The sequence below is a fragment of the Lampetra fluviatilis genome, chromosome 16 (genome assembly GCF_964198595.1).
Source record: "Lampetra fluviatilis chromosome 16, kcLamFluv1.1, whole genome shotgun sequence".
NCBI lineage: Eukaryota > Metazoa > Chordata > Hyperoartia > Petromyzontiformes > Petromyzontidae > Lampetra > Lampetra fluviatilis.
The window spans coordinates 13,004,776-13,076,864 of NC_136290.1; the positions used below are offsets into that span (position 1 = coordinate 13,004,776).

At 51.1% G+C, this 72,089-nt stretch overlaps 1 protein-coding gene across 1 annotated transcript; it reads left to right on the forward strand.

Moving 5' to 3' along the window:
- Positions 1–2,814: 2,814 nt before the first annotated feature.
- LOC144936571 (plakophilin-1-like) lies at positions 2,815–44,826 on the forward strand. The gene is made up of 14 exons (XM_078863779.1): positions 2,815–3,030; positions 5,012–5,227; positions 10,842–11,011; positions 14,792–15,681; positions 20,507–20,639; positions 21,103–21,313; positions 21,607–21,775; positions 22,926–23,043; positions 23,471–23,677; positions 27,966–28,142; positions 28,673–28,829; positions 29,618–29,810; positions 32,238–32,322; positions 40,965–44,826. Coding segments are annotated over exons 1-14 (2,841 nt in total). The 5' UTR covers positions 2,815–3,029; the 3' UTR covers positions 41,079–44,826.
- Positions 44,827–72,089: the final 27,263 nt, after the last annotated feature.

Here is a 72,089-nt window from a genome sequence, read left to right on the forward strand (position 1 = left end):
TGCCTCCGCTAGTGACTGGTGGCCGTTGACGGGGAAAGCGAATGGAAAGGTCAACAAACTGCTGGATGAGAGCCCTCCCCCACCCGCACCATGCGGGTGGGGGGGTCGTTTGACCATACTTCACCACGATAGTGTGGGTTAGAGGCAGCAGGATAAAGCGCAATACTGTACAGCACCACTTGTCCATTCCAAAGTGTGACGCGACTTTACGTTCGTTCAGTGCTTTCATCACTAATACAGGTAGGAACATCAGGTTCCACACTGCCCACCAGGGATTATTTGTCTGTCTGTCTGTCGTGCATATCCGGAATTCCGCCCACCCATGCCCCTCCCCACCGAACACCGAGCTACGCCGCGATTGGTTGACGATGTCGGGGAGGGTGGGGGAGAAGGGTCAACATGCCCACTCATCCAACTGCCCCCCCCCCCCCACCTGAACGCCGCGCTGTCCAACCAAGTTCCTACCTGCTCACTCCGAAGGAACGTGTTATAATGAGCCGAGAATGTCTGTGTGTAACGCTCCTGACGTCACTCCACGTCGACCAGCCCCCCTCATGAATAATCATGAGCGGGTGACGTCACTCCGCAAGAAGAAGGTGGAGCGGAAACGAAAGCTAGCTTTCATTTTGACCTTTCTTTATGGAAAGTAAAGCTAATAAAGACATAATTAGTCTATAAAAGCCAGAGCTTTGATGTCTCGCTCACTCCGTGACGCTGTCATTAATTATCACGAGCGGTTGACGTCACTCCACATTGGGAGGGGGGTGGGGGCGCCTCCTCACCGAGAACTTAAGCCTCATTAAAAAGCCAGAAAGAACCTCATGCCACGCGAAGCCTGTAACCCTATTGAGACGTAGAAGGAAACAGGGCGTCGTGATGAACATGGGATATAACCGTGAAATAAAACAGAGTCTGTGTTACCGGCCTTACAAATGGCACACCAATGGATGCACTGAATATGATTTGACTGTGTGCTTTTCACTTGAATATGTCAGATTTAATCTTGATTTGAAGCTTTTGTGACTGCAGGAATCCATACTCTCTCTGGTTCTTTCTGTAAAGTCACGTAGGTAGAAAACATAATAGAAGCAATAATAGAAGAAAACACGACGTCGTGTGAAAAAATAATAGAACACAACACGACGTCGTGTTTTCGTCTATGAATTTTTTCTATCAACGTGACTTTACCGAAAGAACCAGCGAGTATGTCAGATTTACTGCAATACACCCGTCCTTGGACGGGCTATAGGCGAGTAAAATAAGATTAAGAGAAAAAAAAATACACAACCAAGCCGGCATGCCAGTCTGTTAAGAGAGCCTCGCTTGTGGCGGAGGTTTTGGCCTAACGGGGGGTGGATTCGTGCACGCGAGGCACCGCGTTCTAACACCAACGCGGCGCTAGCGCACTTACGCGTGGCGCGATGCACCACCGCACGATAACGTTGCGTTTATTTATATTAAACTTAGTTATTTTTTTGGTATACGCTGACTGTACAACTGGCGATACAATTCCTTAACCCCTTCGCAACATCTCTGCATTCCACGGGCGCTTTAAGTTGTGTGTGTGTATCGTCTGCAACTGCGGCCTCGGCTGATGCTAATCTCCCTCCAGACAAATTCCCCGGCGGCTGCCCTCGTCTCGCTGCGCCACGCATGGCTTCGTGAGCCTTGCCCCGAGCTCAATTTCATTTATTAGGTATAGCCCTGTGAGCCATTCGGCTCTTGAATCGGGTGCAACCGCAACAAACAAAAAAACTAAAACATGAACAAGAAAACATCTCAAAGTGACTATGTGCAAACAGAAAATCCAAGAAAAGACAGCAAAAATATTGCAGAAAAAGCACCGTACACCAACACTGTGTGCAAAAATCCCAGTGGGGTTGCAAGTCAAACAACAACAACCACAAGACAACTTATATCAAGGCCATCAGTCTAACTCTGTTCCAGCCACTCCGGCTGTCGGGAGCGTTCCGGGGCTGAGCTACGGAAACACGTTTCACGAGGTATAATAGGCCGTGCGGCTGCGCCTATGACCTTGTCAGATCTCAACAGGTTAAAGGAAGAGTTTAAGAACGAATTCAGGCGACGTGCTAGGAAGTGGGTGACCACCGACGGCAAAGAGACACGCTTCGTAGCACGGATTGTGGCCACGAGAGGGCGGTGTGGTAAAATCCATTGTTCTCAGATGCGTTTTTCGAGTTGAACCCGCGTGCTGTTAGGCAGGATGTCCGACTTTGCGCTCCACGTTCAGTTTCCAAAAAGAGTCGAAGGGCGACACAGCACAATTTCGGAAACCGAGGTCGTAAGATCTCTTGTTCTGCATTCCTCCCCTCGCCCCGTTCTCCTTCGCCAACCACGACGCACCGAAGCTGCGGGAGGTCAGGTCATCCACCCCCACGGCAACCCGCAAACCATGGGGAGGCCCTCGTGTAGCAGTGGATTGACAAATATGGGCTACGCGCGTACACTCTCTGCTGCAGGCACAAGAGCGCGGCTTGGGACCAAAAAAAACCACAGCCGGAATTACTCATAAAGTGTCCGAACATACCATATCGATTGCAAGTCGAGGGTATTTAAGAACAAAATTATCTCGCCCATCGATGCGTCAGAGTTTGCGGAGAGCGAGGCGTGGACTCGAACCTGCACTCATTCACTCTCAGCTCACCCACGTCCCAGGACATAGTATCCTACCTTCACCACCACCACCATCATCATCATCCGCACACGGGGCGTGCCCACACCACACCTGAGGCACTGTGCAGCAGCGTTCCCACCTACAGCCGAACCCACCCCACCCTGACCCTATAAGCTGCCTCGGATTCCTGACCCCCTCCCCGCACCCTCCACAACCGCTGCCACCCACGCGCAACACCACCACACGGCCGCCACTCCCAGTCGCGCTCTTCCCCCGTCTCCCCAGCGAGTCGCTAAGTCGTCTCTGCTCCAAGGCGACTCCTTCCAGCGTCGTCGTCGTCACTCCGAGCGGCAGCAGCGGCGCACACGGCGCGGACGGGAGCGACTGCGGCAAAAGTAATAATGATGATGAGACTAGTATCGTGTAAATATTGTTCTACGTGTCGTTGGTCATCACGTCTATCAGTGTTGTGGTCACCATCTTCATCGATGCCGTAGTCATCATCTCTATCAGTGTCGTGGTTACCATCTTCATCGATGTCGTGGTTATCATCTCTATCAATGACGTGGTCACCATCTTCATCGATGCCGTAGTCATCATCTCTCAGTGTCGTGGTTACCATCTCATCTTTGTCGTTGGTCATCATCTCTATCAATGTCGTGGTTACCATCTTCATCAATGTCGTAGTCATCATCTCCATCAATGTCATCGTCAATGGTTCTCTCGATAATCCCATCGCTATCATCATCGTCTACAGTATACTTTTATTAGTGACACCACCAATGCAATCATATATCAATAACACTATCACTATCTGCATCACCACCACCATTATCAGCGTCGTACTTTATCTATATCACGGATATCATCGTTTTAAAGCTTTCGTGACTGCAGGGATTCATCTTCTTGGTTCTTTCGGTAAAGTCACGTAGAAGGGAAGTAATAGTACAATAATAAAAATAAAACAATTTATTAAGGATATCATCGTCTTTACTTGTTCATCAGTGACAACACCGATGCAACTCAAGTTTCGTACGCTAATTTACGAGACTTTAAAACGATCCCTCCCTCCACTCAAGCGACAAGTAATTCGTGTACTGGTCACGCACACAAGCCGCTTCGCGTGGTGCGGCGGTTGCTCGGTTGTTCTATTTGTCCTTGATGGTGATGTAGTCGTGGTGGTGGTGTCGGATTTCGCAGTCGGTTTGTTTTGTTTACCATCTCCTGTTGATGGCGATGGTGGCGATGTTGGTGTGTCGGTGTCGTGTTTCACCGTTGGACTTTTGTACGCATGCTGAATGTATCTCGCACCGTACCTCGCCAGCCGTGCTAATCGGAGGTTCGGATGTGGTGGCGGCGGCGGTGATAATGGTGATGCCCGTGGTTGGTTTCTAAGTCGACATTTTTCTCCATTTGATTGACGGCCGTGTCTCACAATTGGATGGTTGTTTGGTTGGCTACGTACGGTACGAAAGAAGTTCAACATGCATACATGGTGATGATAGCCATTGATGTTGCGATCATGGTTGGTGATTACGATGATAATGATTGTGGTTCAACGTTGGTCGATTCCATCTTTCTATTCTTGACTAGCTTCTTTGCCCGTCCTAGGACGGAAGCTGTAATATTTACGAAACAATTGTGCAGCGTATAGTTGTATCTCGTGTAAATTTAATGGCAGTGAGTCTTGCACAAAAGCATGTCATCAAACACTTCACTGCATTTCACTGTAGCACTGTATATAAACTGACCTTTAATTTGTTCAAATTCACTGCTCTGATACTTTATTCTCTTCTGCTTTCGGTCGCTGGGGTTGAAATAAATTGGAATTCGATACAATATCTGGAACATCACCGCGAAATGTCTATTTTACTATAATGTAGAAGCATACATTAGACTTGCCTTTTGTCTCAAGGGCTGAAGAAATACATAAAGACACCAAATCCGCTTTGTTGCAGCGTATAATTATTAGATTCACTTTCAATAAAGAAACGTCAAACTTAAAGCGAATTTGCGAGAAAAAATTTCGCTCGACCTTCTGCGTGAGTGTAAAAATCCACCCGCTTATGAATATTAATGCGGAGGGGTGCGGCATGTGGAGTGACGTCACGCGCGTTACACACAAACAGACATTCTTGGCTCATTATAGTAGTAATGCGGTGATGCTGATGATGATGCTGCGGCGATGATGGTGTTGGTCTCGGAGTTTGTGGCTCCGTTGCTTACTCCCTCTCTCGGTCATAACGACGAGGGTGGTGACGTGAACTTCTTTCGCACCGTACGTAGCCAAATCAGATGATCACGTCGATGATGATAATGTTGATGACGATGTTGACGATGACGGTGATGCCCTCCCTCCCTCCCTATCCGTGCCAGTGATGCTCAGCACTAGCAGCATGTCGGAGGGCTACCTGCGCACGGTGACGCCCTCCATGGGAGAGCTGCACACCAGCACGCTGGCGCTGCCGCCCGAGCGGGAGCTGGAGCGCAGCATGGGGGGCTCGCGGGGCCAGAGCGACCGCGTGCACCAGCAGGTGTCCATGATGATGGAGAGGAGCCGGGGCTACAACACCGTGGCGAGCCTCAAGAACAGTGCGTATGCCCCTCTATTTCTCTTTTTAGTTTTACATGCCGGCAACGAGAGATCGGTCGGGGGTGGTAAAGAGGTTCGAACCGTTCGGCGTGTCTCTCCTCTTGACGTCAGGGTTGGGGCCATTCGAGCGCAGACTCGCAGAGCCCCACGGACTCGTCTGGAGATTCCGTACGGAGACTCGCGCGGGTCTCAAATGTGCACTTGCGCGGAAATGCCATGGACGCACAACAGAGATGCAGTTTCAGTTCAGATATTCGGTTTCAGTTCGGATATTTGCATACACATTCGAAGAGACCCATCGACTCGTGTAGATATCTCTAGGCTTACACAGACTCCAGTACTCAAGTAGAAACCCATAGACTTCCGCAGAGAACCTTAGACTTACACAGAGACCCATTGACTTACACCGATAGTCATAGACTGGCAGAAACCCAAATGACTCAGATAACCCTTGGCTTACATAGATACCCAATGACTCACAGAGACTCAATGAAATTACACAGAGACCCATGCACTTACAGTATTTGGAGATCCACAGACTTACAGTGCGTTCTAACGCACATACTCACTTGTCACGCTGCTAACAACAGCAAGTTCAAAGTTCACATTAATAAAACTCGCTATTTAAAGTAGGGCGTCGTCACACCTGCCCACAAAGCCTGTCGTTGTTGTAGATGAACTGTATGCAGCTGAGCTGAGTTTATCACTGGTGCTAGTGAGTTGTGTGGCGAGTTTATCACTGGTGTAGTGAGTTGTGTGGCGAGTTTGTCACTGGTGTAGTGAGTTGTGTAGCGAGTTTATCACTCGTGTAGTGAGTTGTGTAGCGAGTTTATCACTGGTGTTAGTGAGTTGTATGGCGAGTTTAGTATTGGCGTGAGCTGAGTGGCAAGTTTAGCTTTGGTGTTGGTGAGCTGTGCGGTGAGTCTCGTGGCTTTTGGCTTGGGAGTTTTGTGGCTTTCGTGGGCACTCGACGAACGGACGTGGAAGCACAGACGGACAGACATTTCCCGACCAAAGCAAAAGACAGCAGGCTTCAAGAACAATGCTCAAGTGTTGACAAAGTGATATCAAAGTAGATTACATGCAGGCTTAGCCACAGTGATCTAGGTATAAAACGCGACTCAACACACGCGGCCGATCAGTCCCTCGACTCGGTCCTCCCCTCGCCTCATTGCACACGTTCTATAGAACGCAATGTGTGTTCACAGATGAATACAGAACAGCAGTTTACATGGGTACAGGTGGCGTGCGGTGGGATAAAGTGGGGGTACTTTCACCTCTAATACGCCTGGCCAGCGTGGACGCGGTAGGCGCGTGATGTTCAAGTTCAAGTTCATTTATTAAGTATAGCCCTGTGAGCCATTCGGCTCTTAAATCGGGTGCAACTGCAACAAACAAAAAACAAAAACATGAACAAAAAAACATCTTAAAGTGAATATGTGACTGAGATGTGAGCAGGTTTGCGGCTGCAACCTTACCCGTCATGGCATGAAGGGTTTTCGTATTATATGCGCATCCTGCTGCGGTGTGGCCAGGAGATGATGGCAGTACAGCAATGGATTCCTGCATCCCATCCGTGTGGAGCGCCGTTTATCCGACGGATCATCGCTTCGTGCGCTCCAGTTCCCTCCCGCACGAAACCAAACACATCGTTCATGGAATGGAATTGGCCGAACACCCCAATGCAGGACCCTCATAACAAGACAAATGAAAAAGAGTCTTGGGATTTTAGTGAGGCTGTCCTGGATCGAGGAGTAGCTCTGTTGTGGTCTCATAAAGCAGCACAACCGTGTCCCTGCAATGTGCACTAAAATAAGCTTGGTCGCCCCGCACATAAATTCCACATGGGCATGTTCACGCACCTAAACTCACCTGTGTGTCATAACATTACCTTAACGTGCAGCCTTCGATCAATTCACGTACTGATGAAGGTTTCTCTAAGTCATGTCGGCAAATGGAGGCTTTTTGACTCGCAGCTAATGATTGATATTATTTAACAGAAATAAAGATCAGTAATTTACAGCTCTTTGTCCATCCACTGCCAGACGATGGGCTCCTCCACGCTGTGTCAGTTGTAGGGGTTGTTTGACCATACTTCGCCACGCTGGTCATTGGGGGTTGGTGAAGTGGTGGGGCCCAGGACAGTTCAGATATCACTCGCCACTGATGTCAGCCATCTTAGGTCGTTGGACTCAGTCTATGTATGTTGAACTTCTTTCGCACTGTACGTAGCCGACCGTGCTCTTCAGAGGTGTAGAGGGGGGTCATAACTTGTGCACTCTGGACTCTATATCAGCGCAGCTAAGATGTTCGGTGTAACTGACAAATATCGCTCGGAAGCGGTAGTCCTCACGTGGCCATGGGTAGTACGCAATGAAGCAGACTTGGCACTCGGCATAGAAGCTAACGAAGCAACGCTTAGAGCCCCAAGTGACTCATGAAATGCATCTGGGTGAACCAAACATCAGCTGTAATTCGAATCTTACTAAACCTAAACAAGACTAGCCTTTTGCCCGTCCAATGACCGGTGAATTGCAGTAAATCTGAAACTTGCAAACGAAAAGCAGACCGCGACGTGATGTCCATTGCATCCATTCGTGTGCAATTTGTAAGGCCGCGGTGACACAGACTTGATTCATTTAAAGGTTATAATCCCTTGTTCATCATGACGTCCTTTTTACTTCTATGTCTCAACAGCGTTATGGAGATCACGTGACGTGAGGGTTCTGCTTTTGTAGTAGTGAGGGTTGTAAGATGACGCTGAGGAGGGGAGAGGAGGCGCCTCGCCCCCCCCATGTGGAGTGACATCACCTGCTAATTATTATGAATGGGGGGGGGTGTCCATTTGGAGGATGTCACCTCTTCATTATTATTAATCAGAGGGGCTGTTCGATGTGGAGTGATGTCACCTGCTCATGATTATTAATGAGGGTGGGGGGTCCATATGGAGGACGTCACCTGTTCATGATAATTAATAAGGGGGGCTGGTCGACGCGGAGTGACGTCACGCGCGGGACACAGCCATTCTTGGCTCATTATCGTAGTAAATGGGCAACACTGAATAAAAAACAATGCCTGCCATCACCGTCTTGCTTGATGACTAGGTGATTTACAGATGGTGCATCGGCCATTCATCTCAGTCAATCAACCCATGACACCTGGGTCTGTCCCGTGACCTCCTGCCGGCGGGCGTTCGACACTTCACGTGGCCTTAAAGTGCACATTGCCTGGCACATGTGCCGTGTTGACGTCACCGCCACTGTTCCATCATCCTTCCCACGTCCCTTAGGTCCCGTCTCCGTATCTTATCTTTACGCTCGAAGTTTAAAAGATGTAAAATGAGGTGACTCAAAAAAAAAAAGTCTCTTCCTATCATCCATGAGCACAGACCAGAGCTGCCTCGTGTGTCGGTACCGCCTGCAATGTTTTTATGCTGTCAACAACAAAGAAGTATGTGGGTATCCATTTGCAGTAGGTTGGGTCGTACTCAGATTGTAAATGTCGTGGCTTGGCTCTCCAACACACCGGTTAGTGCTGTCCTAGTGACGAATTGGCCACGTTCTGTTTACGTGACAACCCTTACTAGTTGGCTGTGTCGGGTGGTGACGGTTTTAACGACACATTTATATATTTACGCGATCTAACCCAAAAAAAAACCTCTATTATGAGTGAGTGGAGTTCTTGAACAATTCAATCCGATTAGCCATGCAAATGACTTGGTACTACTACTACTTGTGCTGGAGGTGGTCACAAAGTCTGTTCTGGCCCATGGGCCAACAACACTAGACACAAAGTGACACTTTGTGACACTTTGTGTCAAGTGGTTGTGTCCTTCCCCCGCACCAGCGAGGGGCGCGGTTGGCTGCGTATGGTGCGAAAGAAGTTCAACGTGTAAGCAAACATACAGATGGGCCAGCAGTCTCGGTGAAATGAAGTCGCGGAACGGATTAAAAGCCCGCGGGGTGCCCGGAGGTTTTATCATCATTATTACTATTATTACCCACCCGTGCTGCGGCGGTGGGGGTCTCTGTGGGCGCGGCGAGGAGGAGGCGAGCAGCCATCCGTGCGGTGTTCGGTCGTTGTTGTCTCGGCGCTTGGGCATCGTCTGGACGTGTCGGCTGGGGACAAGCCGATGCGACCTTTTGTCGCGCGCCTCGACACTTCGTAGTGTCGACGGTGGGCCGGTGGCTCGAACAAATGGAAGCGTCGTTTCAACTTTAACAACAACAAAACATTTTTTGATGATTATGCTAAAGAGCCATCGATGAGTCGATGGGGTCATTAAAAGCAGACGCGCGCGTGAGACTTTAGCGCGTGCGTATACACGCACGCGCTCACACACAAAGACAAAGATCCCCCCCCCAGACAGTGGTAGGAGACTGTTGGGCCAAGGTGCTGTAAGCGAGCGGCACCCTGTGCAGGCCACGGCGACGTGGGTGGCCAGAACCACTACCCACGCCAACGACGTTATAGAGAATGTATCATTTCACATCGATTTGTCTTTGTGCTACATTTTCCATTTTTCACGTTGTTTTTGCGCAGACTTCTATCAGCTTCATGGGTGAACGTTATTTAATTTGTTTTCATTTTCTCATGTTGGTGACCCGAATCACTCTTGCAGATGAGACTTATCCTCTGTCTCTGAGCCCTATCCTCTGTCTCTGAGCCCTTACCCGGTTAAACAAAATACATTTACCAACAGCCTGTACGCCGAGTCGATATTAACCTGTGCACGTGTGCATCGCACAAGTCGTATTCCCCTCCGATGGAGTGGGTGCTCAACCGGCCACTTTGGCTTCATGCACAAGGGCTAATTATCATCAAGCTTCGGGAGTGATTATAAAAAAATTCTCAAAGCAGTACCCTCCTGTAAAATGAGTCTTGTGACTCTGCAAACGTTTCCTATAACCATACCGAACATCCACATTCACTGTTATTAGTATTACTACTACACTAGGATCCTTGCAGAGTGGTGGTTTTCGCAATGTGCTATGAACCCTGATAACCGAGGTCGATTTCCGGCCACGGCTAACGTGGTGAAGTATGGCCGAACAGGGAGGCCACAGGGCATGTGGGAAATCGCTCTGGCTCAACTGCGTGGACAAGAAGTCTCTTGAAGGGATCTCGTAAATAGTTCCGTGACATCTCCTTCTGCGGGACCATTCTCTAACATTCGTGGTGATGCACTGCCCCTGTGGCAGTTTAGAGTGGACACTCTGTCTCTCGATGCGACACTGATCAAATATTTTGAATTTATTTGTGGGGAAAGTTACAGAAGTTCTGGCCTCAAATATCACCGTGCCATCGCTATGCATAGCAACAAAAATAAACGTCAAGGTTAGGGATAGGGCTATGGATTGATGGCAGCAGCACTGTCTCTCACGGAATACTTTCTGGGCCACTGGTAGACTGGAGCAGGTGGCATGTGACTAGTAGCCTAAGCCATGGTGAGAGCTATACTCGATGTGGTGTGCTGGGCGCAGATTCCTCTGTCTGGGCCGCCAACCCCGAACAGACCTGGCTAAAACTAAGCCCCGTCTGTGAGTGCCAAGTTCCAAAAGGTGCCATCGTGAACGTTCGATCGAGCAAACCCCACGCGCGTGTGTTCCGCAGAGTCGAGGGCGCAACGGCTCCAGCGAACCGCCAGCCAGCCCGAGAAATTCTTCGCTCAGACGATGAACGGAGGGGGGACTCTGTCGCAGGCGAGCGGATCCATGTCCTTCGCGCAGACCCCGACACGGAACTACTCGTCCAGGTCCCAGGGATACATCTTCGACACCAAGGTGAGCAAGGATGTGGCCAGGTCACGTTGCTTTTGGGTCTACAGGCAACTTTCTTACCGAGCGATCCTGTTGTTAAAACGGTGCAAGCAGAGGCCATTGCTCGCACTCTCACGCCACTGCGGGCGGAAGGGTCTCCGCTTGGCTTACTCTTCCATGCTGGCCAGATGCCTTAGAAGAGGTGGGACTTACCCACACTCTACCCCACCCCAAGCGACCTGCCGATCGCATAACGGCGTTGCACTCTTTCATAACGGTGATTCGCAGAGGTAAAGGGATTTAAGAACTGAGAAAACCGCCCAACTGCCACACCAAGAGACGATACCAAGGCAGCATCCCAATTATCTCGTTATCTCAAATAACCACTTTATTATTATCTCAGATAACCACTTTGTTCCGAGGCCTCGAGATGGATTGCATAGGAGGCGGCGCTATAAATAATAAATTATGATGACGCCAACCGTGGAGGTGGGGGAAGCGTTGGAGTGTGGATGTTGAGCTTATTAAACAGTCGATGTTGTGCCATCATCATTATCACCGAAGAGGTAGTTGTGTTTACAGCCGATTTGTCGGTCCCCCGCTGAATGAAGTCCTCCTCGTGACGCGTCGTTTGTGGAGGTTGTTTGGTTATACTTCACCATGCAGGTCGGCGCAGGCTGGTAAAGGAGGCAGCCCGAAACCGGGTCATAGGTCACTCGCCACCAGTGTTAGCCGTAGCCGGCAAATCAAATTCTGTTTGGTCGGTTCATTACCAGCCGTGCCGTCACACAATAAATCGACTGTCACGCCGCTGTATACATCGGCTTTGTCTCCGTCTGTTCCAAGGAGCGATGCAGCTGCAACAGTTTCCCATGCCACAGGCCACCTCAGGCCACCTCAGGCCAAATTTAATTCGGTAATCGCAGAAAAAGGTTGCACATAAAAAAAAGACTTGATGATACAGGCAGTAATGAGAAGGGAACTGGCACTGAGAAGTTCAACTTACGCACATGCAAAGCGGTACTCCCCGTTATGGAAATGTAAACATGTTTTAACTTGTATTCAAATGTTTAAGTGTAGACTTAAGTTGTCAGAAAATAGCGCCACAGCAAATAACCTTTGTTGTTCATAATAGAGGTTTTTTGGGTTAGATCGCATAAATATAAATGTATTGTTAAACCCGCCACCACCCGCCACAGCCAATTAGTAAGGTTTGTCACGTAAACAGAACATGCTAATTCGTTACGAGTACAGCACATCGGTGTGTTGGAGAGCAAATCCATAACATTTACAATCTGAGTACGACGTTTCACCAGTAATTACAACCGGCATCATCAGGCGGCAGCCAGATTGTAATTACTGGTTGGTTGATCACAGCATGACTGACAGTTCATCCAGCAGCACTTCTGCATCAACTGTAGAGGAGTGCACAAGCAATTGAAGGGTGTGGCCGGGGTCGTGTTTGTAGTACATTTGTACCCAAAGGGCGATTGGAAATCTGCGGAAGTTTTGACTTTATATCCAGAGCAACTTCGCTCGGTTTTGGAGTGTGTGTGCAGCTCTGTGCGCTGTGTTGCGATTACAATTTGGCGCCCTCGCGGCTCTCTGTCCTCGTCTACATCAATTAACGCTTTCATAGGAGCGGAAGAAGAACTGTAGTTGGCACTTCCGTGCATTTCTAGACGAGCTGTAACTTAAGATGAATAGGTGGGGGAGGGGAGGGTTAGAGGGAGGGGGCCACGTGTTCCGCCTTATGCTGCTCGAGGTTGGGAGCAGAGCCAACACCTGGGCAGGGCGGGAGGTGGGAGGTTCAGAGAGAGAGACAAGCCCGACTGCTGCCTAACGAGCGTATCGTAGAGGTGGTGTTTGTACCACTACCACCACCGCCAGTGTTTTAAACAAACGAGACTGCCTCGGTTATCGCATCAACCGGGACATGTGGTGAGCACTGGAAGCAACGCCCCTCTCTGTTGGCACCGCCCACTTTTACATTGCCACGCCCACTGCACCACTAGCCTCCTGATCAGGGTGAGTGGCCCTACTGGTAGTCTCTAGTGGTTCCCCCCACCACTCCAACTGCAGTTCTACTTATGTAGAAGGCCCACCCTTTGCCCGTATTGTGAGTCAAGGAACGAGGCGAGAATATATTAAACCGAGGAGAACATCCAGATTTTCGCAAATGCTTTGGCGGACACACTGGGACAGTTTCTGAGACCGCCAGGGACTGTGCCGGCGGTGACGTGGCCGAGCGGCGGCGTGATTTTACCGCTTATTTTGTTTGCGGAGACTTGCAGTTGTAGCCCCAGCGGCTGCTGCCCTGTTTAATACTGTGGGGTGTATGAACCACAGCTGCGTGTGCCCCGTCGTCTGCTTCACGTTGGACGCTGGGAGATCCCACGACGTTATTTGAAAACGAGCAGGGCCGCGTGTTGTTTCGGCACCACGATCACATTTTTTTTGGCCATCAATCGCAAATTACTTCATTTGGGTCAAAGCACACAGCTACACCTCCCTGCTGGAAGAGACTACACTTAGATACACATCGCTACACCCCCCCCCCCCCCTGGAAGAGACTACACTTGGATACACATATCTATACCCCCCCCCTGGAAGAGACTACTCTTAGATACACATATCTATACCCCCCCTGGAAGAGACTACACTGAGACACACATATCTTTACTCCCCCCCCCCCCCCCGGAAGAGACTACACTTGGATACACATATCTATACCCCCCCCCTGGAAGAGACTACACTGAGACACACATATCTATACCCCCCCCCCTGGAAGAGACTACTCTTAGACACACATATCTATACCCCCCCCTGGAAGAGCCTACTCTTACATACACATATCTATACCCCCCGCTGGAAGAGACTTACACTCGCCTGCGAAACGTAGCGCCTTCACGATAGCCGAGCACCACGACAGTGGCGCAAATTCCAAATGTAATCACTTATTAATAAAGCAGGATGTTTGGCGGTTTCAGCGCTACTGTTCCGATGAGTCCCGTGTTCTCGTCACTAACATGCCACTGTGCAGGGGCGGGGGTGGGGAGTTTTACAAAGCCTTGAGAATCGCTTTAGGCTGGTCAGCGGCAGATGGAGACGGCAAGCCAGCACATGCGCCGCCGCGCATGCGTGTTGTTGTTCCAATGTTCATGTGCCGAGTGTGTGTTGCGATGTGTCATGTGCCGAGTGGTGTCGTGATGTATCGGCTACAGCGAGAACACTGCTACTGTGACCCTGGCCCACCTTAGGTTCAATCCCTGGCCATGGTAATTACCAATGGATTATTATATTTGGAGCTGACTTCCACCTTCCCCATCACGGTCAATTCGGTGCAAGATGAGTCCTACTTGGTGTGGTGTGGTCACACTATTATTAAAAGGTAAATTGTGAAGTTGCAATCCCAGCGATCGTTTACTCGTACCGCTGCTGTCGGAAGAGCCTCCACTAAGGGGAGCTCTAGACAGCCCCTCGAGAGGTCATTTGGCCTACTCTTCCACGTTGGCCAGACATCTTAGAAGAGATCCCACACTTGATCTTGCCATGCTCAACGTGCCCATTGACTAACTGTGGTGCAGGTGGGCAGAGGCAGAAGGATTTAAAAAAGTTGCCTCGTCGTTCCATTCGTCGCTCCGGGAGATTCAAACTGGGCGACCTCGGCATTTTAAGTTCAACGGCTAAACCACAGCGGTCGCTTACAAACGCGAGCCACCCCAATCGCCCTCAACCAATCTTTCCCGCCGTAGGACCTAACCCACCACCGCTCGCATTCCCCTCTGTCTCCGCCCACCCCAGATCTCCCGTCCTCGCACGGCGGGCGCAGGCGACGGCATGCGGCGGGCGGAGAATGGTGGCGACACTTACCGGCGGCCCGGCACCGCTTCGTCGGCCGTGGACGGCTACTCGAGCTACGGGCGGCGCACGCTGTCGGTGGCGCGCCCGCTAGTGTACGAGGACGTCCGGCTGCCCGGCCCGCCGTCCCTGCGCCTCGACGTGAGCCCCGGCGAGCAGCCGCTGCCAGCTCCCAGGGTGGTCCTCGAGCGGCAAAGCGTGTACGGGTCGCAGAGCGCCAGCGGGCTCCAGTCGATGAACCGTCGGCAGGCGACCATGTCGCGGGTGGTAACGCCCACGCCGGCGCCGCCTGCAAACGGCATCACGACGCTCGGCCACTACTCGATGGCCGGCGGTGGCGGCGGCGGTTACTACGAGGAGTATGTGGTGCCCCAGCAACCGCAACCGCAGTATTTCAAGACCATGCCCAACATGGGTCAACAGCAGCAGCACCACCACCACCACCATCATCAGCAAAGCAGCACCATGTCAAGGAGCTACCAACAGCAGCAGCAGCAGCAACAGCAGCAGCCGCAGCTGCCGCCTCCGCAGCTGGTGCAGGTGCAGCAGGCGATGCCTCTGAGACGCCCGACCACCGCGCCGAGCTACGACCAGTTGGATTACGCCGGAGCCGATCAGGCGGCCGAAGAGAGCCGCAGCGGATTCGGATCGAGCGCCACCGCAAGCACAACGACGCGCACCACGCAGGTGCGGCAGGTGCAGCAGCAGCAGCAGCAGCAGGAGCAGGTCCGGCCGCCGAGCCCGGCGCAGAGCACCGCGTCGCAGTTCTCCACCATGCAGCACACGTCGAGCGGCGCCGAGTGGGGCCGCACGGCGCAGGCGTCCTTCAACACGTACGTCCCGGCAGCGTTGGGCGAGTGGTGGGCGAGCGGTGGGCGAGCGGTGGGGCGTTGTGGTGGCAGGGATGGTACAGGCAATGTTATGTTTCTGTAGCCAGGAAAGCCTCGTAGATTCTCATGACTTTATAACGTTGCTGTCACGTTTTGGCAGTGGCGGGGGGGGGTGACGATTGCCCTGATGTGCAATCCCAATTCAGTGATTTGCAGGTAATTTTTAAATTTGGACCTTGATGCTGCCAAGTACAATGGCCTACTCTTTGGAATGACGTCACGGAAATCTTTTAACGGTCTAACTTGTTCATCAGACGACGCGTGTATTCTTTTTGTTTACGATTCGTACACCTGCAGTGGTAATCAGGGCGGCCGCTGGGTTAAAACTGTGAACACCTCTGCAGCAAGCAGATGAAACGCGCTACGGCGAGGCCCACGTCACCGCCACGGAATGTGGTGGCGTACCATATGATCCGCTGAGCCGGCATCATCGAGATCCTGGTTTTCAATTCGGGTTTTAAGATGCCCCTGATTCTCAAGTGTTGTGAGTTGATGGTCTCAGTCCGGTCAACCATGGACTGCAAAAAATAAAATTCCAAATTTGGATTTGTATTTCCTAATTAAATTTTTTTAAAATTCCAAGCTCTGAGATTTTAAATATTAAATTTGTTTTGTTCTGCAATAATTATCTGTAAAGTAGGGTGTGTGAGAAAGTGAAGCAGCACCCGGTAGTGTGACTAAGAAATCGCTTGAAGGAGCTCTATGATATCTTCTTCCACGGGCCGTTCTCTGCTCTGTCAGAGTTCCGAGTGGATACTTTGGCTCATGACAAGCAGAGTAAAATTGGGAAACAAAAAGCCATTAAAAAAAAATATGTCATCCTCATACATGTTAAGGAAATTCTCACTGCGTCTCCAGACTCTCTTTCAGGAGGGCTCTGGATTGAGATGTTTTACCCGTTCGTCTATGTTTTACTGCATGTGACTCTAAGTCGGAATACCCAGATCAGATTAACACGCAGGCAACCTGTTTGCCGTACTACCATACGTTGGCTCTGTAAGTTGGAAGATATTATCACTTGCACAACACTGTGGGAAGTAAATAACAGGCAAGGCTTTTTATGAATGACCCATAAAAAAACTAACATCGGACTAATATTGTTTCGGAGGAGCTGTGGTGCAATGGTTAGCGCACTGTGCTACAAACCGACGATCTGAGTTCGATTCCGAGCCGTGACTATCAGCAGTATCTGAGCAGGCCTTGCCTGAATTGGAGTGAATTCGCATAACCTAAGAACACAGATTATTGATGCCATTAAGCCAAGTGTAAAAATGCCCGATTGTTTTTTTAAAGCATGGGCATTATAGAGTCATTACTAACCGCCCGAACTCAGTTTCGCCAGAACGTTATAGAAGTTTGGCTTAATCACGAATTCATCCAAACTGTGGCTGACTGGGGCGACGTGGAGGCAAAGACGTGGGCACAGTAGACGAGGGCAAAGAGTAAAATAATGAATAAAAACACGCCCTGTCCTGTTGGCAACTCTCAAGGTAAACAGGAGCTGTAAGCCACCTTGAGCCGCGAATCTGGAGCGTACCAAGACATGCGGTGGTAGTAGGGGTTGGGAGGTGGTAGAGTTACACACGGAGGTCTGGAATGTACCACAGCTTTGCGGTTTTGGGAGCAGGGGGTGGGAGAGAAGTTGGAATTCAACATCTCTGATGCGTTCTTGGGGTTATGTCACGCGCCGTTCGGCATGGTGTCCGACGTTTCACTCCGCGTGCAAGAACTGATGTGAATTCAATTGGTTATGACGCGAAAGAAAACGCGGTGCAAGACTGAAAACACGGCGGAGAGCTGTACCCCATGCACATCCGCGACAAACCTGCGCGATGGTGATTTGGTGGTGGCTGGGGCTTTAAGATTTGTGCCGTTGCGGGTGCAATCACCCTCGCAACTGACGTTGATGCGGGGATCTCCACTGGCGCGTCCGCAAATAACTCCGTTAAAATCTCGACGACCGAACCGAAACTGCGTTCCTCCAACAAGACTTGAGCCGACCTCAATATCAAACCACCGTGTTCGTCATTTAAGCGTTCTACTTTCGGCGAATTTGGTGGAGGTTGTTTGTTTTTTTATAACAACATTTTTTTGTAGATTGACTGCATACCAGTCAACCCCATGCCCTTATACATTTAAACGTTAATCTTACTCACTCTGCTATACAATACACTACTATACACGACACTACACACGATACTACTATGCACTACACTATACACGACTATACATTACACTATACCCTACACTATACACTACTATACACATACCTGTCAACCCCTTATCAGTGCCCTACCTCATTACAGACCAATTCAGACCTTATTGGTCACCGGTTGCCCTCATAAATCTCAATGTTCGTCCTACAAAGTCCTATCAGAAGGGAGAAACACAAACAAAGACATTTATTTGGCCCGTATTGAAACGGCTGTATGCCGTATGGATCTGAAAACTAAATTTCTCTGTGCAAGAATACGGATAAACCGTATGGGTTGACAGCGATGACGTTGAATCGGCCCATCCATGATCCCTTTGGGGGTGACTAAAATGGATGCCGCATTGTGGCAGTCAACTTGAGTTGCCCTATGCAGAGACTCGTGTAGTTCTGTCGTAATTATTTACGACGAGGTGATGGGATGTTGAGAATACGGGGATATTTTTACGGGAGACCTGCGTCCAGGATGACCTGTTCCATAGGAACATGGAATTTCCGCCACTGGCTCAAAGATGAGGAAATAACTGACATTGAACAGAGAGACACTTTGACGTGACTTACACTTAAAAAAGACAAGGAAGACATAATCATGCACGTGCAAGGAGTAAGCATTAGCTACAGGTACGCGCTAGACCTCAAACTTATTTGATTAGCAGTTACGTAAGCTGATGGGTAGCTGTCAGAGCAAAATGCCTTTGCATATTTGCTGACAGTTCTACAGTATTTTACTCGAGGTTGTCTCTCCAGGTGTTGGACACCGCTTCAATACATTTTGCCAGGTTTTCTATAGGTTAAATCCCTGGTAAGCGACACAACTTTTATACTGAACTTTTGTTGTTTTAATAGGATCACCTTTATGAGAGTTGGAGCTCTCTTCCTTTGCCTGACAGACAACGAGGGACAGACAGATGACAGAGCTGATGCATTGACAGTTTCAACCTTCGTTCGAAAGCACTATGAAGAAATAATATTATTCCAAGTGAATGGCCACGAAGATTGTTTGGGCAATATACGCGTGAGGCTGTCTGCAGGCACAGTCAGAGACAGGGTACACGGGCTAAGTTTCCCCATCTATGTTAAGAATTTTTCCCCAAGTCTCTTATTTACCCAGGAAGCCTCGCCGAGTCTCGAGATTCTTGTCGGTACGTGCCTTCTTTCGGCGCGATGGGCCGATCCCTTTTATGAAATATTTTCACACGTGGCATGAAACTGCAGCGTCCACAGTAAATCCACTCGCCCAGGGAAGAATGGGTCAGATAGGTCACAAACATGCTGGCTCTACTGTCCTCACCATAAAACCACTGAACCAGTGCTCTTAACCCCACCATTCGCGCCTATATTATTACTAATATAATTTACACAAACACAATTATACAATAATGATGATGATAGGAGTGGAGCGGCGGTGAAGCGGTTTGCACAATGTTCTGTGACTCCGGTGACCTGAGGTCAATTCCCGGCCGTGGCTAACACGAGTGGAACGCGATGTCCGCACCATTCTTGGGCCCTCCCTCTTTACCTGCCCAGACCGACCAGTATGCTCACATGGTGTTGGGAGCCCTTCATCTAGCAGTGGATTGACAAAGGGCTGCTACATTGTTGTAGACGATGTTACATTTAAGCTACTGGAGAAGAGAAAACTGTACGCATGAGATAAAGAAAACAAAACGTGAGAAACGATACAAATGAGGGAATAAGAGTGAGACTGCAAAAGAATAAACGTTGCATTTTAATTTGTGACAGTTCATCGGACGAGTGGGAGATTAATTAATAATTACCACGTCATGACAAACCACACAACGTTTAACATGCGCATCGTTCAGAGGTTTCACCGAACTTTCCAAAGAGCTATGCTGATGCCCCAACTGGTAGTGGGAATGTGGTGGGGGAGGGGGGGGGGGCATTGTGGCAGGCGAGGTCAGGAGGTCGCTGATTGCAGCGGTTAAAGGTGGGGAGGGGGGGCGCGCATACCGGGTAAGAAAAAAGCCGACGGGATGACGTACTGGGAAATTGAGGCGTAACATCGGGATGTGTACTGTGTTTCATATACAGCTTAAATCCAGAAAAATACCGTTGTGTAGTGTATGACGTATATTAAATATACAATGATGTGTTACGTAGTGTAGAATGCATATTACATGCACGAGAATAGATAACGTAGCAGATCATTGTGACATTGGGTTACCCTGGAAAACCTCTGTGAGTCTTCTTCTGTACGGAGGAGGGTCCCACGTCCCGCTAAGTGGGACGTCAACAGTGACGTGTACCCCACAGCAAGAGAGGACTCGCGTGACAGTGTGCACGACTGAACCTTTTTTCGCACCGCTTTATATGACGCACGTATGTACGTCGAACTCCTTTCGCACCGAACGTAGCCAACCGTGCTCGTCGGAGGTGCGATGTCGACGAGACACGAGTGGAGCTCAGGAAAAGTCTCGAGCTCAGAATTATAAAAAAAAATTCCCCCCAATAAGCGCAACACCCACGGTCTCGCTCGTGCCACAGCGACGACGGCGGCGGGGGCTAACGCACCGCTTTCCCCCCCCCGCCACGCAGGATGCTGTCGCAGGGCATGACGCTGGAGAAGGCGGTGGAGATGCTGCGCAGCAAGCGGGACCCGCAGGACCTCGCCTACGCCTCGGCCTTCATCCAGAGCGCCTGCTACCGCAACCAGGCCAACAAGGACAAGGCACGCCGGCGTGCACGAACACACACCCGGGCGTGTTCACCTCACAAGCGCGCGCGTGTTCCATTTTGCGCGCGCGCGGTCTTCGCAGGCGCACGCGACACGGCGCGCTCTCGCGTGCGTGCTGTGCGCGGCTGTCGGTCATCTCGGCCGCTTAACCCACGACACCTGGCTCTGTCCCGTGACCTCCTGTGACTTCCTATCAGCGAGCCTCCCACGCTGGACGTGGCCTCCGAGAGCAGCCCGGCCCAGAACGAGCGACGTCACCGTCGCTTATCCGCGAATGGCGGCCGTTACCATCATATATTTACGCAATCTAACCTAAAAAACCTCCGATGGATGATATTGATCGCGAAAGCCAGCTACGTGTGAAAACTCTTACCGTTATCGTTTGCCGTCGTTGGCTGTTGTTTGTTGCCGTTGCGAGTGCGGTGCCGGAAGTGACGTCGCTGCTCGTGTCGCGCAGGTCTACACGCTGATGGGCATCCGGGAGCTGGTGGAGCTGCTGCAGGAGAACCGGAGCGCGGAGGTGCAGAGCGCGGCGTGCGGAGCACTGCGCAACGTGATCTTCGAGGACAAGCGCAACAAGCTGGAGCTGCGCAACGTGCAAGGCATCCCGGCGCTCGCCGGCATGCTGGGCGCCAGCAAGGACAAGGAGGTGCTGCGGCAGGCCACCGGTGAGTAATCGTCCAGCAGTGGACTGATCACGATGTTGACGACGACGACCGAGTGTTCACTTGAGAAACGCCGACACAATTCTTTGGGCACGTCTGGAACACATCGGGATATACTATCGCGTGATACATACCTCACACGGCCGGCACGCGGCTTACTACAACACGTGTAGCACGAACTTTGTTCCGCCACCTGCAAAGAGCCTCGACAAAAAACTGCCGCCCACCCCTGATCCTTCACGCCCGGGACCGCCCTGACCTCCCCGACCTCCCGACCCCCTGGCGCGTGACCACAGGCGCCCTGTGGAACCTGTCGTCGTGCGAGGAGCTGAAGCAGCAGCTGCTGCACGAGGTGCTGGATCCGCTGGTGGAGCGAGGGGTGGTGCCGCACTCGGGCGTCGGCAACGTGGCCAACACGCTCAACAGTGACCCCGAGATTTTCTACAACGCCACGGGGTGCCTGAGGTGCGTGACGCACAGTGCAGCGGCGTTAAAGCGGGGCCGTTGCGGTGACCTCTGCACCACCACATGTCCATCTGGCACCGCACCCAAGGTCACGCTCCTTCGCGGTGAATCGCCATTTATCCTGCCACCCCTCGCCTTCCGAAAGCAGCTGGAGATGGGCCTGGCGGGACGTACATCCTTGTCCCTGTCGTTGTGTGGATTTTTCTCTGGGTCCCGTGGTTTTTTTCTCCACATTTAGAATAAACGCGCGTTTAAAGTATTTGGCTGCTATCAATTTGCACGCGATAATCCACTTCGTTGAGCTATCATTTGTGGCCAGGTCGCTTCTGAAAAAGAGCTACAGAGCTCAGTGGGCCTTACCTGGTAAAATAATTTATTTTAGTTTAGTCTGTTTACTTACGAGTAAAATACTGTAATTGTCCTATATCTATTTTTTCGTTTCTATAACACCAACACAGGGTGCATCGTTAAATGCATACTGCCAAACATAACGTTCTCATAATTGTTATTTGCCTATTTTGTTTCATCACATGCTAAACAAGAGCATATAATACTGCTTTATATTCTGTTGGTTATTTGCTCGCCAACAACCTTCATGCTATCAGTCATAAGCCAACCAAGAGCAATAAGTGTATAATTTTTAGCATATATAGCATCAATACATGCTAACCGTCACAGCCAGATTAGCAGCTAATCTGGCTTTGACGGTCCCACCTGATGACGGAGACTTGTGTTGCCTCCGAAACGTCGTGATTTTTATTTTATTTTTATTAATTTTGATGTTTTACCTACGTGACTTTACCGAAAAAACCTAAGAATATGAATCCTTGCAGTCACGAAAGCTTCAAATCTAGCTCTATATGCTATTGGTTATAAGCGAACTAATAACATATAACCAATTGAACGTATAGCATCATAAGATGCTATTAGTTAGCTATCGGTGGGCACACGACGAAGCTGCATAAGCTATTGCTCTATTACAACTTTGATTCGAAAGATCTGGCACTTGAAGCTTGAAGCACCCTGCCGTGGATGACTCAAGACCCGCCATGCTGCCAAGCCAGGGGCACAGGAGGGCTTGTGTGAGCGTGGCTCGCGATGCGCGCTGCCCGTGAAACACACACGTTGTGTGCCATCGTCGTTGCCGCAGGAACCTGAGCTCGGCGGGCGTGGAGGCACGCAAGCAGATGCGCGAGTGCGAGGGGCTGGTCGAGTCGCTGGCGCTCTTCACCGATAATGCCGTCACGTCCGGCAAGCTCGAGGAGCGGGTCAGTTGCCTCTTCTTTCTGCGTCTTCTTCTTCATCGATCAGAAATCGAGATACAAAACCCGCAAGCCAGGGCGTCCCCGGATACGACATTTGCGTCAGCTGTGAAAGCTTTTGTTGTCCTTCCCCCGCACCTCCGATTAGCACGGCTGGCTACGTACGGTGCAAGAGAACTTCAACGTACGCTCAAACAAGTTTGTTAAATCTCCACCTCCCCCCTCCCGCCCCTGTCCCCCCAAGCAGGTTAAATGGGTGCACCACAGTTAGTCAGTCGGTAGCGTAGTGACAAAGTGTACCTGTAAATGCTTTCTCAACTAACCCGTGGTCTTTTTGTCTCCGCCCGTCCCGCCTCACGCCCTCCGCCCTCTCTCCCGCCGCTGTTCCCGTTCCGCCTGGTGGCGCCTCCGTCCGTCCGTCCGGGTGGAGCAGCAGGCTCGCGTGGGCCGCACCCTGGGCACGGTGGAGAACTGCGTCTGCACCCTGCGCAACCTCTCCTACCAGCTGGGCGAGGAGGCCCCGCACCGCTACGCCGACGTCCTGCAGGAGCCGCCCTCGTACCCCACCCGCAGCATGGCCGGGCCCGACGGTGACACCACGGGCTGCTTCAGCGGCAAGAGCCGCCGCGTCCCGGGCCCGGTGAGACTCGCGGCCCGGGGAGGGGGGTCGTGGGTTCGATCCCCGACCCCCGACGTCGCCTGCTGTATATTTGGCCGCTTGCAAATATGCAACGGGTGGATTTTTCTACCTCTGGGGTTAGGAACCACCAAGCTGTTGATGGTTGTAATGGGTCAGCGAGCACCATTTAGATTGATTGGAATTCAGGCTGGTTTGTGGGGTGGGGTCTGAGACTGCTAAATGAACGAGGCACCGAGGCACGAGGCCTGGCTCATGAGGTGGTGCGCTCTTTGGACGAGGTAAAGGCGCAGCCCTGCAATTGCTCGCTCACTCCCCCTTCTGTTGGAAGAAGCCTCCTCGCTAGAGGGAGTTGTGGAGAGCCCCTCTAGTGGAGGGTATTTTGGCCTACTCTGCCTACGCTTTCCAGTACGTCTCTGAAGGGGTGGGAGTCACCCACATTTAGCCCCACCACACGCAAGCTGACCATTGAATAACTACGGTCAACCCATTTATACAGTTGGTGCACAGCGGCAGAGGGGAGGGGGGGGATTTAATCTACCTGCCCATGTAGCTGTTAAACTGGCGACCCTCTGGATTGCAAGTCCGGTGTGCCGCGTTTGACAAACTCTCCCGATTGACATCTCGCACCTGCAGTCGCCTCGGGGCCGGCTTCGGGGAGGGGCCGTGTAACCGCCGCCCCGCTCCGGTTTCGTTAATTTTACATCAGCAGCGGGGACAAAGGCGCCAATTGTTTTCCCGCTCGCTGCCCTCCGCTGGCATGGACCGGGGTTACGCCAAAGTGTTTACCTGGACGCAGGCGTCAATTGGCAGCAAGAGCTGCAAACACTGCTCAGTAATGGCCTGGGTCATTCACCAAATAGCCTTTGCCCTCGTAGATATCAAGATAAAACTAGGACACCTGAACTTTGGATTGTGTGACCACGGATAGTACTGTCACCTTACTCCAGAGAAAGAATTGCGTTGGTGATTAGCCACGTGACTCAGATCGCCCAGGTGCTTCGGACTTGGAGTCCCTGGGTTCGAATCCGGGTTTCAGCCGCCCGTGATTAAACTGGCTTCCCAACAAAGTTGCCCATGACTGTAAACTTTCAAATAGTTTTTTCTAACTTGATGCACCGCCACACAAGCTCCCCAAACGTTCGGGACGAACGCTTCATCTCCGGATGCTGACAGCACAAAACCCGCTACAAAACAAACAAACAAAAACATAACTCGTCAACGGCTACGCAACCCCCTGGGGTCAAAGTGCATGCGCCGAAAGAATGGTGGGCGGCTGGCGGCAGCCATGGAGTTTTTCTGAGAGGCAGCCGTGCGCAGACATTTCCTGGCAAGCCCGAACGCGCCACCCATCCCTCAGCTGCTGCTGCTGCTCATCGCGTTCCGGCAGCTCCCACAGTCTTGCAATTCCAGAGCGGTGGAGGTTCCACCCCGGCACGTTGGGGGCGAGGGAGCGGGGGGGGGGGGGCGAGGGAGGTGGGGAGCAACCTCTTGCCGTCCCATGACGAACAAACACCTCCATTTCATGTGCAGTAGTTGATTGACTGTGCTTCACCACGCCGGTCGGTGAAGGGCAATGGCTCAGAGCCACTTCAGATCTCACTCACCACTCAAGCCGGGGTTCGTAGCACAGTCCGCGAACCGCTATGCCACCGCTCCACACTCCTGTGGCAAATATGAACCCATCGAAGGTATTCGGACACCTGATGTGTTGTGTAAACATCAGCCCTGCGTGAACAAATGTGGCTCGACATGGTGCTCGCCCGAATAGGCGCTCGCTAACTGCACCTGCCCCGAACAGTTTGAATGTTTGTGTGTCGATGGGGAGGTAGTGTCGCAGTGGTTAGTTGGCATGATGCTACGATGTTGGAGTCTTTGCAATGAGTTCCTAACCAAGCCTAGTACTGGTGGTAGATGTTATCCGAAACTCACCTGGCCCTCAACCTCAGTCTACTCAAGGATAAACCATGTGGCCAGTTCAGTGGGGAGACTAAAGCAGCTGGACATGAGATACGGTACTCAGAATCAGATTATGTATTCATACTGGGGTAATCCGATGTGCTATAAGCTCGTTTTCACAGATGTCCAGTCGGGGCCACGGGGTCAGAATGTTTACAACAACAAACTGTACAAAAACACGATCAGAGTGAAAAGTTTAGTAAAGGTAAATAAATCACTTAAACATATATACAAATAAAACTAAATTAGTCTTTATCTTGTCAGGCAAAGCCCACTGAGCTATTGGCTTATTTTTTCAGAAGTGACCAGGCCACAAATGATGGTTCAACGAAGTGGCTTCATATCACGCGAAAATGTAAAGCAGCGGAATCATTATCTGAATCGTGATGTTTGCTCACAACACTGCCACGATTCCAGAGCAGATACGTCGCTTATCGGTTCCGCCTGAGGTGGCATAGCTTTATCAGCGGTTACAATTTCTCCACGTGCCAATGAGTGGGGGTGGTTTATCGAGTACAGTGAGTCACTCTCATTGGCCGTGTAAGGAAATCGGTTCGACTCGCATCTTGCTACCTTACGTGGTTACCGATCTCCCCTCTTACCCAAGGGGAACTGCGTGGGCTTGCCTTTGCCCACTTTAAATGCGATAACAGTTCTCGTAAAAGGCATCCTCACGCTTCTGGCTGGTTTAGAAACAAGATAAACTCAATGGGAGATATGGAGACACGTTTTGTAATTATCCGACACGTACAGCATCCGCGCCCATCTGCTGCTAACAAACACAATGTCAAGGAACTTCATCCGCGATCGCAAAGAGTACAGAATACCTTTGGCCACCGAATGAACAGAACAAACAAAATACCTTTGTGGCTACCCCTCCTCCCCATCTCTCACCTTGCCCATTCACGTTTCGTGCCATGCGTGTAACGTCGTCTCTTCTATACGGGTGGCAGAGGCTAGAGAACAACTCATGGGGAGGGGGGGCGGAAGGAACACGACAGTCAGTGATGTTCAATAAACTTTCGACATTAGTTAAGCGCTAAACGGAATGAGTTAGGGTGGTGAACTGGCCTTGCCTACCACGGATTCTGCCCCGGCCCTCACCCACGGTGTATAAGTTGAGGCTACGATGCCCGTCCCTGACTTCAATGAGTCCAGCACTCATATTTTATCCCCGCTCCTGTTGTTGGATATTGTACCAACAGTTTTTTAGAAAGGGGGAGGGGACCCCCAGAGTCAGGTGGGTGAGAATGAGCCTAAACCACTTAAACTAAACACTTAACTTTGTTTATTTTACTAGGTAAGGCCCACTGAGCTGTAATGCTTTATTCAGAAGGGACCCCTGGCTATCACAAATGATAGCTCAACGAAGTGGCTTACTGTGCGGAAACTTATAGCAGCCAAATCCTCTAAACGCGTGATGTTTATTCTAAAAGTGGAGAGAAAAACCAGAGGACCCAGAGAAAAATCCATGACCACGGGGAGAGAGACACCGCAAACTCCAAATATGCAACAGGCGTAAGGGTCGGGATCGAACCCACGACCTCCTGCGTACCAGGCAAGGTAGTTGGCATCTCGCCACCACGGCGCCCTTCCAACGACCGCCAACCCCCCAAATCCCCTCCGCGACCAAATCCACACACGGCAGTGCCGTCCTGTGACAGCCCTGTCCGCCAATGCGGGCGGTGAGATGAAATATGAAAGAAACAGAACATTCAGAGCGTGAACACTGAGACACACCTGCTGGGGGGCTGTACCCAGGACCGGTCCGTGTGCGCCGACCGGTTTAGCTCTGTGAGCGGAGGTCGTCAAGTAATTAATTTTCCATGGCAGGTTGCCTCGGGCCGGCCCTCATCTTTGAGCGAGCGAGCGTGTTCGTGTGTCGGTGTGTCCGTGTTTGCTTGTGTGTGTGTGTGCGCGGGAATTTAAAATGGTGGTGGGGACAAAGAAATCTGGCTGCTCGTAGGAGAAAAGAGCATTGTGATTATGTTTTTAAAATGATTCGTCGTGTTGTCTCTTTACCCAGTTTTAATCCAACCATGCCCATCGATGGGGTAGTGTCCTCTGTTCAGGATTCTCGCATTTCAGTGCCAATTTTCGAGAGTGGTCCGTGGAAGCAGATATTGCAGAGCTACTTTTGAGACACCCCTTTAAGCGATCTTGTGTTTAGTTTGTTGTCCTTCCCCTCTGTTTCGCGCGGTTGGCTACGTATGGTGCAAAAGAAGTTCAACACGCATACACACATCCAGAAGAATATTAAACATGGTGGTCATGATGATTCAATCGCAGAGTAATAACTTATTTTTTTTGTGATCCTCGTGACGCGCGGCAGGGCGGCTACCGCTACGACCAGTACACGCTGCCCATGCCCAACCCCAAGGGGATGGAGTGGCTTTGGTGCCCGCAGCTCGTCAAGGCCTACATGGGCGTCCTGGACAAGGCCAAGCAGCCCACGCTCATGGAGGGCGCGGCCGGGGCGCTGCAGAACATCACCGCCGGGGGATCGAAGGTACGGCGGCCGGGCGATGTTGAGCGACGGCCACCCCCTGACCACGTTTTCCACTGCGCAACCGAGCCGCGCCAAGTGCCGTGCCGAACCCAGCTGGGCGCGGCTCGGGAGGAGCCGGGTTGTTTGGGGGCGACGATGTTAACTGCCTTGCCCGGTATGCAGGAGGTCGTGCACATTTTCCCCGTGGTCGCGTGGATTTCTCTGCGGGTCCTATAAATTTCCCCACGATAAGCTACTTTGTTGAGCTATCATTTGTGGCCAGGTCGCTTCTGAAAAAGAGCTACGTAGCTCGGTGGAGACCTTACCAGCTAAATTCAAATAGTCGGCTAAATGGTTTTTCGACCTCCTAGAGTCCGACTCGTTGCACTGACTACACAACGGCCTAGAGGGGGGTCTTTAACGTCTACTGCGAAGCATCACAGCGCGTAGCGTAATCACGACGATTACACCGCCGCAGCAATAACCAGGGCGGCCTCCAGATCCGAACCGCGTCTCACTCGCCTCGCCGGCTGGCTCCCTCCGGGGTACAGGCGGCACGCTCGCTGGGCAACGTGGCGCTGATGCACGGCGACGGCTCTGCCACGCTGGCCGACGCGATGCACCGCTCTACCGACGGCAAGACAACCAAGGCGCTCGCCTTCCTGCTGCGGAACCTGTCGCGCAACCCGCAGAACCACGCTGAGATGAGTACGTGACCTCTATTGTTGTTATTTAGATCATTAGGCTGCCATAGATTTCCACGTGATAAGCCACTCCGTTAAGCTGTCGTTTGTGATGGCCGGGGGCGCTTTTGAAAGAGAAGCTAATAGCTCAGTGGGGCTTGCCTGCTAAAATAAAATAGTTTAGTTTTATTTTTATATATTTTTTTATGATTTGCTTACCTTTCCTATAATTTGCACATGTTTTTGTATTGTTTGTTGTTGTAACGTTCTGATCTGCCCCAACTGGACATCTGTGAAAACGAGCTCTATCGCTCATCGGATTCCTCCAGTCTAAATAAAGACCCTGATTCTGATTATTAAGCTCGTCTGCCCAGGACGGACGACCTCACGCGTGCGCACTTATGCGCGTCAAAACTACACACTCGTGATAGCATCAACATCGCCGCCGCCATCATCATCATCATCGCCATAAGTATCTGCGTCTCTAAATCAATGGGTCTCTATGTACGTCTATGGGTGTCAATGTAATCGCATACAAGTCTTTGGTCTCCTGTCTAAGTGTATGGGTCTCTATGAATGTCTGCGTAAGAGACAGATGATCCCAAACATGCTCACAGCTGGTTATATAGCTCGTCCATCGGTTTCCATAATCATCATCAACGCCCATATGTCATCATCATCATCATCGTCGTCGTTGTCGTCGTCGTCACCGGTGGGATCGCCAACTGCCTCTAGCAGCCCCCATCCCCGCAACCCGGCAGCGCGTCTTCGCCTCGCTCCTGATCTCTCTACCCCCTCCATCTCTCTGCGCAGACGCAAAGCTGGCCCCCACGCTCGTGGGCATGCTGCCCGGGCGCGTCACGTCGGCCCAGCTGGACGACGAGGCGGTCAGCTCGGCGTGCTACTCCATCTTCGACCTCGTGCAGGCGAACCCGGCGGCGGCGAAGCGCTTCCAGAGCCTGGGCACCGTGCGCAGCCTCGTGTCGCTCGTGCGAGACCGAGCCGGGTGAGCGGAGGCGCCGGGAGACTCGCCGGGGTCTCGCGGGGCCAGGGATGGGGTAGGGGATGGGGTAGGGGATGGGGTGGGTAGGGGGCAGGGATGGGCCAGGGATGGGGTAGGGGATAGGGTGGGTAGGGGGCAGGGATGGGACAGGGATGGGGTAGGGGATGGGGTGGGTAGAGGGCAGCGATGGGACAGGGATGGGGTAGGGGATGGGGTGGGTAGGGGGCAGGGATGGGACAGGGATGGGGTAGGGGATGGGGTGGGGAGGGGCAGGGATGGGACAGGGATGGAGTAGCGGATGGGGTGGGTAGGGGGCAGGGATGGGACAGGGATGGGGTAGGGGATGGGGTGGGTAGGGGGCAGGGATGGGACAGGGATAGGACGGTGCAGGATAGGATGGTACAATGGAGATAACCAGTTGATTTGAGACTTGTAACGATTTGTGTACGAGTTTATACGCTCCAATGGCGTCCATAAGGAGCCTGCAATGTATGTAAAGTGTATGGTGATTATATGCTCCATTATCTTCACAAGTGCTCTTTGTTTTACTCACATTTACCGTGAGCTCAACTTTGACAGCCTCCCTCTTTGTGGCATACTTTGATCACAGCCTACAAATTCAATCGGGAAAACACAGGCCTCCATCCAGCATCGCAACGATCACGGGCAATGATGCTAAGTTATCTTCATGCGCACGGGATCAATGAGGTGGAATCGACAAGGGGGACACGCGAGAGAAACGGCTACAAGCCGAGGCATCGAACCGTGACCCCAGACTCTGAAACGATGCTGTGGTCGGGGCCAGAATTGTCAGATGCCGACGGGATGACACGCACGGGGGGACTACAACGTGAACATGCGCGTCACCGGACAAGCCGCGGCAGTGCATTAATTAAACACTATCTCATTTCTAGTCATAAATTAAACACGCGCGCGACTTGGGGACAGTGTCGGCTGCATTGTCCATATGCAAAATAAGCTTTCTGCCTTTGCTCCGTAGAAACACACACGTGGGTGTATGTTGAACTTATTTCACACTGTACGTAGCCAACCGTGCTTAAACACATACATGACATACGTAATAGGTTACTATCATATGTAGAAACACAAGTGTGTGTATGTTGAACTTCTTTCGCGCCGTACGTAGCTAACTGTGCTTAAACACACACATGACATTCGTCATAGGCTACTATCATACATATTAGGTTACCACACCTCTCATAGACAGTGGCTGAATGCTGGAGGTGTGGGCGGGTGAAAATATACAAACGAGTACAGTGTAAATACAACCCCACCACAAAACTGTGTTTGATAATTAAATAAAAAGAGTTGAAATTATCGGATCGTTTGCTTTGCTAAGCTGTTTGCTTCATGAGTCACTCCGTGAGTCAAAATGTAATAAATAATTTCCCCCCAGACTGTTGTCAGCAGTACGAGGGTTTCAGGCCGTGGTATGTTTCACCAACGTTGCGCGCCTATGCTTGTGAATTTGCAATTAACGATTGATTTACGATGAGGACCCCGGTCCCGGATCGTGCAATTCACCGAACAACGGAGAGGGCGACTCTTTACATAATCGCTACGCAACGCGACTTACAACTGAAGTTTCGTTCGTAACAAATCATGGATACGAGAGTTGTCCCTAATAGACTTTTTTGGGGTTTGATCTCGTAAATATAAATGTGTCGTTAAACTCGCGACCACCCGACGCAGCCAATTAGCAGAGGTGTGGACTCGAGTCATGTGACTTGGACTCGAGTCAGACTCGAGTCATGAATTTGATGACTTGCGACTCGACTTGGACTTGCATAACAATGACTTTGTCCCACCTATGAGATGTGGACTCGAGTCATGTGACTTGGACTCGAATCAGACTCGAGTCATGAATTTGATGACTTGCGACTCGACTTGGACTTGCATAACAATGACTTTGTCCCACCTCTGCCAATTAGTAAGGTTTGTCGTGTAAACAAAACGTGCCAATTGCATACCTGTCAACCCATATGGTTTACCCGTATTATTGTACAGGGAAATAATATTTTCAGGACCATACGGCGTATAGCTGTTTCAATAAGGGCAACATTTTTTTGTCTATTTGTTTGTGTTTCTCCCTTTTGATGGTACATTGTAGAATTTATAACGGCACGGGTGACCAATAAGGTTTGAATTGGTCTGTAAGATGGTAGGCACTGATAAGGGGTTGACAGGTGTGCGATTAGTTACTATATGAGCACACCGATGTGTTGGAGAGTAGACTCGCAACGTTTACAATTCGAGCACGACGTTTCGCCAGTAATTACAACAACCAGCATCATCAGGCGGCAGGAAGAATTGTCCCGTTTAGGGCAGAGGGATAGACGGACCCACCAAACCGATGACGTGGAGACACAACCCTGTTGACGTTGCAAACAAAATCTCTTGGGTTTGCAGGGCTTATCCAAAGTCAGCAGAGGCGTCTTCTCTGCTCCTCCACCAGTTCTGGGAGTTCAAGGACCTCAGAAAGGACTACAAGCGGGTGAGTGTCCACCGATTATTAATCGGCATTTTCGTCACTTTGACACGGGCTCGGAATAATCGTGCGCACGCCAGGGTCCTGTGACACGTTCCGACACGCGCCAGCCTTCGGATTGATTTAATTGGCATCACGGAAGCTGATGGGTAGCTCTCAAGGAAAACAAATAATGGAAAAACTTCCTTTTTGCTCCATTTCGTCTCTAGTTTTCAGGAGGATAAGTTCCTAACAGCAACACACCATCATAGTAAGGTTTAGTTCGCATTGGCTTATCTTTACAAGCGTTATACTGCCCCCTCCATTAAAAACAGACAGACGGGCAAACGGACGGAGCTAGCAAACAAACGCTTCCAACCTTAGCTAGGAATCAATGAAAATGTCGTTTACAAAGTCTACCACAGTCCAGGGAGGTTGTTGATTTAAAACTTTGAAATCGGATCAACTGCGGTTTGTCGAAATGAACTTTGGTAAATGTTCACTGATGATTACGCCCATTGGCAACATCCGTCGACCGTTTACCCTGGTTAATGAACAACTGGCGCTGCTCACTGTCGACTCGAGCGCAGCGACGCACGTGGTCGGCGTGGCGACGCACGGGGTCGGAGCGAAGACGCAAAGGGTCTGTGCGGCGACGCACGGCACGGAGTTGCGAGCGCGTGCGACAGGGGCGAGTTCCCGCTTTCAGGAAACTGACGCTTTTATTTTTCCACAGCGAGTCGGGTTCACCTGCACACTCCATCATGAATGTGTGAGCGTTGCGAGCGTCACTCCTCCTTGCCTCCCCCCCCCTTCCTCCTCCTCATCCTTCTGCCCGTCCTCGTAAATTAACAATGAGGCCATTGTCCCGGGTCGTAAACACGTAGCCCCTGGATCCACGTGCACGAAAAACAATGCTGGCATTTCCACATTCACCCGTCTCCGTTTTGGTCTCGTTCGCTCCGCGTCGCCTCGAGGCAGCGGAATGCCCGCCGGCTGTCCGCGCGCCGCGAGGAGGAACGCCATGCGGCCCTTCATTAGCCTACCGCTGGATAAGGGCCTCGCTTCTCCGGCCGTGCAGGCCAGTGAGGGTTACTTTGGTAACGCTTCACCGGGCTGGCCAGCGAGAAGGACTTGCCTTCTGCGGCCCTCAACTTAGGCCTGCGGCCTACACGGCACCTGCTATGTGGGGCGGCGGCCCAAGCAACCTACTTAGCTTTCTGATACCTGACGAGATGGGGTGCGTCCAGGCCATGTGGCCGTAGGCGCCGACGTCCGCCGCCGCCGCTCATTTAATTGGCCTCGGCATTTTTCTGTAAAATGCAAAACGTCCCAATGGGGGTTGCACGTCGGTGAAGCCTTTCTGCGGTTGGTCAGGGTCCACAACAGGGTTTCTGTGAATTCCCATTCAAATGTTAGTTTTGTTTATCACGGTTTAAAATCATCGCTAGTGCCCTCCTCTCTGCCCAGAATTTCCCTGCACGCATTCAAGACAAATACGGAAACATTCTTTCTTTGCGCCCCCACACTTATTTGTTTTTTTGAGGGCGTAGCACCGCAAGAAGAATGCCGATTTGCTGAGCGCCCTTTCTCCCCTCAATTTTCTTTCCGCCCTCATCGCCGGCCGATAAGATGTTTGGCAGCAGCATTTCATTCATCCATCATCATCTCTTGGGGTGTTTTATAGCCCGCGGTATCAACACAGCGGTGTTGACAAACGAAGCTGTGCGTACCTGCCCTGGCAATGCCACAATCGTCGTGGTTAATGGCGAATCTGGCCAGCGGATGGGGATGGTAGAACGAGGACGCGATGGTCTCACCGACGATATTTCGGCTCGCCGGTAGACTGGAGCAGGCACGTGACTTGTACCACCGGCGCGCGTTTTCTTTTGCGGTTTGCGCTGCGTGCATCTCAGAACGACGCGAGGTGGTATCGCAAAACGCATCGGAGAGCTGTGCACGACCATTAGCTGTTGCCATAGCGAGAAGTACACTGGAGGTGGTGCGCCGGGGGTACGGAAAGTAGTTTCAAGATAATGATCGCGTTCTTCAGTTGTGGAAGTGCGTCCATCAATGGCAGGAATAGCACTTGGGCAGTCTTCCCCCCTTGGATCCTATCGTCGGCCGACAACTCACTGATTCCATGACTGGCGGCTTTAGCGTGGGGCTACGGGTGCAACCTTTGCTCGAGAAACAAAGTTTCCACCGGCAGATCTGAGCCTAGCCAAATCTGGCTTGGGACACCCAAGCAGAGAGAGGGGCGGAAGAGGTATGCGTGTGCGACTTACGTGGGTATGCGTGTGCGACTTACGTGGGTATGCGTGTGCGACTTACGTGGGTATGCGTGTGCGACTTACGTGATATGCGTGTGCGACTTACGTGGGTATGCGTGTGCGACTTACGTGGGTATGCGTGTGCGACTTACGTGATATGCGTGTGCGACTTACGTGGGTATGCGTGTGCGACTTACGTGGTATGCGTGTGTGACTTACGTGGGTATGCGTGTGCGACTTACGTGGGTATGCGTGTGCGACTTACGTGGGTATGCGTGTGCGACTTACGTGATATGCGTGTGCGACTTACGTGGGTATGCGTGTGCGACTTACGTGGGTATGCGTGTGCGACTTACATGGGTATGCGTGTGTGACTTACGTGGGTATGCGTGTGCGACTTACGTGGTATGCGTGTGCGACTTACGTGGGTATGCGTGTGCGACTTACGTGGGTATGCGTGTGTGACTTACGTGGTATGCGTGTTCAACTTACGTGGTATGCGTGTGCAACTTACGTGGTATGCGTGTGCGACTTACGTGGATATGCGTGTTCAACTTACGTGGTATGCGTGTGCGACTTACGTGGGTATGCGTGTGCGACTTACATGGGTATGCGTGTGCGACTTACATGGGTATGCGTGTTCAACTTACGTGGTATGCGTGTGCGACTTACGTGGGTATGCGTGTGCGACTTACGTGGGTATGCGTGTGTGACTTACGTGGTATGCGTGTTCAACTTACGTGGTATGCGTGTGCAACTTACGTGGTATGCGTGTGCGACTTACGTGGATATGCGTGTTCAACTTACGTGGTATGCGTGTGCGACTTACGTGGGTATGCGTGTGCGACTTACGTGGGTATGCGTATTCAACTTACGTGGGTATGCGTGTGTGACTTACGTGGTATGCATGTGCGACTTACGTGGGTATGCGTGTGCATCTTACGTGGGTATGCGTGTGTGACTTACGTGGTATGCGTGTTCAACTTACGTGGTATGCGTGTGCGACTTACGTGGTATGCATGTGCGACTTACGTGGGTATGCATGTGTGACTTACGTGGGTATGCGTGTTCAACTTACGTGGTATGCGTGTGCGACTTACGTGGTATGCGTGTTCAACTTACGTGGTATGCGTGTGCGACTTACGTGGGTATGCGTGTGCGACTTACGTGGGTATGCGTGTGCGACTTACGTGGGTATGCGTGTGTGACTTACGTGGTATGCGTGTGCGACTTACGTGGGTATGCGTGTGCGACTTACGTGGTATGCGTGTTCAACTTACGTGGTATGCGTGTGCGACTTACGTGGTATGCGTGTTCAACTTACGTGGTATGCGTGTGCGACTTACGTGGGTATGCGTGTGCGACTTACGTGGGTATGCGTGTGCGACTTACGTGGGTATGCGTGTGTGACTTACGTGGTATGCGTGTGCGACTTACGTGGGTATGCGTGTGCGACTTACGTGGTATGCGTGTTCAACTTACGTGGTATGCGTGTGCGACTTACGTGGGTATGCGTGTTCAACTTACGTGGTATGTGTGTGCGACTTACGTGGGTATGCGTGTGCGACTTACGTGGGTATGCGTGTGCGACTTACGTGGGTATGCGTGTTCAACTTACGTGGTATGCGTGTTCAACTTACGTGGTATGCGTGTGCGACTTACGTGGGTATGCGTGTGCGACTTACGTGGGTATGCGTGTGCGACTTACGTGGTATGCGTGTTCAACTTACGTGGTATGCGTGTGCGACTTACGTGGGTATGCGTGTTCAACTTACGTGGTATGCGTGTGCGACTTACGTGGGTATGCGTGTTCAACTTACGTGGGTATGCGTGTGTGACTTACGTGGTATGCGTGTGCGACTTACGTGGGTATGCGTGTGCGACTTACGTGGGTATGCGTGTGTGACTTACGTGGTATGCGTGTTCAACTTACGTGGTATGCGTGTGCGACTTACGTGGGTATGCGTGTTCAACTTACGTGGTATGCGTGTGCGACTTACGTGGTATGCGTGTGCGACTTACGTGGGTATGCGTGTGCGACTTACGTGGGTATGCGTGTGTGACTTACGTGGGTATGCGTGTGTGACTTACGTGGGTATGCGTGTGCGACTTACGTGGGTATGCGTGTGTGACTTACGTGGTATGCGTGTGCGACTTACGTGGGTATGCGTGTGCGACTTACGTGGGTATGCATGTGTGACTTACGTGGTATGCGTGTGCGACTTACGTGGGTATGCGTGTGCAACTTACGTGGGTATGCGTGTGTGACTTACGTGGTATGCGTGTTCAACTTACGTGGCATGCGTGTGCGACTTACGTGGTATGCGTGTGCGACTTACGTGGGTATGCATGTGTGACTTACGTGGGTATGCATGTTCAACTTACGTGGTATGCGTGTGCGACTTACGTGGTATGCGTGTTCAACTTACGTGGTATGCGTGTGCGACTTACGTGGGTATGCGTGTGCGACTTACGTGGGTATGCGTGTGCGACTTACGTGGGTATGCGTGTGTGACTTACGTGGTATGCGTGTGCGACTTACGTGGGTATGCGTGTGCGACTTACGTGGGTATGCGTGTGTGACTTACGTGGTATGCGTGTTCAACTTACGTGGTATGCGTGTGCGACTTACGTGGGTATGCGTGTGCGACTTACGTGGGTATGCATGTGTGACTTACGTGGGTATGCGTGTTCAACTTACGTGGTATGCGTGTGCCACTTACGTGGTATGCGTGTTCAACTTACGTGGTATGCGTGTGCCACTTACGTGGGTATGCGTGTGCGACTTACGTGGGTATGCGTGTGCGACTTACGTGGGTATGCGTGTCGGACTTACGTGGTTATGCATGTGTGACTTACGTGGGTATGCGTGTGCGACTTACGTGGGTATGCGTGTGCGACTTACGTGGTATGCGTGTTCAACTTACGTGGTATGCGTGTGCGACTTACGTGGGTATGCGTGTGCGACTTACGTGGGTATGCGTGTGCGACTTACGTGGTATGCGTGTTCGACTTACGTGGTATGCGTGTTCAACTTACGTGGTATGCGTATGCGACTTACGTGGGTATGCGTGTGCGACTTACGTGGGTATGCGTGTTCAACTTAAGTGGGTATGCGTGTGCGACTTACGTGGTATGCGTGTGCGACTTACGTGGGTATGCGTGTGCGACTTACGTGGGTATGCGTGTGTGACTTACGTGGTATGCGTGTGCGACTTACGTGGGTATGCGTGTTCAACTTACGTGGTATGCGTGTGCGACTTACGTGGTATGCGTGTGCGACTTACGTGGGTATGCGTGTGCGACTTACGTGGTATGCGTGTGCGACTTACGTGGGTATGCGTGTGCGACTTACGTGGGTATGCGTGTGCGACTTACGTGGGTATGCGTGTGCGACTTACGTGATATGCGTGTGCGACTTACGTGGGTATGCGTGTGCGACTTACGTGGGTATGCGTGTGTGACTTACGTGGTATGCGTGTGCGACTTACGTGGGTATGCGTGTGCGACTTACGTGGGTATGCATGTGTGACTTACGTGGGTATGCGTGTGCGACTTACGTGGGTATGCGTGTGTGACTTACGTGGTATGCGTGTGCGACTTACGTGGGTATGCGTGTGCGACTTACGTGGGTATGCGTGTGCGACTTACGTGGGTATGCGTGTGTGACTTACGTGGGTATGCGTGTGCGACTTACGTGGGTATGCGTGTGTGACTTACGTGGTATGCGTGTGCGACTTACGTGGGTATGCGTGTGCGACTTACGTGGGTATGCGTGTGCGACTTACGTGGGTATGCGTGTGTGACTTACGTGGTATGCGTGTTCAACTTACGTGGTATGCGTGTGCGACTTACGTGGGTATGCGTGTTCAACTTACGTGGTATGCGTGTGCGACTTACGTGGGTATGCGTGTGTGACTTACGTGGGTATGCGTGTGTGACTTACGTGGTATGCGTGTGCGACTTACGTGGGTATGCGTGTGCAACTTACATGGGTATGCGTGTGTGACTTACGTGGTATGCGTGTTCAACTTACGTGGTATGCGTGTGCGACTTACGTGGGTATGCGTGTGCGACTTACGTGGGTATGCATGTGTGACTTACGTGGGTATGCGTGTGTGACTTACGTGGTATGCGTGTTCAACTTACGTGGAATGCGTGTGCGACTTACGTGGTATGCGTGTGCGACTTACGTGGGTATGCGTGTGCGACTTACGTGGGTATGCGTGTGTGACTTACGTGGTATGCGTGTGTGACTTACGTGGGTATGCGTTTGCGACTTACGTGGGTATGCGTGTGTGACTTACGTGGATATGCGTGTGCGACTTACGTGGATATGCGTGTGTGACTTACGTGGGTATGCGTGTGTGACTTACGTGGGTATGCGTGTGTGACTTACGTGGGTATGCATGTGTGACTTACGTGGGTATGCGTGTGCAACTTACGTGGGTATGCGTGTGTGACTTACGTGGATATGCGTGTGCGACTTACGTGGGTATGCATGTGCGACTTACGTGGGTATGCGTGTGCAACTTACGTGGATATGCGTGTGCGACTTACGTGGGTATGCATGTGCGACTTACGTGGGTATGCGTGTACAACTTACGTGGGTATGCGTGTGCGACTTACGTGGGTATGCGTGTGCGACTTACGTGGGTATGCGTGTGCGACTTACGTGGGTATGCGTGTGCGACTTACGTGGATATGCGTGTGCAACTTACGTGGGTATGCGTGTGCGACTTACGTGGTATGCGTGTGTGACTTACGTGGGTATGCGTGTGCAACTTACGTGGGTATGCGTGTGTGACTTACGTGGGTATGCGTGTGCAACTTACGTGGGTATGCGTGTGTGACTTACGGCAGTATGCGTGTGCGACTTAAGCGACATGGCTCGGGTTCAACAGTGGGGGGAAACAACTCGGTGGCTGCTTAGCATTGTGCAGTGGAAAAGAGACGGGCAGACGGACGTCTGTACGAATGCCTCCTGCACTTCCGATCAGCATCCCGCACCTCCCATTAGTGCGGTTGGCTACGTACCCAAGTCGGGAGAAAAACAGGTGTGGCCGCACCTGTGAATTCATGGCAGGATTCGGCTACCAGGTGGCAATGATTATCAGCGGCCACCCCCCCCCCCCCCATCAGTTGTCGCGCACAGAGGCGCGCTTATCTGTCAATCGGTTCTCTATAGTTGCATACGCACGCAGGTATGCTTTGTCACTGTGCTGAGGTTAGGAATGTGACGAGGCGCAGCTCCATCGATTGATATCGGCTCTTGATCTTGTGATGCCTGCGTGGTTCCGCGTGTCTGAGAAGCGAACTTGATGCGTTTGTTGTTTGTTGTACGGGGGCAATTGCGCTCGGAACCTGGCGAGTGATACCAGAACGGGCGCCGCGGTGGTGAGATGACAACTCCCTCACGTGGTATACAGGAGGTCGTGCGTTCGATCCCGACCCTGACGTCTGCTGGTTATTTGGAGTTTGTGTGTCTCTTTCCCTGTGGTCGTGTGGATTTTTTTCCAGGTCTTCCGGTTTTTTCCCTTGACATTTAGAAACATGCGTTTGGAGTATTTGGCTGCTATGAAAATGTCCACTTGATAAGCCACTTTGTTGAGCTATCAATTGTGATAGCCGGGTAGCTTTAGATAAAGAGTTACAGAGCTTAGTGGGCCTTACCTGTTAACATAAAAATTGTTTAGTTCAGTTCGGGGCAGCGCACATTCTCTAATCCGCGTTGATTAGCGTGGCGAAGTATGGCCAGATAAATGCGTGGCCATAGTACAAGACAAAAGTTTATGGATGAAAAAAATAATTGTAAAGTTTACAGTAGAGATGTGGCTTGCACCTGCTGACCTTTGATTTTTCATCCATTTTATTCACATTAATTTTAAGAATCCTAATGTAAATTAAACGGCCCGAGGAATTATTTTACGTTTCCACAAATGTCAAATGTACACATATAAATCAAATTGTAATGTCCTATCCACGTGTCTTTTAGCATCGTTTAAGACTTTAGCGACATTTCTGGCCACTCTATACGAAATAAACTTTTATTTACCGGGTAAAGCCCATTGAGCTATTAGCTTTTTTTAGAAGTGATCTGGCTCCAAATCAAAGCTCAACTAAGTGGCTTATCACGTGGAAGTGATATCAGTAGATAATGAAACTAAAAGCATGTCTCTAATTGTGGAGGGAAAAACCAGAGGACCCGGAGAAAAATCCATTTGACCACGGGGAGAACACGCAAACTCCAAATATCGAGCAGGTGTCAGGGTTTGGATCGAACCCACGACCTCCCGCATACCTGGCGAGGGAGATAACATCTCCCCACCGTGGGTGCCCCACTCCCAAACTCCCCCAACCGCTGACATCGCCCTCGTGCTCTCGCGCCTACCGCAGGACGGCTTGAAGAAGGACGACTTCATCAACAACTTCACGGTGAGGTCCGTGCAGAACCTGTACGGCCGGGACAGCAACTCGGACCGCTACCAGGACGGTACGCTGAGGTACTAGGCGGCGACGAAGAGGGCAGCAGCAGCAGCGGCGACGAAGAGGGCAGCAGCAGCGGCGACGAAGAGGGCAGCAGCAGCAGCGGCGACGAAGAGGGCAGCAGCAGCGGCGACGAAGAGGGCAGCAGCAGCAGCAGCGGCGACGAAGAGGGCAGTAGCAGCGGCGGCGACGCGACACGGGCGGTGCCGCCGTGTCGATCGGCACCTGAGCGCGAGACGCTTCGGTGCACCCCCCGCAGATTCAAGAGTCCATAGATGATCCCCCCCCCCCTCCGCTGCACAGTCGCGGTTCTTGCATAACGCATACAAGCGTGGAACGCTCCATTCTCACTTGGCGGGTGTTTAGGAGAGGGTTGACTCGGCTTTGAGAGGCGCCAGCACCACGTGGGGTTTTCGCGGCTCTCTCCGGTCCGTTTCCGGGTCGTGCCGCGTGTTTTTACGTGGCGGCGGCGACGTCCGACGTTTCCCCGATGAAGCTCCCGGCACGTGGAGCGAAACGTCGGACATCGTGCCGAAACAGCACCGCGGCACGACCCCCAAAACACATGGGAGAGTTAATAAAAAACATTGTGAGGCAGTGGGAGAGTTACGGATGATTGTTGTTAAGGAGGGGAGAGTTTATTTGCAGGCTTTGGCAGAGGGTTAGAGGTTTGATTAGTTTTCTGCTGAAAGCCACGCATTGTATATTTTTTTAATGGCTGTTAGTTATGGATGGACATCATAGCTGTAGATGCAAACAGTGTTTCTTTTACAATTTGTACAACAGATAGCATTACGAAAATTTATAAAGCACCTTCCTTGCTGACAAAAGTCGGCAAACGATTATTTTTCAAAAACATTTTTTTGATTATAACAAAAAAAAACCCTGAAAGGAAAAAAAATGCAACGTCAAAAGGTGCCAGGGTAGGCGAGGCTTCTAGCGATTGTCGTCGTGAGGGAGTGGGAATTCATGCACCTGTGTGTGGAAGTGAAAGAGCAAAGAAAATAATCTGTAATTGACGTGGGCCAAGTGGTGAGTCAAAGTTCACGAAACAACGCCTTGCACGGAAATCTTTGGTGGCGGCGGTGGCGATGGATGTCCATTGTCTCTAAATGTACATCGATCTCAGACGCTCGCGTACCTGCTGCTGTTCGCAATTCTGTTATAGAATCGTTTTTGCGAAAAAAATGTTTTACATTTTCACGGGGATTAAAGCAAAAACAAAACAATGCTGGACCAGATAAGTTTGGCGAATAGATCAAGAGCCCCTGGCTTGATTCTTGAACAGGATCGTTACTCTTAAATGCGACAATTCATCGAATCGCCAGGGGAACGATCGCTCGTAATAATCGTCGAACCTCTCCTCCGCTATTGTTCAAGAACTTCCCACGCAACGGTTCGATTTTGCCCACGGTTTCGAAAAGCAACAAGGCTTCATTGCAGCCGAGCCTCTCCAGATCGGTCGGTGAAAATCTTTCCCCGCACCCGGCAACACCACATCCAGTCACACCTCTCGCCGTGGCGACGGCTCCTAGCTCACGTGCCCAGCTTCTCCACTCGACCAGCCACCATGGGCAAAATATTCGGCGAGGAATTAAGCCGCCCGGACAGGGGACCATCGCAGAGAGACAGGCCCTCCGTCATTGTGCGCCGTGAGTGGACTCACACGTGCCGTTACCTCCGCATGCGGCCCATCGTTCCGCCGTCACTGACACTGCTGAGCGGGGATGGCTGTGGTAGACAGGTACCTTTAACATATCGGTAGAGTGGGGGAGGGGTGAGCGTATCATGTAATTCACAATAAAGAGCTTAAATGGTGAGATATTAATAATGCGGGCAGTGTAGTAAGCAGAAAACTAAAGCTACTGCGTAGGATTTTGCGCGGTTGTGCTGCGTAGCAACGACGATTCGTATTTCCGGGTTGTGCCGATGTTGGTTTTATCCGGCGCCAAGTCCGACGTTTCCTGAAGAAGCTCTCAACACGCGGAGCGAAACGTCGGACATCGTGCCGAATGACACCACCACGGCACAATCCGAAGACGCTTCGGCGGGAAGAGTGGAGCGCATCTCGTCGTGCGGTGGTAGCGGAGTGTGTGTCTGTAACGAGTAGGAACACAGGTGTCGTCTCATTGATAGGATGGGTATGATTTTAAAAATATATTATGACTATAAGTACTAAATGCTGGTGTTTTGCTTCGGTAAATAATATTTGAGTTTTATAAAAAAAAAAAATGAGAGTCAAATACGTTGCGTATGTTATCTGTCTCGTAAAGTAAGTTAGCTCTTTCATAGATAAAAAAAAATTTTGCTTCTCATTTTTGCCTCGTTTTACCCCCGGGGGTTTTATTTCTTTTGCGCGTAGATTATACCATTATTTTAGACGCCTTTCCGGGTTCGCAGACGCAATGTAGAATTAATTAGGCGTTCGCTAACGAGTGCACATGGGGGGCCGAACGGTCGGGTCGTCATTGGCGCATACAGCACTATCGTGCCTTGAATGCCTGCTGGAGTCTATAATATTAGTCGATCGATTGATGAATTAATATTGACGAGTTGTGTTTTATTTACCTATTTTTGACATTTTTTTCCCGATGGTGTGTTTCAATCGAATTCGCTCGTGGGTAAGTCAAGGCGGAGGTTTATTGTTTCTTTTTAAAGATGAACTGAACTCACAGGAATAAAAACACACACTACACACAAGTCCAATCTTTATCAACCGCATTCAAATTAAAAGCCTTAACTTACAACAGAGGAGCCTTGCTCAGTATTTAAAGGGCAGCTCAAGCGAATGGCAATGGAAGGGACGGGATGCAAATGATGGTTGGGAGTGACGGTCCCATAATGCTCTGCTAGAGGTATCCTTTTATTACCTATAACCCAATGGGAATGGAACCCATTAACTCGACATTATTTATAGTTAAATGTGTGGTTATCTCGGAATGTAGCTTCCCGAGTTGCTTAAAAAAAAGAGTAAATTGTATGAAGATGTCGCAAAATATACTTTAAGTCAATTAAACATCAAATGTAAAGCATGTTACCGATATTTTAAGGTGTATGCGTAATCATTGTTATGACTTGTTAAAGCTTAGATCTAGGTTTTCAGCCTTAATTTAAATGGCTGAGTCAGAAAATAAAACTGTTTAATTTTCGCGTTCCGTCAAGGAGGGCGTGCAGCCAATCTCGTGCTAGCAATGACAGTCGCTCGCGTGGTGGATACATATTTTTTAATCGAATGCACACGAAAAATGATGGTCGGCATCGCCAGTGGCCACGATGCACAGGAATCGCGATCACGGGAAAGACCCCTGCCTGAAATTTTACCGAATTACAAAAGTTACATTTGTACAAGCCTCGTTATGGGGATCGATGTTCCAACACTGATCCGATTGGCTTAAAACACACTCGCGTGTGCACGTGATTGGCAGTTCGTTATCAAGTTTACCTTTCTGCTCTGAGAATGTGAGTGTGTGTGACAATGCGGACATTTTACAATGTCTGGTCATAGTGCCTGGGTTCCTGGCATGAAAAAAAGCCTTTTACGATTATAATTTTTGTTGTTGTTGCTACGGGCTTGGTTTTCCTACGCATCTTGTTAAGTGCCCGCTTCTCTCCCTTTCATTAGCCAGGCGAGAGGCCCTTTGAGATTCGGCGATGTCTCGTTTGTAACCTGGGGCTGACGTTCTGAGTACTTAAAAACGCGCCGCCGTGACCGCCCGCGACGCCGCGTCGCTCTGTAGGCTTACGCACACAAACAAAAAAAAGCAAAATAAAGTCGTCAAAAAAGATGTTAAGGTTCGCGTCTTCTGCGTGAATGGTCTCTGCCGACGGCTAGCGTGGAGCGGTGTGGCGGTATTGAGGGAGTGACGAATGTGACCTCGTGAAAGTGTTTATACCCGCTGTGGTGTTTTGTTTGTCGTCACGCAAGGTCGTAGGTGCATGTTGCACACATCACAATTTAAGTTATTGTGTGAATTTTAGTCAATGTTTGGTCACTCCAAGGCTGTCTGCCTGCCCTGTTAACTCTGCACACGCATACCTAACCACATACCTACCCTCTCTTGAGTTCTACCCCTGGTTAAACAAAATAAATGTAACTAACTACCTACCTACTTAAACGTATATCCACTCATCCAACTACCCCCGCACTCACATCCCTACCTACATAGTACTTACCTAACCACTTAACCATCCGCCTACCTATCCACTCACCCACATATCCACACACGTACCTTCACACTCACCTACCTATACATCTAATTACGCATCTAAACACCTACCTACCTTCCTGACCGACCAACCTACACAGTCATTCACCTACCTATCCATACACCTACTCACCTACCTACCCATCAATCCTCCGCTCCAGCTCAGTCTCCCAACCATTACAATACGGGGCTAGGGTAAGAGGTATGCAAAAACAACACCGAGGTTACGTGGTACACCATCTGAGAGATATAAACTGCCAAACAATATGTTCACTCCCCCAGGAATTCCTCCGTGCCAGGTTTTCCTTCTGCCCGACTAATCGTGGATGCTGTCACCGGTTGGGTGGGAGTGACTGCCGCAGTCGGAGTCGAGACGTCCGTATACGGGGGCAAGGGACCGGAAACCCAAAGTCACACTGAGATAAAAAAAATTGTTTAGAATTTGGTAATAAAAAAAACTATATTTCAAGAGCCACAATGCACTCTGTGGTGAATACAAGTGACGGTGGGGCGTCCTTAATAGAGAGCGTTACGAAGCAGTCCCTTGAAGAGCTGCATGCAGCGTCGGAGCTGCTGGTTGCTGACCCCCCGTATATTTGATTTATTTCTTTAAAAAAAAAGGAAAACGTTTCTATTGCGATCGTGATTTCGTATCTATTTTTTATTTCTCTTATCTGTTATTGTTTATTATTGATTTGCTTTTACTGCGACTTGTTGCGTATGTCGGAGAAGCGGTGTTGTTTTTTGTCGATGAAACCCGATTGAAGAGCTTCTTGGCTGACAGGGTAATTCAAAATAAACTAACTTACTCATGGGGATGGGAGGGACACTCCACGGGGACCTCTCCAGCGGCCTGTGAGATAAGCAAGAAGATGAAGATGTGCCGAGAGAGGATGGTGACCTGAGCAGTCTGATGATGAGAATGAAGCAGGCATATGCAGGGCATATCCTTAAGAGGGTCAGAGCTGGAGATTCGGTGAAGATGATTCTGCAAGGGGAATTTGAAGACGGGAGGAGGAAGGACATTTATTAGATGGTGAGACATTGTGAGAGACAGATGGTGGGACAGTGTGAGAGACAGTTGGACAGCCATCTCCGTGGGAAATGCCGAAGATCACAAACATTGGCAAGCATCTGCCATGGGAATCAACCCTGAGCTGTGAGGATGACACCAAATAGACATTCCATAAATACAGAAATCACAATGCTCACACAGTACGCCCCGTGTCCGCCTCGACCTCAAAGTACTTTCTTCACGTGTCATTCCAATGCTGGACGAGGGCCTCCCGAACAAACATGCAACTACGTGCCAACTTTATCCAATATTGGTCCAAAGCTGGCTGGCCCAATGTTCCATGTTTACTGGCTCTGAATGCCGTACGGGTCGCGATATACACCCGGCGCTCATCTCCCCGCATTGCCATCGCTGAGCTAGCTATTTGAATTCCACATTCCCACGGCAGGGTGCATTACATCCGCAGGAGACTCCACACAATAACTGGTGCTGCACTCATTTCACCAACCCCAGATGGATATTGGGCTGGGACGACTCCCAACCCTCCCCACCCCACGCCCCACTCCAACCGGGATTTGAACTTGCAACCTTCCAATTGCAAGTCGAGCGCTCCAACTGTTGGGCCACCCACGCTGCTACTTTGGCCAGTGTTCTGCAGTGACTCAATAACAACCTTTAGACGCAAGGTGATAAAAGTACAGGAGCAGCCCTTCTATAGCTCGCACAAAGCAATTCAACTGAACTCTCTTTTTTTTTACCAGGTAAGGCCCACTGAGCTGCACAGCTCTTTTTCACAAGCGACCTGGCATCACACATGAAAGCTCAGCGAAGTGGAAATATATGGCAGCCAAATGCTCTTACAAATATGTTTCTAAATGTGGAGGGGGGAAAAAGCCGGAGGACCCGGAGATAGAATCCACGTGACCACAGGGAGAGAGATACACAAACTCAAAATATACAGCAGGCGTCAGGGTCGGGATCGGGATCGGTGTTTTTTCTGCAATATTTTGCTGTCTTTTCTTGGATTTTCTGTTTGCACTTAGTCACAAATTCAATTTAAAGATGTTTTTTTGTTCATGTTTTTGTTTTTTGTTTGTTGCGGTTGCACCCGATTCAAGAGCCGAATGGCTCACAGGGATATACCTAATAAATGAACCTGAACTTGAACCTCCCGTAGACCAGGTGAGGTAGTTAACAGTTGTAAAGGTGCAACCCTGAATAGATTTCTCGTGCCACTGCTGGCGAGAGGGCATCTCGAGGTGAGAGCCCCTCCAAGAGGTGTGTTTGACCGACTCCTCCGCGCTTCTGCCAACAGCAATGGTGCAGTGAATCTTGGCTAGTCGCACAACAGCGGTGCAATAACATACAATAAAGTGAGATAAAGGGGGAGGGGGTGACGGAACGCCCTGCACAATTCTCTTAAGTCGCCTCTAACACCTGCGGGTTGACGTTTACAAAGACCCCACTGTCTATTATCAGATCGAGGCTCAGCGGACCGCAGCCCTGACCAAAGGTAACCGCTCAGGTGCGTTTCATGGCCCCGTAAAGTTCACGGAAGATGCAAAATCACCGTCGTAAAACGACACTCGGCATGCGTTCGCCCCGCTTCGCGTGTCCTTGACCATGCGCCCGGATGAAACATCTGCGCAAGGTTTGACACAAATCCCTCTCCCGCGTGCTATTGTCCCGTTGCTTTGCTATCTGTCACGTAGCTACTGAGTGTGCAGGCTGTGCAACTGCACCGGATGGGAGGGAGGGGAGGATTGTGAATGGAGGGAATTGAGACAAGGGGGGGGGGGGGGCTGAGTGTATCCGTTGTACCAAGGCCCTTGCCAGTGACGCTACTGCGTAGAACTCCCCAACCAGCACTATCCACGCTCAAGGCTGCCGCGCTTCCGCGATGTGGCGAGGCTGGGTACGCTCCAGGTCATCGTCTCGTCGACCTGCTCACACGCTACGAAGTGATCCTCCGCTCCTCTCACGACGCTTGCTTTGGCTTCATGGGACAAGCTCCTGCGGCTCACTCGTGTTTGCTTTCTGGCCACACATCTGAAACTATACATTCTAAATTGTACAATAACAATAATAGTAAAAAGCCCTTCATCTTGTTATTCTTAGCATTCTGTGATTTATTTAAAAAATATTTCTAGCCTCCAAGCCATGGGCAGGAGTGGGACATCTAAGTGTCAAAACAGAGCCCCTCCCCCCGTCCTACCCGCCCCTCCCCTCCCCCCTGTGCCCCCCCCCCCCCCCCGTGAGCGCCGTGAAAACCCAACCGCCGCGCTTCCCAAAACAAAGCGGACCCTGCGAGAGAGATGGCCACGGTGGCTTTGTGGCCCTCGGGGGGGGAGGAGGGGCAACGCATGCAGGACCTGAGCGAGCGTCGTCGCACTTAGCCGATGATGACAACGACGATGATGATAACGATGATGATAACGACGATGATGATGACAACGACAAGGATGATGATGACGATGATAATGACGACGACGATAATGATGACGATGATGACAACGATGATGACGATGATGATGATGACAACGATGATGATGATGATGACGATGATGATGATGACAACGACGACGATGATGATGACGGTGATGATGACGACGCACCACAGAGGCTACGCTTAAAGAAAGACGAAACGAATGTCGGACGCTGGACGGGATTGATCACGCCACGCGTCACAGACTGCGCGCTGTTTTCGCAGCCAATGTTCATGATTCGAAGTCCCCCGGATGGCGAGGGGCTTGCTCATGGCAGACGAGACGTGTGGTCAGACGGCCGTGGCCTGACCCCAGCATGTACGAAGGCTGAAGCGGAATGCAATCTGCTGCTGTCTGTCGTGAATTCTGCCCTCGATCTCACTCGCCGTGTTTTATTGAGGTATTTGGGGAGGGAAGGAGGGGGGGGCAACGACCCACTTTTGCGTACTTGAGCTCTTTTGTTCAGCCCCTTCCGACTGTTGCTGGCCAGTTTGTGGTCAAACGAAGCGTGACGTTGAACAGGGACGCTGCAGCAGGTTAAGTCGAAGATGATAATGCGGAGGAAAGCCCCCAATCGTAAACAGAGCAATAGTGAAGGCAGGAAACCTGTGAACAACACGATATTTGCTGTCCTTCCACCGCGCCTCCCGATCAGCACGGTTGGCTACGTACGGTGCGAAAGAAGTTCAACAAGCATACACACACTCAGCCTTGTTGCATTGCGTAAAAAATGAACCCCCATCAGGAGTTCTCTAAGAAATGCATTGTGGCCCTCAACACTGAGATCACAATTTTTTTTTAAAGCACAAGACAAAGATCCCCCGTATAGCCTTAACAGACTGTAGGGGCAAGTGCTGTTAGCGAGCACCTATGAAAGCCGGCACTGTGGCACACGAGGGGGTGGGTGGCCAGCACCACGCCCGACCGCCTTTGTCTCCCCAGTGGCGACGTTTTTACACATCGCACCAAGTACTCATTTGAGGCTGAGCCGACCTAGGGGAGGCCCGGGACCGGTTACAGATAATCATCACCGGTGTTGGCCGTGAGCGGGAATCGAGCTCGGGTCGCCAGGTTCGTAGCGCTAACCGCTGCACCACCGCTCCCCGCAAACACTCTCACACACAAACAAGTGCCGTCACCACCCCCATCGTCCCCTCCTCCACTCCACTCCTCCGCACCCGTCGCGATCATGCACGGGTGAGAGGGGGCGGGACTCCGGCGGTAACCGAAGCCCAAATCGTCGAGCGTCGCCGGTTTTCACGCTCGCGTCTGAAGTTTTGAAAAACAGATTTTTTGTTTTAAATAAATAAATCGTGGCTCGGGCCACGCCCGGTGCGCGAGGTGGTGGGAGCTGAGAGGCTAAACAATATATATACAAACTAAAATGTACACAAATCATTTATTTGGTGGGCGGACGGCGGTAGGTGAACCAGGTGAACCGAGAATGTTTTTCAGGAGGGTTCCATCAATTGGAATGTTTGGGCAATTACATTTTAAAGAACGCGTTTGTCTTCTTACAAGCGACAAGGATTTAGACTCCTTCCTATAGCTATAGCAACATTCAGATTTGATGGAGTCATAAAATGACATGTTGTGTGTGCTGGTGCTAGATAGAATATGAATCTTTAGGCTGGAGGGATCCGTTGAGCTATTAAGCCGACTTTCACCCATGTCAAGTAGGGGCGGGTTATTCTTCACGACAATATTATTAATTAGATACATTATTACATAGCAGGATGCTTCGGGAGGCCTTCATCCAGCAGTGGATTGACCAAGGCTGATGGTGATGAGAACAACTTTCAAGTTCATGACCTACAAGCGCTTAACAATCCAGATACAATCGAATTACTGTAAAAACACAGCAACTGAAGAGATTAAAATTAGATAAATAAACCAGGGTGTTACCAACCGGGGATCCCGAGTTCAATTCCCAAGCACGGCTAGCATCAGCACCAGTCCTGGGTCTATCTCCCCCAAATTACTTTCACCAACTCACACTGACCAGCGTGGTGAAGTATGACTTTTTTTTTTATAAAACCAACCCTCATGTATGACATGGCGTGTGGAGCTTTTTCATCCAGCAGTGTATTGACAAATGCCTCTTTAAATCGACGTACGGTGCGCAAGAAGTTCAACGTGTTACATACGCACAACAAAGAATGGGGGCGATGTGCGGAGAGAGCTGAGGCTTGGGAGACGGCCACGCCTCGCCCACCTCCCCAGCCCCGTAGCCCCTGGCTAGGAGCCAGCCTTGTGGCCGGGCCTGACCGTGCGTGTTTGAGCTTCACTCTCAAAGCGGCCGTTTGAGACTTTAATGTGGGGAGGGAGGGAGAGGGCGAGCAACGCTGCGTCCCGTACCCCACACACCATGAGCGTGAGGAAGCGCGTGCATTCATCATCGGCGAGCTTAAGACATTTTGTATTTTATAAATTGCGTTGACAAAACCCTGACCGAATTCAGAGGTAGGCTGGTCAACTTTGGGTTTTTTTTAATCTTTATAATTGCACACCGATTTTCAAAGCCATATCGTAATGTTTGGGAGGGGGAGGGGGGAACAATTGGTGCAATTTTTGAATCGGTAATCGGTGATGCGGTAAACATGAATTTACCAGTCGGCAGACGAGCGCTAACATAAGTAGAGTCGGCAAGACAATTTATGGGAATTATTTGAAGCTCACAACGTACGCATCTGATGTTATCCACGCCGGCAACTGGCGAAGTACCTCACCCAGCTGCAGCAACTTCGTTTGATTTTAAGGTTAAAAACAAGCTGAGAAATATAAAATCGTTTACAAGCAGAGCTCCGTTTTGTATCTCTACGTGTGAATAAAAACCTGTTTAATCCAAAGAGTTATTGACTTTTTTTCCAGACCAATATTACATCCAGCAGAATTTGTTTCAGCAAGCAAGCTTCGGATTGGCTTTGACCGTCTGGTTCTACGATGCTGGCTGACCAGATGTTATTGGCAAGAGCACTCTTTGTCTACACGACGGGGCCCCCATGTGCAAGTCCCATTTAAGACTGCAAGTGGACAGCAAGGAAGCAGCAGCAGCAGTGCACGGGGGCGGGGGGGCAGATGAGCTGGGAATTTTGACTCGTGCCACATTTCACACGCGGATCATTGCTCACGCGTGGTGAATCTCACCCGTGGTGGTGTGAATCTCACGCGTGGTGAATCTCACCCGTGGTGGTGTGAATCTCACCCGTGGTGGTGTGAATCTCACGCGTGGTGGTGTGAATCTCACCCGTGGTGAATCTCACCCGTGGTGGTGTGAATCTCACCCGTGGTGAATCTCACCCGTGGTGGTGTGAATCTCACCCGTGGTGGTGTGAATCTCACCCGTGGTGAATCTCACCCGTGGTGGTGTGAATCTCACCCGTGGTGAATCTCACCCGTGGTGGTGTGAATCTCACCCGTGGTGGTGTGAATCTCACCCGTGGTGAATCTCACCCGTGGTGGTGTGAATCTCACCCGTGGTGGTGTGAATCTCACCCGTGGTGGTGTGAATCTCACCCGTGGTGAATCTCACCCGTGGTGGTGTGAATCTCACACGTGGTGAATCTCACCCGTGGTGGTGTGAATCTCACCCGTGGTGGTGTGAATCTCACCCGTGGTGAATCTCACCCGTGGTGGTGTGAATCTCACCCGTGGTGGTGTGAATCTCACCCGTGGTGGTGTGAATCTCACCCGTGGTGGTGTGAATCTCACCCGTGGTGGTGTGAATCTCACCCGTGGTGGTGTGAATCTCACCCGTGGTGAATCTCACCCGTGGTGGTGTGAATCTCACCCGTGGTGAATCTCACCCGTGGTGGTGTGAATCTCACCCGTGGTGGTGTGAATCTCACCCGTGGTGAATCTCACCCGTGGTGGTGTGAATCTCACCCGTGGTGGTGTGAATCTCACCCGTGGTGGTGTGAATCTCACCCGTGGTGAATCTCACCCGTGGTGGTGTGAATCTCACGCGTGGTGAATCTCACCCGTGGTGGTGTGAATCTCACCCGTGGTGGTGTGAATCTCACCCGTGGTGAATCTCACCCGTGGTGGTGTGAATCTCACCCGTGGTGGTGTGAATCTCACCCGTGGTGGTGTGAATCTCACCCGTGGTGGTGTGAATCTCACCCGTGGTGGTGTGAATCTCACCCGTGGTGGTGTGAATCTCACCCGTGGTGGTGTGAATCTCACCCGTGGTGGTGTGAATCTCACCCGTGGTGGTGTGAATCTCACCCGTGGTGGTGTGAATCTCACCCGTGGTGGTGTGAATCTCACCCGTGGTGGTGTGAATCTCACCCGTGGTGGTGTGAATCTCACCCGTGGTGAATCTCACCCGTGGTGGTGTGAATCTCACCCGTGGTGGTGTGAATCTCACGCGTGGTGAATCTCACACGCAGCCTCGCCCATCGTCGTCACCCACCGCAAACCAACGTAGGAGAGGCATGTCACGGCAACTTTTTGCCAGTTTCAAATTATAACAAATAATAAGGGGGTTTAGCCTTTATGCCAATGCAACAGATTTTACCCGTTCTGCCAATGCAACAGGTGTTAAGATCTTGATTTGAAGCTTTCGTGACTGCAGGAATCCCTACTCTTTGGTTATTTCAGTAAAGTCACGTAGGTAGAAAAAACAATAAATCACGGCGTTTCGATCGCAACAACATCTGAAGACGGTCGCTTGTTGTTGCGATCGAAACGTCGTGATCTATTATTTTTTATACCTACGTGACTTTACCGAAAAAACCAAAGAGTATCCGTGTTAAGATGTTCAAACACCAAATAGAGACCTTATGCTAGGAATCAAGTCTGCATTAACCGCAATTACGCGTGGTGAACATGCAAACAAACGTGCTCTGATAATATATGGATTGTCTTTGAAACTGATTGGTCTACATCGGAGTTAGCCTTCGTTAGGGCCTCGTCTCACCAGCGTCAGACCAGAGAACGTCGAAAGGCGAACAGCACAAAGGCAATGCACTATCAGAGCATTCGGACCTCGGGGTGAGCAGCTATGCAGTATCAAGAGATAGCTTTTTTTTCCCAGTTGGAGTCATGTCCACTTGCAAATGTAGTCAGTTATGCACTCGACTGTACAGCACCGGCGTAGTTTATTGATGCAGTATTTGCCGATGACACGTCACTGACGTTTCGTATCCTCGGAAGTTTTTTTTTGCCAGGCGCGCGTATACTTTGAAAAGCCCCTTCGTCATTGACTGCACTGAAATCACAGACCGACGAAAACATCCGGGGTTTTAGCAGTGCATCTAGACCCGTGAGCAGAGCGTGCATTCAAATCACGACAGAACAGAGACCGACTTGCAGAGGTGGGACAAAGTCATTGTTATGCAAGTCCAAGTCGAGTCGCAAGTCATCAAATTCATGACTCGAGTCTGACTCGAGTCCAAGTCACATGACTCGAGTCCACATCTCATAGGTGGGACAAAGTCATTGTTATGCAAGTCCAAGTCGAGTCGCAAGTCATCAAATTCATGACTCGAGTCTGACTCGAGTCCAAGTCACATGACTCGAGTCCACACCTCTGCCGACTTGCATCCCAAGATACTCCACGACAGATACCCAATACACGTGGCAGCGATGGGCCAACGCGGGCATGGAGTTTGAACCGCTGTGCCACCAACTTTTTCCCAGCATTCCATGTTGACTGGGTTATGCAAACATGTGTGACTGTATACACAAAGCTGCAGTCACACCACCTGACGAGGCAAAAGAATGTGAAGGTACTCGAAACCACTCTTTGGGGAAGTTTAAACACACACACATTTGGTGTTCACTTGAAATATACATCCCGAGATGGAACACCTGCCGTAAACGGTATCTTCTATCACGGGAATTGCCACACGATTGATGTTCACTCGCCAAAACACTTTGGGTGGAAAGGGGGAGGGAATACTGGGCTCAACAAGCAAACTTTGCAAAAGACAAGCTTGGTTCAAGTCCCAGAAGATCGTGAAGACTGAGACTGACACAGGTCAATCGCCATGGGAAGCACGTCGGTATATTGTGACCAACAGCAAGTGAGAGACATAATTGACCTTATCATAACAATGCAGTGAGGGGATATGCGAGCCCACAGCTCGGATAATACAAGTCAGCACCTCTGAAAGTCAAAATACAAATGTGTCTTGGTAATAAAGATTTTTGTTTTGGGCGAGATCGCGGAAATGCAAATGTGTCGTTCACCCATCACCACCCGACGCAGCCAAACAATAAGGGTTGTCACGTGAATAAAACGTGACAATTACTCACTACTTCGGCAGACCAGTGTGTTGGAGCGTAAACCCACAACATTTACAATTTGAGTACGACGTTTCGCTGGTGATTGCGACCAGCTTCATCAGGCGATTTGCCATATCAATAATATTGCTCGCGAAAGCCTATACGTGTTATATTGGGAAATATGTCTGCTGCCCCAGACAGTGCATATATATTATTACAAGACAAAGAACCCCCGTATAGCCTCATCATACTGTTGGGGCAAGTGCTATTAGCTAGTAGCATTTATGAAGCCCAGCACGGCACACGAGGTTGCTAAGACCACGCCTGGCCGCCTTGGTTTCCCAAGTGGCAATGATATTACACACCGCACCAGGTACTCATTTGAGGCCGAGTCGACCTAGGGGAGGCCCAGGACCGGTCCAAATAATAGTCACTGGTGTTGGTGGCCGTGAGCGGAAATCGATCTCGGCTCGCTGGGTCGGTAGCACAGCGCGCTAATCGCGCCACCACCGCTCCCCCACACACACCAATATTATTATTACGCGGCACATTAAACTCACAACAATCCTTGTCTGCCCACATTGCCCACAGGAGCGGCCCTTATGCAGGAGAGAGGAAGAATGTGCGGAGGGGTGACCGGCTGCTGGGCCGTGTGGGTGTCACCGAGCGAACTCCACCACTTCGTACATCAAAGCTGCGCCGTTCCGCACATTACCAGCAGCCCACATATATATATAAACCTCATCCTCCCACCAACACCACCAACACCACTAGCAGAAGATAATGGTGTTGCATTACTCACGCACGCGGTGGTTACTCATGCATAACAAGACCCACCGGTTTGTCCACTTCGCTCGCTTCCCTCCCCCCGCAATTTGTATTTTGTCAACGCAGCAGCAGCGGCAGCAGATGATTTTCTGCCCGGCTCACGAAAAAAAACAGGTCTGCTATAAATACTCGGGTATTGTAAATCGTGTAACGAACAACCCGGCTTGGAAGGTGGCCCGTGGGATGGAAATGATCATTGGATCCATTCTGTGTGGAGTTGTTTTGAAGCGCCAACCGTCTCGTATGCGCAGCGGGGGGTTCTTTCCGCGTGAAGCCAACCATTGCTGGAATTCACATCGCGTTCCAATGTCACAAAACCCTCGTAAAAAAAATTCTCGAGACTCGGGGCATGCAACTGAACTCTGCAAAGTGCTGCCCCCCCCTCCCTAAGGCCCACCGTGTGTGCCAGAGAGCGGCCCATCTCGTAAGACCTTCCCCGGCCTTCTTCCCCAGGGAGAAAACGGGCTAATGTTGACAGTGTGAGGTGACAACAATCTTAAACAATCTCCGCTTTTCTCTCAGATGTCTATTTGCTTCATTGCTACACTTTACTTAGTTTATTTGTTTTGCTTTTGTTATTTCAATGCCCCGGGGTCACTCTTGTAAATGACAATATTGCGGTTTCTTGACCTGGTTTAAACAAATAAACTTGAACTTGGCTTTGACGCCAATCTTTTTTGTCCGGTCTCACGTGATGCGTGCACGTGGCTAGTTTGAGATCTGCATTGTCGAGAGAGGCGACGTGTGGGCATCATCGTCGTCGTGCACCATACACGTGTAGTGGGCACACGTACGGCCATTTGTCAATCCACTGCTGAATATCGACCCACCAAAGACAAAGATCCCCCGTGTAGCCTCAACAGACTGTTGGGGCAAGTGCCGTGAGTGAGCAGCACCTATGAAATCCGGCACGGCACACGAGTGGTAGGGTGGCCAGCACCACGCCAGACCGCCTTTGTCTCCCCAGTGGCGATGTTTACACACCGCACCAGGTACTCATTTGAGGCTGAGCCGACCTACCGAGCGCCTGCACACGCACGCGAGCTGATGTCATCGCAACCACCTCCACGACAGACGTGCTCAGCTCACGAGGCGTCGCGAACAAAAAAAATAGCTGAACTCAGATTGTAAATGTTGTGGATTTACTCTCCCACACACCATTACGTTGCACTAGTAACGAATTGGCACGTTCTCTTTACGTGACAAACCTTACGAGTTGGCTGTGTCGGGTGGTGGCGGGTTTAACGACACATTTATATTTACGCGATCTAACCTAAAAAAACCTCTATATTATGGATGGTATTGGTCGCGAACGCCTTACGATGTCTGAAGACTGACGAAAGGGAACAGAAAAAGATTTGATGCGTCAGGTCTGTCGGCCAGACGCAGGAGCGACGTCGGGAAATGTAACCCCATGATGTCGTGGCGGCCTCTCTCACTTTCATCTGCAATGGGGTTTAGTAATTAAACAGTCGTTCCAATATTCTTGTTTTTTTTCGGTAAAGTCACGTAGAAGGGAAATAATAACATAATAAAAATAAAACAATATAATTCTCACGACGTTTCGATTGCAACACAAGCAATCATCATCAGGTGTGAAAACCACAGCAATCGAAACGTCGTAACAATTGTATTGTTTTATTTTTATTATTTTATTATTTCCCTTCTACGTGACTTTACCGAAAGAACCAAGAATATGAATCCCTGCAGTCACGAAAGCTTTAATTCGAAGTCGTTCCAATTTTAAGAGCTTTTTCGTGTTGTTTGAGAAAACAAGTGACATCACATATCTATGGGAAATTGTTTTTGTCCGCCAGAAAAATAAGAATAGTCCGTTACCCTTGCTGGCAAATAAAGCAGGCGGCGTTGAGATGCTCAAGCACCAAGCAGATAGCTTCTTGTTGCAAGGCATCACATCTGCATTCACCACACATACTTGTGGCAACACACACACGTATTTTTCCCCCCCCCCCATTAAGTGACATCACGTCTGTTGCTTTGTCTAAACGCGACGGGGTTATAAGAGTGGAGGGGAGGCAGGGGGGGGGGAATCGGGGGAACCGCGCCCCAAGCTACTGCCCCAAGAGGCCGCGAATCAGACACTGCTCGGTCCAACTCCACATCGTGTCGTTGCTGGTGTCCTGATTTCTTCCCCACTCGTGTTTGTTATCCCGTCGCGCCACGGGACGCGAAGACCTCCGCTTTTAGAAATCTTCCTGCAGCAGTGCAGAATGAGGACGTGTGTGTGTTCACACTGCAGGGAGAATCCGGTGAGCTACGAAGCTTTTCCCCCCACAGATGTCACGCACAACCCTTTGTGTGAGAGCAGCCATTCTCAGTTGTCACGTTAAGATGTCGCTTGTTCATGTTTTTGTTGGTTGCGGTTGCACCCGATTCAAGAGCCGCATCGCTCACAGGGCTAGACCTGAAACATGAAACTGAACTGAACTTAGGCCGCTCGGCCTTCCGCGGCGGACCGAACCCAAAGATCACCGTGGACCCGGGGTTGGCCGGGCGGGGGCGGCCCTCCCCCGCCCCCTCCCACTGAGGGGGTAGAGAGGACCGGGGGTGACGGTTGACGGCTGCCTGCTGCCGCACGACCGCTGGGAGAGGGGAGGGCGGGAGGTTGGGGTGGCCGGGGCTGGATCGGCCACTGAACGGCACGGAGGAGAGAGTTCGTCTGTCCGAGGTCGCGGCCAGCGAGGTTGCTTCCTTTCTTCGTAATTCAGCAAACACGGTGGCACACACGGGCACAATGTACCGTGTTGGAGAATGGTCCACTGAAGCGGATTTCACGGAGCTACCTCTGTGGGGCACGGCCAGGTGGCTCAGCTGCAGAGTGAGCAGGTCGAATCGGAAGTGTGCGAGTTCGCATCCTGGCTGGGGGTTGACTCAGCCCATCGTCCCTCCGGGGTGGATAAAATCGAGTACCACCGTGTGGGGACGTCAACAGTGGACTCGCCCCTGCCGGAGGAACGTTGTTGCGATCACCACTGGCTATAGAGTACGAGCAGGGTATCAGCGCCATCTCACATCCCTTCCAAGTGACATGTGGCCTGCGGAGTGGGGGGGGTAGGCACCTTCAGCATCCCTTCCTGCTGGAGAGAGAAACTAAAGTAAAACATGTTTTTTATGTTACCAGGCAGGGCCCGCTGAGCGAGATAGCGACCTGGCCACAAATGATAGCTCAGCGAAGTGGCTCATCACCATGTACAAATGTATCTCAGCGAAATTCCTGGAGAAAAATCCACGCGACCACGGGGAGAACACGCAAACTCCAAATATACAACAGGTGTCAGGGTTTGAATCGAACCTACGACCTCCGGCATACCAGGCGAGGCAGTTAAGATCACATGTCCACTGGACATGTGTCCACTGGACATGTGATGGATTGAATCATCACACGTTCAGTTCACTTGTTTTTTTGTTGACTAAATATTAATATATTTTAACATCCAATTGTCACATCATTACCAGCACACGTGGAAAGGGCGCTCATGGGCTGTGCGGCGACCCTGGCATCCCCAGCGGTGGGAGTTTAAACTTTTAAGGCCGAGAAGTTGGAACCGACGATTCGGGACATTCCGGCCCTATCGTACGTGCGGTAGCAAACAACTCAAACGATGACAAGCCACAATCGTGATGACGAGATCACTTAGATTCGGTTGAGAACCCCGCTACGCAGACAATCGCGGACACGTTTGCAATGTGCAGCTGACACGCGAACTCGAGCACAATTAAATGACACTCTAAGAGAATACGGCAATGCCTTGCTTCGTATTCAAAAAACCCGCGACATGTCACTCCCACGTGCCAAATTCTCAGCCCCTTGGATCATGCGAGGGCTCGCGCCGGCTTCCAAATATATCACGGTCTCCTAGTGAACCCGAAAGACACGGAGCTGGGGCTGCAGCCAGAACACTATGGAGCGAAGCAAACATCGCAGCAGCAGCAGCAGCAAAGCAAGCACATGCATGTCTGTATGTGTGTTGAACTTCTTTCGCACTGTACGTGGCCAACCGTGCTATTCGGAGGTGCGGGGTAAGGACAACGAACTAAACACCGAGAAAGCAATCTTGATTTGAAGCTTTCGTGACTGCAGGAATCCATACTCTTCTGTTCTTTCGGTAAAGTCACGTAGGTAGAAAAATAATAGATCACGACGTTTCGATCGCAACACAAGCAATCGTCATCAGGTGGGACAACCACAGCAGTAAAACTGCTGAAGTAGGCAAAAAAGCCGTTTAAAATAAATACGTTTTCAAAAGCGACTGAATCAGTCGCCAAAGACCGCATTTAAAAAAAAACATCACCCTACATTTGGTTCTGCATTTAATTTGGATGAATTCCAGGTTTAGAGAATTGGAATATCGGTCTGACCGTTATGCGACGAACACGATTCTCCCAAAGTGCTGCCTTCTGTCGTGTAGACTCGAGGTTACGAGAGGGGATCTCAGAGGTAGCGCTCTGGTATCCACTTCCACGGGTTGCTCTCTAACACGAAGAGTTGCAAATGTTCCAAATTGATTGTTCATCTCATGGACACAACTACTGAAGAATACTCGAGATAATGAGTTGCATCGCCCTGCTCGATACGGTACTTGGTCTCGTGACATGATGCCGAAAGCACAATTGGGATGAATCTGGGAGAGAAAAAAAAAGACTTTAAAAACGCAACTAACATCAGAATCTCCCCACATTGCTGGGCTACAGAATGGCTCTTGACCGCCTGCGATGGCATCTGGAGACCACGGCACAAATACCCAGCGCGTGGTTATGATCACAGTGTCAAGATACCCGATGGCCTTCAGCGGCCAGCTGTGAATTCATTTCCCCGAGGAACGCACGAGCCCGTGTTGATTAATTCTCCAACACCGAGACCCAAGCTCCAGTGGTTTGGACGTGAATGCTGGACACTGGGCTGTGCACTCATGACGAATCATCGACGGCCGTGCTTGCCAGCGTCTCAGTTGCGATGCCATCACTTGGCATAGCCGAGACCGTGATATATATATACCATTGCCTCGAGCGAAGGGCTGCCAAGTGCTTGCCAACAATGTTCATCAAATTGCAACGTTCCTAGGAGTCTAATTCGTATTGGAGTATGCACGACGGTCGTGAACACGCTGAGGTTGAGGAGCTCAAGCGCTGAGCTGCACGCACGCCAGCACACTGGCAGTGCCACTGGCAGTGGAGTCCACAGGAATCGCGCCGTCAAGAGCAAAGCTGAGGGAGGATTACGCACGTCGACTACCGAGCTCTCCGGCGCGTTTTCACGTTTGGCGCACACGTTGTTCGGCACTGTGTCCGACGTTCCACTCCTTAAGTCTCTGTGAAGAAGCTGCCAGCACGTAGAGCCGAACGTCGGACATCGGTGTGGGACAGCACGCGGTACGCAAATCGCGGAAACCCGACGCAGTCGTAAACACACGCTCGGTAGGATGCTGCACCTCTTGTCAGATTTCATTTCCAACCCGCAGATTTATGATAACGAAACGACTTAAAAAGCTGCCGACTGACCACAAACTCATCCCCAGGTAGCCGTCACTCTTCATCGCTGCTTTACAATGGCCCATGAACTCGCCCGACTGAGCAGACAATGCAAATAAAACGGAAAAGATAACATACGCAGTAAAGCCCTCCCCCGCCGCCGCACCCCACCCACCATCAGCATACCGAGAGGGCCTTACCACTCTCATTACCCAGGTAATGAATGGCTTCGTAAAGTATGGGCCAGCCTGAAAGTGCAATATGTACTTGAAATAGCAGATGGTTCCCCACCACGTGTGCTGCAAGCGCTGGACGTAAACATTTGTTTTCAGAAGCAGAATCTTTATTTAGGCCGGAGGAGGAATCTGATGAGCTATGAAGCTCTTTTTAACAAATGTCCAACTCAGGGGCACGGGGTCAGCGGGTTGCATCAAATGGTCACCTTCAACTGTCGCCTTCTCCTCGCCGAATAATCTCACAGCAAAAGGCTGCGCAATGCGAGCAGTCGCCTAGAGAAATGTGACCATTACCCCCCACCCCCCAGCGATCCCATCGTCTGTCATCCCTCGAAAACTAAACGATGTGTATGTTACCATGGGTAAGGCCCACTGAGCTATACAACTTTTTCAGAAGCGATCTGGCCGCAAATGATAGCCGAATTAAGTGGCTCGATCGTGTGGAAATGTATCGCAGCCAAATACTCTAAACGCGCGACATCGATTCTCAATGTGAAGAGAGAAACCCGGATGACCCGGAGAAAAATCCACGAGACCACGGGGAGAGAGAGAGAGAGGCGCGAACCCAAAATATACAGCAGCAGGCGTCAGGGTCGGGATCGAACCCACAACTTCCTGTACACCTGGCGAGGTAGTTAACATCTCGCCACCCTGGCGAGGTGCAACCATCGACAAATACACCACTGTCCACATTTAAAAGCATTGACGTGGAGGCGCTTTGGCAAGCGACACTGAGCATCGGCTCGACTCTTCTGCTCTCTCTGTCTGAGGCGAAGATGGCGGTGTACAGAACGAGAAAAAAGATGCTGGAGGGTGACACTGACGGCTGCTCTGTGCTGCTTCCAGTGTTCAGAGGCCTGCTTAAGGCGCGGCTCCGGCTGGAGCACGCATACCACACACATGTCGGTGATGTTCACGTCTTCTTCGAACGCTAGGGAGCCGGAAAAGCCCCTCTCTGCACCAGCGTGCACGGCACCCTCGTGGTGTTCACCTTCTGAAGCGCTCGCTCGTCACCGTGGTGTGCGCGGTGACACCACAACCACAACCACGTGACTTTTCTTTTGTATTGTGCGCGGTGCTTTTAGCGCCAAAGCGCGTCGATCTGTAGCGTTTATTTTCATTTGTTTGCTGGTGACGTCGTGTATTTCATATTAAAATCGCCGCCAGTGCTTTTGCTGCTGGCGGCAATAAAAGTTGTTTAAGAGTCTCTCTGATGCGATGGTCAGTCGCCGCTTTGCGGACGCCGTCCAAGGACGCGCGCGGTGGCAATCGCCGCTCTCAGCTGCAGCTTCGATGAAGGCACGCGGGCACGGGGGGAAGCGTTGCTCGCTTGGCCCCTTGCCGTCTTCCGTGCGGCTGCTGATGTCGTGCAGAGCAACAGCGACAACTTCACGTCCAGGAGGTCGAGCCGGCAGCTCGGCGGTGTCAGGAGTAAGCGTGCGGAGTGGATCGCTGCGATGACTCCTTCGTGTTTGGGGGAGGAAAGCGCTGCTCGAGCGTTACAGGTGGAGCAAGTCTTTGACTCGCGTCACTGCTGGCGGAACGATCTCCGATGGAGTGAGCTGAACGAAACATAGTTTCTGAACTGAAACCCAAAAAACGTGTACACAGTCGAGGAGAACGTGAATACACGTCATCTTTGTTCCATAACCCAAGACTCTGTGTGGCCGGTTTCTAACATTTGGGGACAGAGCCGTCCCTGGGGTACGCGAATCGGGGCGATCGCCCCGGGCCCCGCGCTTTTGGGCGGAGTAGGGGGGGTCCCTGAGCTTGGAGGTCACGGAGCCTCACGCCGATGATGTCTTATCGGCGAAAGTATCCCCCCCCCACTCACTCCCTGAAAATGAGTGAAGAACATTGATTGACTCGAGGTGCATGGAAGGAGGGGGGAGGGAAGAGGGGGGGGGTCGACTGACGGGAGGCCGATCCCGCACACAGCAACTCGCACTGAGAGGCTTGCGGCGTCCGAGAGGCTTGTGGCAATTGTTTTCTTGCTGTGGTTGTCCCACCTGATGAAGGACGCTTGTGTTGCGCCCGAAACGTCGTGATTTCATTTATTGTATACCTACGTGACTCTACCGAAAGAACCAACGAGTATGCGTCCGAGAGGCTTGCGGCGAGTGTGAACTCCCACTGCCCTCCTCCTCCTGCTGCTGCTACTGCTGCCGCAGGGCGCCTCACGACGTGAGCACGTGTCTCAACAACTCCCTTTGCCCAGCGCAGCAGGGAGCGGCTCTGGCGATGAGCCCAAGCGGCGGTGTGAACGCGTGGGGGGGGGGCGGAGAGAGACGTGTGGGGGGGGGGGGGTGCACGTGGGGTTGGTTGGAAGGTGACGGCGGCAGGACGAGGAGAGGGGCACGCGGTGAGGTCATCCGGGGTGGTCGTTGTGGAGGTGCGGATGGAGTCGGGGCTCGATGATTAACGGCGCAGGGCCTCTAAGGCAGGGGGAACTCTCGCCGTCAAGACATCGTCAGCGTGAGGGTGCCGCCACGTGTTTTGCGTTGGGTTTGACAGCAGCACGACGACGACGACGATGATGGGGGGGGGGGTTCTACAATTTCGATATCGTAGTCGGTGCGCACGCCAGTGGCCCGCGGACCTTGCAATGACGAACACCGCTCGAAGAGCTGCTGCTGCGGCTGTGATGGAACGTCGAGCACGCTGGTCGACGGTTCGATCTGCAGGCGCGGCAGTTGAAACAATGAGGGCACGTTTCTGAATAACCCCCCCTCCCACTCCACCACTCGCTTGGCCACTGGGTGACGCCAGCTCGTCGATGTGGCAGGCCGCGCGTGGTGGGGTAAAGCGTGGGTATCCACCCAACTCTTCCAAGACTTACTGGCCAGCGTGGAAGAGTAGGCCAAATACCCTGCACTAGAGGGGCTCCTCGCGAGCTCATTCCGCTAGCAGTGGGCATGGATGGGCGGTGGTGGTAAAACAGCAAAGGGAACTGAATACACACAGAGGGACTGCCCCCAAAACGCATAACAACAGCCCTGGGCTCCCGTCGAACTTGAACCGTCCCTCGCTGCCGATTAGTTAGTCGGGGTGGAAGAGAAGAGGTATGAGGAAGTGGACTCTCCCGAGACATTGAACGCATGGGACGAGTTGACCGTGAGCCAAGATCGATCTCATTGCTCTTTACTCTCCTAGACGAAAGCCCTCGATTCCTGATCAAACTTGGGGCGCCACGGTGGCTAGGAGATGTTAACTACCTCGCCCGGTATGCAGGAGCTCGTGGGTTCGATTCCGACCCTGCCGCCTGTATATTTGGAATTTGCGTGTCTCTCTCTCTCCCGATGGTTGCGTGGATTTTTTTCTCCGGGTTCTCCGGGTTTTCTCTCCACACGTAGAATCAACATCGCACGTTTGGAGAATTTGGCTGCTATAAATTTCCACGTGACAATGAGCCACTTGATCGAGCTATCATTTGTGATAGCCAGATCGCGTCTGAAACAGAGTAACATAAATCAGTGGGCCTTATCTTTTAAAAATAACAAGATATTTTTTTTTAATATTTTCTTTTGGGTTTTAATTTCGAAATCTCCTGGGTGGTCCGAGCCGTTTCGCAAAGAGTGGTCCGTGTCGATGCTGAATCCGGCACGGCCGGGAGATGAAGGGACAGGGGCGCTGAGGCTGTGAAACACCCAACCGCCCCCCCCCCCCTTCATCGGACACTCGTCCCTACCCCGAGATGTCAATGGAGGAGCGCGAAGCTCTCCGGCGAGACGTCACGACGTCTGAACAACCGATGATTTTGGATTTGTGTTATCGTTGCGACGATTCAAACGCAGCCGCACGCGTGGAGGCAGCAGAGGCGGGCGGCATTGGGTGAAAAAACAAAAAACAATGAGTTCAACACGTGGTCACTGCAGACAGACACAACTCCACGGTTGTAACATCACCTGCAAGCAGTCTGACTAAAGGGTGCGATTACTCACGGCTTAGTCTACAGACTCGAGGTAAAGGCGGTGCCTCTTGCAAGCCGCCTGGTGCTGGAGCTGGGCCACGGTTAAATGGGTGGGGCGGAGGACAATTAACCCGACAGTCGGACGAGCAGACAGACAGACAGAATCGCAATAGGCGGCCGTGCCTTTTACAACGAACTGCTGCGCCCTTGCTCAAGTCGTCACGGTGCGCCCACGAACTCGGAACGGACGGCACCTCGTGCCCCAACTAACGACTCGTTACGACTGTGGGACCAACACCCCCCCAGTGGCTGATCCCTCCTGAAAGAAAAAATCATTTAAGTCTGTTCAGGCGTTTCTGGTTTATTAAGCCACCATCATCTTCTTGGTTCTTTCGGTAAAGTCACCTGAAGACGGCTGCTTGCGTTGTCGCCGAAACGTCGTGAGAATTATTTTATTTTATTATGTTTTATTTTTATTATTTTATTACTTCCCTTCTACGTGACTTTACCGAAAGAACCAAGAAGATGAATCCCTGCAGTCACGAAGCTTTAAATCGAAAATTAAGCCACCATCATTAACTCTATATGTATAATAAACGATACATGTACAGCTCAATGTCAACCCACTTCTGCATGAAGGCCACCCAGATTAACACGGTTGGCTACGTACGGTGCGAAAGAAGTTCAACCCACATAACTACATAATTCATCACACTGGTCAGTCATTGGCGAAGATGTGAGCCGTAGACCGAGAGTTGTACGAGACCCAGGTGCAGGTCCTCTGGTGGCAGAGGGAGGGGAGGCAGTCGAGCGGTTGTGTGTGGGGGGGGGGGCACCGTCCCATTGATACGTCGCTGGGTGAACTTGGATGAGGGGGGGGGGGCATGGGGGGGCATTTGGGGGTCCAGGTTCATAGCGCAGCACGCCAACCACTGCGCCACGTCTGTCAACCATCGCTCAGTTATTACAATGTTGAAGCATGGATAAGTTTCCTTTGCGCATGCTTTAGATATGAATGTCAGTGGTGCATACATAGACCATGACATGAGGATGGTGATGTGTTAATGTAATAACTGGCTGTGCACACGTGCTAATGCACGCAAGACAGAAGACAAGTTGGTCACAGCCCGTCACACAATCATTTAATGAAACGAGATTGCACGAGTGGGGCCGAGCCCTTTGTGACGGTGGCGCCCCGCTTGTGTGACACTCGTCATCAGTGAACAAACACATTCCTGCGGAGGGAGCTGGTAGGAACGTTGGGTTGCTCGGTAAATGGCCAGGGTCAACGGCGGCGTGGTGTATTCCGCAAATATGCCCGACTGTGAGGGCGGGCACAAGCCGGCGTGAGTAGGTTAAACGTTGAGTTTTATAAGGGCACCACGGGGTGACCAGACCCTCCCCACCCAGCCCCACCCCTCCCACCCTCCACCCAGCCCCTCCCCACCCTCCTCACCCAGCCCCTCCACACCATCCCCACTCAGCCTCTCCCCACCCTCCCCTCCCCACCCAGCCCCACCCTCCCCACCCAGGCCTTCCCCACCCCACCCAGCCTTTCCCTGCACGACGGACACAATAATCCCCTGTGGGCTGGTGTGACCAGGAGGTTCCTCCCAGTAACCCCCCCCCCCCCCACCTTATGCTGCCCTCCAGTTGCGGTGTAACAGCATCACCTGTTTTCATCCGCTCGGTTTATTTTTGAACCTCGCTCAAACGGACAATCGCGCACCGTCAGTCACCTGGCTCGCCAAAGAGGCCACATGGCATCGGCTAGCAGATCGCAGCAAAGGCCTCTCTTGCATGATTTCGCTGCTGTACATTTCCGCAAGATGATAGAAGCCACTTTGTTGAAGTTATCGTTTGTCGGCCAGGTCGCTTCTGAGAAACAAGTTCACACCTGAGTGGGCTTTAGCTGGTAAGATAAAAACATAGTTTAGTTTTATTTGATTTTTTCTGTGATATCTTTCCTATACTTTGCACTCCTATCGAGTTTTGTAGTGTGTCGTTGTAACGTTCTGACCCGCCACGCTGGACATCTGCGAATAAAAATAGCTTCATAGCTCATCCGATTTCTCGAGTAATAAATATATGTTCTTAGTCTGATTGTTGACAAGGTTCAGCCCTTGTGTCAGTCCACTGCTGGATGTGGATAGATGTGGAGATGGAACAGCGCTTTTGTGTCCGCGGGTTCCATAAATGACAACCAAAGGCGCTGGAGGATCGTGGATGGGTTGGGAGTGAGCGGTGCTGCAGAAGGATATCGCATCTGCAGACCTTAACATGTGAAGTGCTCCGAGTGATTGCACAATACTGTAACAAGTGGAGGCATTGTTGTGGTCTGTTGAGTTAGTGAGAGTGACACGGTCTAAACCCAAGGTCATAAACTGGACTCTTCTCGTCGTTGGCATAAGTCCCTGGTTTAGGAGATGTCAACTCCCTCGCCTGGTATACAGGAGGTCGTGGGTTCGATCTCGACCCTGACGCCTGCTGCTGTATATTTGGAGTTTGCGGTGTCTCTCTCCTCGTGGTCGCGTGGATTTCTCTCCGGGTCCTCCGGTTTTTCCCTCCACATTTAGAAACACGCGTTTAGAGTATTTGGCTGATATACATTTCCACATGACTACAAGCCACTTCGCTGAGCTATCATTTGTGACCAGGTTACTTCTGAAAAAGCGCTACATCGCTCAGTGGGCCTTACTTGGTAAAAATTTAACCCGTAAAAACAAAGTTTTTCACTATAAATCTTTTATATGCGTGTTCAATGGGCCACAACCCAGCCCACATTGGTCTTTGAAACGGGCGGCTAGAGTCCTCTCGTCCTGTGGCTTGAGATGGCTGCCACCTATGGGTCAGATGATTGCCTGCCACCATTAAGCAATTGGCAATTAAATATAAAAAGAAAATTGCTAAAAAGTGTAAAATTTTGGAATTTTTTTTTCACGAAAATACATTGTCACGCACAACGAGTCTGTGTGCAAAATGTCAGCTCGATTGGATCACGGGAAGTGGGTTAAAAAACGACCGAAAGATTTGCACGGTCGTAAGCGCGCAAGCAAGCAAGCAAGTGAACTTAATATAAAGGATTTAAAAATACAAATAGTTGCTTTGAGAATGGGCCCTTGTTCGACTCTGTACAACGAACATGAATTACGTGCTGTTTTTTTCCTAACACACAGATGAAGCTTCTTAATAGGGATGAACGCACGTATATATTCATGGGTTGTAGCGATAGAAGTGTGTCGCGACACGGCTGTACAAAGGTTATTAACCGCCGCATTTCACCATTAATAAAAAAAATATATTAAAAAAACCTCTTCACTTGCAGATGCGATGCCTCGGTGCACTTACCGCTGTTAACGATTTTGATTGTTTAACAAAAAAAAACCCCACAAACCCTGCTATTTACGAGGAGTTTTTTTTAACCACTCCCAGGTCGCAGTGCGGGGCGATAATGCCGTGCCTAGGCAACCGACAAACACTGCGCTCGTGTGGGCCGCGGTTTGAATACAAACACGAACTGCAATGCCACTGGCAGGCGTCACAGGTTCACTCGCCAGGGGGACTTCCGACCCCCCCCATCCTCCCCAAATAAATAAATAAATACATTGGATTTTCATGAACGAAAATAAGCCAATAACCAGAGGTGTGGACTCGAGTCATGTGACTTGGACTCGAGTCAGACTCGAGTCATGAATTTGATGACTTGCGACTCGACTTGGACTTGCATAACAATGACTTTGTCCCACCTATGAGATGTGGACTCGAGTCATGTGACTTGGACTCGAGTCAGACTCGAGTCATGAATTTGATGACTTGCGACTCGACTTGGACTTGCATAACAATGACTTTGTCCCACCTCTGCCAATAACACACGTCAACAACAATAACAACGACCGCCATTCGCCACTAAGTGTCGGTGGCGTCACCACGACGCTCGTGCCAGGCTAGGTGCACGTTGAGGCCACGTGAAGTGTCCAACGCCAGCTGGCAGGAGGCCACGCGACAGACCCAGCAGGTGCCATGGGGTTCACTGACTGAGATGACCGGCCGATGCACAACAAAGATCCCCCGTGTAGCCTTAACAGACTGTTGGGGCAAGTGCTGTTAGCGAGCACCTATGAAGGCCGGCATGGCACACATGGGAATGGGTGGCCAACAACACGCTCGGCCGCCTTTGTCTCCCTAGTGGCGATGCTCACACATCGCACCAAGTACTAATTTGAGGCTGAGTCGACCTAGGGGAGGCCCAGGACCGGTTCAGATAATCGTCACTGGTGTTGGCCGTGAGCGGGAATCGAACTCGGGTCGCCAGGTTCGCAGCGCAGCGCGCTACCTGCTACACACACACACGCGCACACACACGCGCACAAAGACAAAGATCCCCCCCACCACCCCGTATAGCCATGCAGACCTGGAGGAGCAAGTGCTTTTGGCAGGACGAGAGGGTGCAGTGTGGTGTGACCAGAAGAGCCACGCCCGGCAAATCGCCGTGGTCTTCACAGCGCTGATACACCCACGCGCACACACGCACGCACACACACACATGTACCGCACCAGGTACTCGTTTATGGCCGAGTTGACTTAGGGGAGGCCCAGCACTGGTTTCAATAATCGTCGCCGATGTTGGCTGCGAGCGGGAATTTGAATTCGGGGTCCGCTGGGTTTGTAGCGCGGCTGTTTAACAACTGCTGAACCGGTAACCGTTTTCAGAATCGATCACAGGTTACCGACAGCCAGGAACTCGAAAAGCGGACATGAGTGGAATATTCGCGATGAACGCAGAGATGGGCACGTGGGAACGCACAAACCGCACGGCGGCTCAAGTCACCGCGTGGTTCATTTGTCCTCGCGTCTCGATTGAAAAAAAGTTAAAGGCGCAGCCCTGCAATTGCCCGCTCATGCCACCGCTGGCGAAAGGGGCCTCGACACAGAGTGAGCTTTAGAAAGCCTCTCGATATCGCAATGGGTCTTCTCTTTCACACTAACCAGACGTCTCGAACGAGCTGGGCATACAAACGCTTCCCTCCAGGGTGGGGGGGGGGGTTAAGAAATGCCCCCCCCCCCATTGTTTCAAATGCAGCGCCTGGAGATTGAGTCGAACCGAGACGCTCCGGTTTGCCGGTCCCCCTTGTGCTGTGACGCTACGGCAGCGTCCCCTTCGTTTCTCTGTTGAAAGGTCACACAGTACATTTTATATGTATTGCTCCGGACATTTATATATACTGTATGCGGCCAAACTGGTAACCTGATTTCTTTTTTACCACTTTCTATCGTGTGGACTGTATGTTGAACTTCTTTCGCGCCGTACGTAGCCAACCGTGCTAATGGGAGCTGCGGGGGAAGGACAACAAACTCCACGCGTGTCCACCACGCGTGTCCACCACACGTGCACCGCTCAGAAACCTGACGCGGATCCACCCGAAGTTCCCGTGTTTCGCTGTTCGAGAGGCAGTTAAAGCGTTTCCTTCTGACACTAACTTCTTCAAATGTATCATCATAATATCACAATCACTCGCTGTTGTTGGGACCAGAGATGTTTGTGGTGTCCTGGATGATTCTTCTCAAGATCTCTGCCCTCCCGAGGCCAGCTGCCTGGCGCAAGCTCCTTCCATCACCGTCTGACCTTACTGTGCTGCACCTCATCCTGGAGTAACTACAGACGCATCGGCGAGATGTCTTCCCTCGGCTTCCTCTTCAGCGTTTGCCAAGTGACACAATCACTCGGATGCAGTTTAGCATCGCTCCCAGGGTTGGGGGCTATTTGACCATACTTCCCCACGCTGGTCAATTCGCCGGGTGCATGGCACAACACACTAGCCACGACACCACCGGTCACCTCGCACATTTTAACAACACGAGTTTAAGTTTACATAGCTTCATTTATTAAAATTATATCTCAAAACGCTTGACATAATTGGCCACATTTAAGAATGCCAAGGGCCCCGAGCTAAGGCGCTGTATGAATATAAAATAAGATATAATATCGGCAATGCTTTGGGCAAAGGCTCTTCTTCGCAGCACGTAAACAGAGCCCGGAACGGACATTCATGTAACATGAAGAAGGACCATTGCCCGAAACGTCGCCTATTTTATATTTATTTTAATGCCACACACACGCGGTGTTGTTTTCGGCGAATGTTGTCGAGGCTTTGTTGTTGCTGTTGACTCTGCATTGTGCACCACTGCCAATGCAGCAACAGCAGCGTAGCAGCATCGTCACCGAACAATGAGCTAAACGTTACACTCACGTGCAATCCGTCTTGGATTATCCTGATCGTGAGCGTTATCGTGACCACACCCACCGCCCCCCCTCCCGTTACAAACGGGTGGAGTAAATTAATGAACCCTTTCCACCTTAGTTGGTAAGCGTTCAACGTGAATGCCCAGTGTGCCGTGGGACAGTGAGAAACTCAAACTAAACTAAACTGAGCTCTGTAGATATGTTTCACAAGCGACCTGACCACGAGTGATTGCTCAACGAAGTGGCTTATCATCGTGTGGAAATTTACAGCAGCCAAACACTCTAAGCGCACGTTGATTCTAAACGTGGAGGGAAAACCCGGAGGACCTGGAGATAAATCCACGCGACCACGGAGAGAGAGAGACACGCAAACTCCAAACGCAGTGAGTGGTA

Coding starts and splice junctions, on each gene's coding strand:
- LOC144936571 (XM_078863779.1), top strand. Junction 15,682..20,506: donor GCGCAGGCGTCCTTCAACAC/GTACGTCCCGGC, acceptor CCCGCCACGCAG/GATGCTGTCGCAGGGCATGA. Junction 28,830..29,617: donor GCAGAACCACGCTGAGATGA/GTACGTGACCTC, acceptor CTCTCTGCGCAG/ACGCAAAGCTGGCCCCCACG.